A 72,089-nucleotide genomic window follows, 5' to 3' on the forward strand; every position below is an offset into this window, starting at 1 on the left:
TTTCAATAGAATAATGAATAGAATATTCTTGAAACATAAAAACTTTGTCGTAGTGTTTTTTAATGCTATTTTAGTTTTTTGTAAAAATTATCAAGAGCACGAATAACATAGAAAAAGTGTTCGCACTTCTTCGAGAGAATCAGCTCTATGTCAATCCTGTTAAGAGTAAGAGTAATTTCTTTCAAGAGGAAATTGAATACTTATGATATATTGTATTCATTGATGGTATTCGAGTAAACCCTAAAAATATTGAAAGCAATGTTAATTGGCCCAAGATGGAAAGCGATGGAGAAATCTAACTTAGTGCTTGAGTTGGAGAAAAGAGTGATCAAAAAATTACTGCATAATCTAGAGTCTCTGTTAAAAACAATGACTTTTGGCAAACCATGATGGACTAAGGTTTGCTTGATAAATATGATTGTGCCTTGCTGAGAAGTCAATGTTTTCTTTCAAGGTAAGAATTAGGCATGCTGACTTAGACATCCCACTATAGTCAAAATCATGTCATTATGATTGAATGTAGTAGGCAAACCTGTAATGAAGTCCATTGATATATGTTCCCAAAAATTACTGAGGATTGAATGTAGTAGGCAAACCCGTAATGAAGTCCATTATGATTGAATGTAGTAGGCAAACCCGTAAAGAAGTCCATTGATATATGTTCCCAAGTATTACTGAGGATTGGTAGAGGTGTGAGAAGTCCTTGGGTCTTATCTTTATAGCTTTTAATTTTCTGACAAATAGAACATTCAGCCATTTTGCTACATCTTGTTTAAGATAAGAACTCTCTAGACACTAATTGCAAAAGTAGCAGAAATAGCTTGATAACCCATGTATGGTGGTTGATGCATTTCCTCCAATACACAATCTCTTCTGAAAGAAAAGGTAAACCATCATGGTACGAATAATACCAATAGGGGTCCAATTACTGTCTCTAAGTTTGATCCAATCTCTTCTGAAAGAAAAGGTAAACCATCATGGTATGAATAATACCAATAGGGTTCCAATTACTGTCTCTAAGTTTGATCCAAACTTCAACGAAATTAGGGTCATGCTCATAGAACTTATGGGTTCATTGTCAAATCTCAGAGATGTGGACACTAAGACATCTTCTTAAAGCATCTACCATAACATTTTTCTTCTCTTGTTGATTTTGAATCATGGGTTGGAAACTCTAGATAAATGAAGCCCATTTGATATGGCAGCTAGAATTCAAATTTTGGGTCAACAAATGAACGAATGCTCTATTGGTCAGTTTTTATTGAAAATTCAGATCCCATTAATTAATGTTTCCAAAGTCTCAAAGCAGGAATAATAACAGCTAATTCCTTTTCATATGTATTGTAATTTATTTTTGTTGGTTTAAGCTCATGACTCTTTTTAGGTAATGGGATGTCTATCTTACTTGAGAACAACACCAAAACCTTACCCACTTGCATTTTGCATCAGTAAAGAATGGTCGATGTGTCTAGCTTTCTTAAGAAGTTCGGTTAAAGGATGTGAAATATATGTAAAATTTATAGCGAACTTCCTTTGGTACCTACAAAGGCCAAGCCAGAAATGAGAATGAATAGACTCAGGTAATGGTCCTGTCTACTAGTCCGTGCCTATCTTTCTTAAGAATTTTGGTTCAAGGATGTGAAATATATGCAAAATTTCTAATGAACTTCCTACTATAGTAGCTACACAGGTCAAGAAAAGATCAAAGTTCGTGAATATCATGCGGTTTAGCCAATTAACCATGCTTTTGATCTTTTTAGGGTTTACTTGAATATCATCAATGAATATAATATATCTTAAGTATTCAATTTTCTCTTGAAATAAATTACTCTTATCAAGATTGACATAAAGTTGATTCTCTCTCAGAAGTGCGAATACTTCTTTTATACTATTCGTGCTCTTGACAATTCTTACTAAAAACTGAGATAGCATAAAAAAACACTACAATAAAATTTTTATGTTTCAAGAATATTCTATTCATCATTATGTTAAAAGTAGCTGGAGTAATAGTCAAACCAAACAACATAACTAAAAACTCATAGTAGTGACCGGTTCGGTTGTAAAACTAGTCTTGAAAATGTCTCCTGCATCCATAAGAATCTGATGGTAATAGGACTTGAGGTCAATTTTGCTAAAGACTTGTGCTCCCTTGAGCTTGTCTAGCAAGTCATCCACTCATGGTATCGGATATCAATTCTTCATAGTAATCTTATTACACAATCGATATGCCCCATTCTTCTTTTTGACAAGAAGAACTAGAGCACCAAATGGAGAACTAATGGTATCGGATATCAATTCTTCATATGTAATCTTATTACACATTTGATATGCCCCATCCATTTTTATTTTTGACAAGAAGAACTGGAGCACCAAATGGAGAACTAATGGGTCTACTTTGTTCTTTCTCTAACAATTCTTCTACTTGTTTCTGAATCTCTTTCTACTCAAGCATGGCAACTTGATAAGGAGCTTTACATGGCAGAGAGCTTCCAAGGATTATCTCAATTTTATGATCTTCTAGACGGGATTTAGATAAACAAGGAGGTAGGTCATTCATTAAATAGTTTAAGAACTTAGAATTTAAAGGATTATGAGGCACGTTTGGTTGAGAGTTAGCTTGAGTACTAAGCTGGTTGACAAGAATAAAAAATGTCTTCTCCTTCTTTGTTATATTATTATAGCTGTTTTAGCTTGAGTATGAGTTAAAAGAAGACCTTGTGACCTAAAAGAGGACCTAAATCACCCTTAGTGACATTGAAGACAAATTTCCTTTGCTCTTTGGTGATTGTGTCCAATGGTCACAAAAACCCCTAGCCTTCAACCTTTGCCTTTAACCTTTAATTTCTTCAATCCTTTTAAATTTCTTCTACAGATTAACCTGGCCCATGCATCTAATACCATTAACTCAAGGATCCCCATCTAGGAAAGACAATATCTCAAGCAAAATAATTATTCAACCATTCAACTTCAGCTATTGCTACAAATTCAACATAAACCAAGCTTTAGAAATTAACAAATGAAAATACATAAAAATTTACTTAGCTCTTTTATGACACAAACATTGGGTGTCCTCACGTGTGTGGCCTATTCCCCACACATGAGTATTTTTAAGCATTCAATTGCTAAAATAGGCCATAGCCTCTAAAAATACAAAAGTTATGTTTTTTCTTGCACAACGTTCTCTCTTTATCCAAAATAGAGAGCTCTTTAATATTAGATTACTTAGGTTTAGGGGAAAGCTGTTAAGCTTTACAAAATAAAGATTTCCAAGTCTATGCCTCATCTATGCTTTAAGTTTAAGCTTGTAGTAGAAATAAATAAATGGATGTGCACAAGCTAGCACATATATACAAATCTTGAAACAATTATTCCATAGGCATACAAACCATCAACACACACACATTCATCAGGAGTAAGTACTCCAAGAAATACAAACCAATTGCAATAAGCATAAGAAGCCACAAGCATGTGTCAATGTGCACCAAATGTATTAATATATGAAATAGTATCGCCCACAATATTAACATGATTTGGCATGACACAAAGATAATCGAGGTGTTCCCGAATTATCTAATAGAGTAGAATAATATTTTTAATAGGACTGAAACTACATTCTTATAACATGGATGAATAGAGCTAAGCCCTCGTTGGTGGTGCCAAATATGTTCAATTCAAGAGCTTACCTTAGCCTTGTCGAAGCATGTGTAATTGTCGGGCCTCGTCTTTGAGCCACAAATGAAATTTTCCAATGTTGGTGTGCTAGCTTGTCTGTTGGCATCCTCACTTTGTTGTCACACTGGAATGCTCCTTGCTGTTGATGGAGTGAAATGATAACTCTCTTTGCCAAGATGAAGGCAAGCAGAGATGGTCATTCATGATAGTTCTCTTTTACAAAAGGTGTGGGAAGAAGAGGAAGCTAACGCAAGAGAGGAAAACCTACAAACAATCCTATCTAGCATGTATCCATCAAGCAAGCAAGTTTCAATAGCATACATGCAAGCAAGAAGTATTCTATTACAAGGGAGTATTGCTTATTGTAAAAAATGACTTATACATAAGTGGTTCGGCCATAGTCTTAAGTAAGTATACATGAAGTCTTTAGACTTTCCTTATTTGACATTAAGCACAAGGTAAGGTTGCTTTATCTGTTCTAGTTTTGTCTTACAAAAGATAAGCGCGTTCAAGCGGGTAACATGGCGAAGCGCCTTTATGATAGGTCGGGCGGGTGAAACCATGTTAACTTATGGAGTGGTTAGCATATATATATATATATAGAGAGAGAGAGAGAGAGAGAGAGAGAGAGAGAGAGAGAGAGAGAGAGAGAGAGAGAGAGAGAGAGAGAGAGAGAGAGAGAGAGAGAGAGAGAGAGAGAGAGAGAGAGAGAGAGAGAGTGTGTTCCATTTCCGCGCTTGCTCTCTAATGTTGACATCTTCTCCCATGACATCGTGGCCTTGCTCTGGTAATCGTGCTCATCATCATCAACATCATCATGTTCTTCTCAGAAACCCTATGACTTTGTCAAGGTGTGCATCGTGCTTTGCCATGGCGACACTGCTTGAGTATGTCCTCTTACATAAATTTTGGTCACTTATGCAAATCATAGATGCATACTTTGTAGACATGGCATGCCCTCCTTGAGTAAGTTGGTGGACTCGGAAGTGGATGTCTTAGATGGCTATGGTGGACTCGAAAGTGGATGTCTCAAATGGCTGGGGAGGGGTTTGAAGAATGCCAAAGGAGCAGTGGCGATGTAAGTCGATGTTGCAATGCTAGATGTTGACGATGACAAAACCCGATCAATGGGACATATGATTGTTGGAGTTGACGTTGTATGTTGGTAGCAATCATCATGCGCGTCTTTCACAAGCAGTGCAAAAAAGGCTACTAATTTACTGATGAAAAACTTCCATCTGACAAAACTACAAGTAGTTTTTGAATGTTTTACGAATTTTAAAAGTATTATCACACTAAAACCTCTTGAAAACCTTCACTCCCAAAATTTGACGATTTTTTTTTTAAATTTTAGAAGTGCAATTATAGTATACCTAGGTTTTTTTTTGAACACTACGAGTCACGAGTGGTGGGCATGAGCCACATCACATGGTTTTCATCAAGGTTGAAAAAAAACTAGAAAATTGTAGCACCTTGCAAATTTTGTTGGTAAAGAAAGTAGAAAATTGATGCCACGTGGAAAAATACGGTGGCCAAAATCGAAATCCAAGTAGTGTAATAAAAATTAAGATAAGATAAGTTCCAGTTAATATATTTTGATTTTGATGCCAAAAATAAGGATTCCTGCCACATTTGAACACGGGACTCGGGAGTGCCCGCGAAGTCCATGCGCTAGTAGAGCACTAAGCGAGGAACAGCTATGGGAGGCCCCTTGTCAGGCTTTGGGACTTCTTCCAGCGGAGGCCTGAGGTGGCGCTTTCCTGCTCACGTCCCAAGGGCAACCACCAGCGGAGGCAGCAGTGCCCACGATTCTGCAGAAATCCAGCCCAAAAAGCTCCGGCTCCCGGTCAAAGCCGCCTGCACAGCTGGTATCCTCGCGTTGCTGGGAGACAGTGCCGCTCAGCTGCGCTCGCGGTGGATTCAACGCCAGGATTCTCTCGACCAGTCCCCTGACCAGAAAACAAAGGTAAGTTACAAAATTAATTGTCAAAAATCTTTCCTCTTAATTAACCTTTGTTTTGATTAGTCTTTGTTTTGATTCTTTGAATCCGTTCAGGCCATTGAGAACGGCAACTTTGGGAGCTATGATTGGCTCCGAGCATTGCGGATGACTACATATGGCTTCTTCATCTATGGCCCAGCTTCTCAAGTATGGTACAATTTTCTCGACCACATGTTGTGCGAGAAAACACTCAGAAACCTCTCCTTGAAGGTATGCTGCCTCTCTTTTATATGCCCCTTTAATTGGATTGATATTGCAAGCAATGTGTGATTAGAGATGTTTTTTTGGTATTTCTTTTCACAATCACAAACAATCATTCTTTGGCAGTTACTTGAAGTGCATATGCGTCTTTCAAGTCTCTTTTGTCACGCACTATTACCGTGTTTTTTGTAGATTTTTCCTGATTGCCACATGAGCTTTGATATGGCCATGGGGCTTAAAGTAATCTATTGAGCTAAGAATCATTGCAAAAGGATGTAAGGTGTGAGAATAATCGAGTATACATTTACCACATATCCATCATTCATTAAGGTTACTTTTGATGTAACACACAAACCAAATTTAGTCAGTTTTGCATGCCTAGGAGTGGAACTGTGGATTAGGAGGTAAAAGTGGGTAAGTTCTGATCTTTTATATACCCTAGACAATGCTTAGTAGCATCATTCAGGAACAATGATGTTGCACACCACGACAGGTTTGTTCGGTTATGTTTGGGCTCTAGGCTAAATAGGCACGTTTTAAAGGTCCAATTGTAAGTCCAATGATTCCTTACCCAGGATAGCCCATCATTTAGTTTTACACTTCAAGCAGCAGTTATCAGTCAATTAGATTCCTTTCAAGGCCACAAGATGTGTACTCGTCCATGAATAAGTGACAGCCCCATTTGCAGGAGGAATCAGGTACTTGGCTCTTATCACCAGCCTGGTAGTTAAAAAGTAAATAAATTTGAGGGAAGGTGGGGGGTGAGTTGAGACCTAGATGGTTCTACCTCTTCTTGCTTGCAAGTCAGTCAAGCTTATCATGTCCTCTCCCTTTAGCGCTATCTCAAGTCTAGTTGCTGAGATCTTGGGGAGAGTGAAGGTGTAAACGGAAGGGCAACTGTAACACGGAAATCTATTCAATCACGAAAACTGAAAATAGACATAAGTATGCTAGACAAAGGAAGATGACAAATCTGCACAGTACACCACACTAGGGGCCAGAAGATGGGTTGACCCTCCCCCCCCCCTGTCATGTGCACAGTGTGTATCTACCGTGTGCCACATGCACGCAAGACTGTTTCGAGGCTTGTGGAAGCTTGGAACTAGGCAGGCTGATTGACGAGCTGAGTTAGGGTCCAGGGATATACTAACGGGTGGGCACCCAAGTATGGACGGGCGGGCGCCCAAGTGTGGATGCCCAATGACCGGCCAAGAGCCTATAAAAGGGTGGCCAAGGTTAGTTATTGGGATATAGAGAGTCTCGCGAGTTTGTGAGAGCTCTATGGTCTTGGAGCCTGGATCTAGTGCAAACGTGCACTTGCTTTACGCAGCCGAGGCCGGCAGCAATCTCGAGGCCCGTGAGGGCAGCTTCGTGGCGGTATGGGACGTCGCGAGGAAGAGATTGGTCGGTACGTCAACCTAGTTAGCTTAGCTCGTGGCTTGGTGGGGACAGCCAAGACTGTGGGCTTGCCCACGGCTGTCATGGTTGGGAGGTGAGTCAGGCCTGCACCCCCCTTGTTGTTTGTTTGTTCGTTGTTTGCAGGTTCGATCGATCACGAGGAGATCCGTGGGGTTTTGACAGTGGTATCAGAGCATACCTCATGAACGAGTAAGTCGGTAGGTAGAGAAGAAGAGGTCGAAGAAAGGTATGTGTTGAAAAGCTTGCTGTTTTTTCTGTGCATACTGCTGTTTTCAGATTCAGTATGTGTTTTTTCTTCATCAAAGAGACCCATGTTGATGGGAGATGGTAGTCTTGGAAGGGTCGCTTGCTTTGCAAGGAAGAGGAGAGTCTTGTTTGTGCAATCGCATGAACTGCAGGGAGAGAAACAGAAAAAGCATGTTGCTTTTCATTGAACGAGTGAGAGAGAGAGAGAGGGCAAAGAGAGATGCGAAGGGTTGAAACGTGGTGGCGTGCTGTACAACGTGCTAGAGGTCCACGTTGGTGGGCAGCGTTGTGGCGGGCGAGTACACAGTCGGCCAAGAAAGCACATTTGCACACGTTCGTGTGCAAGCCTTGTGGCAGGCGGACTTGTACGCAGGCAAGGAAGCAGGCGGCCAGGCCTGCGTAGCCAGCCAGGCAGCGCCCAGGCCAGTCTTGCGTAGCCAGCCCAGGCCACGTGGCCCTGTGGCCAGGCGTACGCGAGGGTGGCGTAGCCTACCTATTCAAGGGGGGCAAGCATGCTTCCCGTGTTCTTTATGTCCCTACTCTGGGTTTTCATCTTCTGTCAATGCATGAAGTATGCAAGACTAGCTTTCGGGTGGAATTTGAGGAGCATTCAGTTGCTCTACGGGACCGTGAGACTGGCCAGGTTGTTTGGGAAGGCGGTGTGGAGAATGGTATCTACAAGCTCTTTGCACTCTCCTCGTTGACAGGTTCTTAGTTCGGAGATTTGTGGCACTTTCGTTTTGGCCACTTAAATGTGGATGCACTTCAGCGAGCTTTCCGAGACCAGATGGTGGTTGGCTTGCCAGATGTTGGCAACGTGATGGTGGAGAAAGAGTCTGGATTTGAGGTAAAGATTCTCAGGGCTGACAAAGGAGGTGAATTCTCCTCGACTGTATTTCTCAGATTTTGTGCAGATCATGACATCAAGAGGGAACTGGCCAATATAGGATCGCCTTCGGAGAATGGAGTTGTAGAACGCAAGAACAGGACTGTGGTGGAGATGGCGAGGACCATGCTGGAGCATCATGATCTTCCTCGTCCACTTTGGGGAGAGGCTATGGCAACGGCTGTCCATACCCTCAACCGATCTCCGACGACTTCAGTACCTCATATGACTCCATTTGAGGCATACTTTGGCAGGAAACCTGATGTCTCGCACTTCCGTGTTTTTGGGAGTGATGCGTATGTACATATTCCGAAGAAGCAGAGGGGGAAGCTTGACTCCAAGTCCCGCAAGCTTGTATTTGTGGGGTATAATTCTCTTTCCAAGGGATACAGATTGTATGATCCAGACAGGAACGAGATTGTTGTCAGCCGGGATGTGGTCTTTGATGAGCATGTTTCAGTATCCACTGTCGAGGAGCCGCCACTTCTTGGACATCCAGAGGAGTTTGATCATGATTCCCAGACCATTATTCCAGTTGATCAACCTCAGTCAGTACAGGAGGTTGAGCCCGTAGTTGGAGTAGAGCCCCGCAACCACAGGAGGCTCTACGATCTGTTCGAGTACCTGGGTGTTTGTTGGACACCCTTCGGGAGTCAGGTGTCACGGAGTTACCTTGCGAGTGGACCACAGAGGACGGCCCTCCAAGATCACATAGAGTCCGAGATAAAAGCAATACAGCGGAGCTTCTTCAGGTAAACTATGCTCTGATGTCTCGTATTATGCGGGACAAAGAGCCCACTTCCGTCAAGGAAGCCCTTTCACAGGATACTTGGAGGAAAGCCATGCAGGTGGAACTTGATGCCATCGAGAAGAACAACACATGGGAGTTGGTACCGAGGCCGTCGAAACGGTCAATCATTGGTGTCAAATGGGTCTTTAAGACCAAATATGCGTCTGATGGGTCGGTGGACAAACGCAAAGCCAGACTTGTGACTAAAGGTTATGCTTAGCGGCCAAGCATCGACTACGAGGATACCTTTGCACCGATAGCACGGATGTCCACGATTCGGACCGTTCTTGCCCTTGCTTCTTCTCAGAGGTGGCCCGTGTATCAAATGGATGTAAAAGCTGCGTTCCTTAATGGTGATCTGCAGGAGGAGGTGTATGTTGAGCAGCATCCAGGCTTTGTTGTTCCAGGATCAGAAGGGATGGTTTACAGGTTACGTAAGGCCTTATATGGTCTTAAGCAGGATCCCAGGGCTTGGAATCTAAGCAGGCTCCCAGGGCTTGGAATCAGAAGATTGATTCCGTCTTTATTCGGACTGGATTTCAGAGATCGGTTGCAGATCCTAACCTGTATCTCTTTCGGAAACGCGGCATGGTTACGATAATTATCCTTTATGTGGATGATCTCATTCTCATCGGCAGTCATGTGGAGCACATTGGTGCGACGAAGGCTGCCTTGTCAAAGAAGTTTGAGATGACCGACTTAGGCTTACTCCACTTCTTTTTGGGATTGGAGATCTGGCAGACCCAGAGGGGGTTTTTTGTCTCTCAGCAGCGGTATGTTCATGAGTTGCTTGAGGCCTTTGGGATGGAGAACTGCAAGCCTATTACTTCGCCGATGGACCCAAACACAAAGTTAACTGTTACTGATCCTTGTGAGCCAGTTGATGCCTCGCAGTACCGGAAGTTGGTTGGTTCATTGATCTGGTTGCTGAACACCAGATTGGACTTGAGCTTCTCCGTGGGGTTGTTGAGCTCTTTTATGCAGACGCCATTGAAGTCTCATTGGGACGCAGGATTGCGGATCTTGCGGTATCTACAGAGTACGAAGGATCTAGGACTCTTTTACACAGGAGGGGATGGAGTCAGACTCCAAGGTTGGAGTGACTCAGATTGGGGAGGAGATCCAGACACGAGGAGATCTACTTCAGGATACAGTTTTACCCTTGGCTCAGCAGTTTCTTGGAGCAGCAAGAGGCAGCCAACTATTGCCCTCTCTTCGACAGAGGCAGAGTACCGAGTTGCTTGTGCTGCTGCTTGCGAGGTTGTGTGGTTGCGGAGGCTGCTAGGTGAGATTGGGTTTCCACAGAAGGAGCCCACAGTCATCCAGTGCGATAACCAGAGTTGTATAGCTATTGCTCGGAACCCGGTCTTCCATGCCCGGACCAAGCACATAGAGATACAGTATCACTTTGTACGTGAGAAGATCTTGGCTGGTGACATCTTGCTCCTTTATTGTTCGACGGAGGACAATGCGGCAGACCTCTTCACGAAGTCTCTACGTTAGGCTACGCTCAGGCGGCACTTCAGCTCCCTTGGGTTGATTGCACAGCTAGGAGCTGAGAGGGGGTGTTAGAAGTCATCTCTTGTCTTAATCAGACACCAGGGCTTTTGTTGTGGTTGTGCCCGCCTTGTATAGGTGTTTTATCATTTTTCCTCACTCCCTGTATTTTTTTCCCATTTTTTCCCATTTTTCCATGGTGCAAATGGATGCCACATGTTGGCAGGAGCCCTTGGTGCTGGCCGACTGCACCTCATGTGCTCCTGGTGGCTAGCCGACTGCCTATGATGTAGTCGTGGAGGTTTTGATGCTGGCCGACTTGTTTTGTACAGTCGTGGAGATATTTTCTGCTAGCCGACTTGCTTTATGCAGTCGTGGAGAGCCCTCAAGCGCTGGCCAACTGCATCCATGGGGCATATAAATAGGCCCCATGTTCCTCACCATTTTCTCATTCAGTTTTGTACGGGATCTTGTGTATAGAGAAGAGTTTACACGCCTATCTCTCAGTGTTTCTTGTGCTGTCTATTTTCTGCACTCTACTTGCTCTTGTGGACCCAAGTTTGGTTATCATTTCCGCTGCGTATTTTGACAGGAACTGCCTTCAGGGAATAACAAACCGTAGAGCTGCCCTTGCAAGGTAATTGCCCTCATCAACGAATCTCGAGTAAAGAGATCCTCCAATTTAGACCATACATGATGAGCACTGGTGAGAGTTTGCACTGCCGGTGAGACCTCCTCTGTGATGGTCCGCAGTAGATGCATAGAATGTGCCTTCGAGTCCCGATTCTCCTAGTCTTGTAATTCCGCAACGAATTCATCCTCTTGATCCTAAGTCCACCTCCTAGAGTTCCAAGGACGCTCGGGCTTCCTCTCAATGCCTTGAACAATATCCCACAAACCCTTGTGGATGAACCAGATCCGCATTTGAAGCTTCCAATGGGCATAGTTGGGTCCTTTCAACTTGTCATCCTTGTTCGTACAGGGGGGGAGCCATATCCATAGCAACAAGAAACACAGATCTCAGTGATAGAATGTGGAGTGGAAGAAGGGAAAGTGGAAACATAGGGGGGGGGAGAGAGAGAGAGAGAGAGAGAGAGAGAGAGAGAGAGAGAGAGAGAGAGAGAGAGAGAGAGAGAGAGAGATTTTATTAACGTCTTCCAAAAGACCGAACTCGGCCTATGAGACAAATCGGAGTACCTGTATGGGGTATCCTCTGTCATCCCAACAAAATGAAAAAGTACTGAACTAAAAAAAGCTGAATCTGGGTGTGCAATAAGTACAATGAGTGGTGAAGGGGATGGAGCTCTACTACTAGGAGAATGCAAAGCTATATGCATGGAGTATACAATCATGATATGCAACCTAGCTAGCTCCATCATGTACCATACTGGGGGTATAAAATGGTATACATCAATGAAGGGGGTGTCCACAGCTCCCTGAAGAACATGCCTGGGTGTGCTTTGAAGCGAGCCAGTCGCTCCGCACCCTCTCTGTGAAACTGAGCTCTGATCTCTGTCATCTCTCTCTGGTATAGGCGTGGTGTTCGAAAGCCAGGTGTCCTCTGTCTCCTGCGGGCTCTGGAGTGTCTTTGCTCTTTGGAGAGTAATTCCTTGCCGTGTAGGGGCTGGGAGTGGGGTGGATCTTTGAAAAAATGTAGTAATCTGTGTCTGTGATTCCCCCTCTGGAGCTGTCTGAGCCTGTAATGATGTCTCTCTGTGGCGCTGTATGTCTAGAATGAATCTCCCCAGTATGCGCTGGTCTGCTGCCTCAAAGATCTGGCGTAGGGAATGTGGCTCTGTGAATAAAATGGGATATCTCTCTTTGATGGCTGTATATGCTCTGCATTTGCATACATAATGCTTCTCACTCTCCACCTCCTCTCTGCACAATCTGCATACCCTCTCCTCTCGGGGGATCCGTGCTGGTCTGCCAGTCTCAATCTCCAATTGGTGTGATGAAACTCTAAGCTGACCAATAGCCACTCGGGAGCCGTGTGGTAAAAAGCCCTCAATGTATCTAGGCCTCTCTATAAATCCATCATCAGTGATACTCATGAAGTGATCTCTGTAGTATAGCATCTTCGGTGGAAGAGGCTGTGTAGGCGATATCCATGTCTCTCGTGTATAGAGTTGCCATAGATCCTGTCTCAATACTCTGTTCCTCTCACTATGAGAGAGACGGATATGTGGTGCATCCCTGTCATATTGGAATGGTGGTAGTGTAGGCATATGCTCACTTATGGTAGTGCTATGTGTGAACAGGGCTTAACCAAGGGTACTTTTTCCCATGTGGTTTTTCCCCTTGGACATCAAGTGTGAAAGGACACTATATAATATTTTGTACTTCTATATTATATGGATGTGGCACACATGCAAGGGTTGACTTGCATTTTGTGGATACCACACTTTTGGCTCTCTCTCTCTCTCTCTCTCTCTCTCTCTCTCTCTCTCTCTCTCTCATTTCTGTGTGTAAGCTTCTCTACCCTGCACCTAACCCTAATGTGCAGGTTTGTGTGTGTGAGTGTGTGAGTCCAACACCCAACAGTTGGTATCAGAGCAGGGAGCTGCCTGTGGATTTCTTCCCCTGAAAAAACTGCTCTGCTGACTGTGGAATTCCCTCGTCGAAATTCCGTCGAAAATTGCCGTTCCGTTCGTCGCCGGACTGCGTGCTTCCGTCGGCGCTCCTCCGTCCGGCCACCAGAAACGGGCGGCACTAGTGGGGAGCCCACCACCGCCGCCGCCCAGCTCCATCATGGTTCCGGCCACCCTCGCCGTGAGCACTCCCGTCCGGTCGCCCAGAGCCACGTTGGCGTTCTGCTCCCATCCGGCCTTCATCGCCGTCGCCGTCGCCGTCGCCGTCGCCCAGCGTCGACCCCCCGTTTTGCTCCGTCGACGTGTCCGTTCCGACTGCTGCTTTGTTCGTCCGTCCGTTCGCTCCCGCCAGCGACTCGTGCCCAGCTGACGGCTCCCGCCCATTCCGACTTACTTGCGGCCAAAGCCGTGCTCGCCTTGCTCTGAGCGCCCGCCTCCGTTTGCCGACTCGCCCGACACCTTCCGAGCTGCAGCGACGACGATGACTCGACGGCTGTCGCCCGTTCTGTTTTCCGCTGCCGCCGGGCCCTGGTGCAGCTAGCCTACGGCTGCCGCCTACGCCTATCCCATCAGCTTCGTAAGATCCAGCCCCAGCTCCCCGTCGGCTGCCCACAGCCATCCGCCGCCTTGCTGGCTTCCTCCAACGCCCGTTAGCACTGTCTACTCCAAGCCTGCTGCCCTTGCATGAAGGTGTTTCTCTGTACACATTTTTGGTCAAATACAAATACAGATTTTGCAGCCTTTCCAGTGCAGGTCATATGCAGATTTTGTAGACACTTCTGTGCAAGTCAAATTCAAAGAAAATTGCAGGTGCAATTTGGGGGTTTTTGAAATTGAGGTCAAAATCAGCAAATTGAACCTCTTTCATTTGCAGAAATTTGGGGGTTTTCAAAATTGAGGTCAAAATCAGCAAATTGAACCTCTTTCACTTGCAGAAATTTGGGGCTTTTGTGGAAATTGGCCAATTAGATGCACATTGAAGCGATTGGAGTGCATAAAAATTGGGGATTTTTTGATTGGAGCATGTAATTGGGCATTACAGCTGCGATTTGTCGCGTATGTATACACATTGTGTGTAATTGGACAATTTGGTGCAGGTTTACACTTGCTTTGGTTTGCAGGCATACATTTGCACAGGACATTTGGTTGCCTGGCAGTGCACATTGGTGCTTGGTTTGCTTGCAGATATATTTTGTTGACATGGCACAGAATGCTACAGATGTATTTGGTGTGCTCACCCAGGAGGACAAGCTGGATGGATCTAACTACTCCCTCTGGAGTTTCATGATCTGTAATTTGCTGGTAGCCAAAGGGCTTTGGGGCATCGTGTGTGGTGATGACACACGCCCACTTACCATACAGCTAGCCACGCCTCAATGGGGAGGTGCTCAAAGAGCTCCTGATGTAGATCCTTCTCCCACACAAGAGCAGAAGAGATGGGACTCTAGAGATGCACAGGCCATGTCATTGATAGCCTTTCAGTGAAAAGGACTATTATTCCGCACATTCGTTCATGCAAGACATCGAAGCTTGCATGGGACACATTGGAAGCAATGTATCAGGTACGCAACGAGGCAAGAGTTGCCTACTTGAAGAGGCAATTGGATCTTCTTTCTACGGATGAGGGTGACTCCATGGCAGATCATCTCACCAAAGTGAAAGATTTGCAGGAACAATTGCTCAACATTGATGAGGTTATCCCAGACACACAGATGGTCACGAACACTCTTCATTCTTTACCGCCTTCCTACTTGGGCTTTCACACCTCTCTCAACCTCTCCGAGGAGGTGCTGATCCCGTCACTTTTGAAGAGCTCGTGGGTTTACTCTTGCAGGAAGAACAAACAAGAGCAAACTTATCGAGCAACCGTTTTTGAGGCTTGGTATAGCCGAAAGGCAGCAGTGGATTATATGCGTACATTTGGGTGTTTGGCATATGCGCATGTGCCAGAACAACTCCGAACAAAGCTAGATGACAAAGCAATTAAATGCATTTTTGTGGGCTACAGCAATGAAAGCAAAGGATACCGTCTTTATAATCCAACTACACGAAGGATTTTTGTCAATAGAGATGTGGTATTTGCTGAAAATTCAGAACAGCCCATGTACAGCTTGTATAAAAGCAATGATACAAGCTTACAGGACATGTTTGATGGACTTTTACTCATTGCAATTAGGGGGGATTCAGATCAGCCAGCCCCTACACAAGAAAATCCACATGTAGAACATGTGGACCAGCCAGCCATTCAGCTCCCTTCTATGGAAGAAGTGGAAGATCTTGTCAGGGAAGAGCAAACAGCCATTGACACAGCCAAGTCAGTGCCAAGATGGTTGCTGAAAACTTTGCAAGAAAGCAAACTTGCAGCTCCACTCACAGGTAGAACAAGGGCTAGTTCCAGCCATGCTTTGAATGTACATCGTGGGGAGTCTGCATTCGCAATGGGTGGTCTCTTTGATTCAGAAGAGCCTTCTTCTTATCAAGAAGCACATGAGAATGAGCTTTGGGGAAGTCAGCCACCTCATCAATGTATAACCCAAATAGCGTGGGGGAAAGTGGGCATCCTTGCTTCACACCAATGGTGCTAGCAATAGTCTCGGACATACCTCCTGGACATCTGACTCGCCCAAAAACCTACTCATATAATGCGTAGATGCCCCATGTCATATTTGTTGGTATGCCAAGAGACTGCAGGCGCTGAAAGAGCCTCTCTCGTGGTACTGTGTCAAATGCCTTGCGAAAATCCACAAAGCAGTAATAGAGCTTTCTCTTCCTCACTCTGGCCTGATCAATCATACAGCTCAAAGTGAATACATGGTCAGTGGTAGAGAAAGCTCTCCTAAAGCCTGCCTGCCCTGATGAGCGTAAACTTGCTCGCTCAGCATATAAGCTAAGCTCTTGCTCCAGCACTGCACCATAGAGTTTGGCCAGCACGTGGCCAACCATAACCATCCTGTAGTTGCTCGGATCGAGCATATCCCCTGTTTTGTGAATTGGCACAATGGTGTGCATGGTCCACTCCGCAGGCAAACCCTCTGCTAGTGCCCTGTTAAACAGGTGTGCAAGAAACGGAGCCAAAGAATCTATTGCATATATGAGATGCTCACCCTGCAGGCCCATATGGTCGGCGGCCCGTCCATGCTGTAGGTGGCGGATAGCTTCCTGTACCATCGAGTGGGTAAAGAAGCTAGCTGTGGTAGGTCGAGGCTCCTGTGGCTGAGGTATAGGTGGCTGCTGTGGGACGTGGTATAGGCCCTCTGCATATGTGTGCCATGTATGTGGGTCTGCAATAGGTGTCGGTGTCCAGGGCTCTCTGAAGTGCCGCCATGAGACAGGGCTATCTCTACTCATGAAGAAATGAAAGATCTCTAGCTCCTGTATCTCTGCGAAGGCCCGCCTTTTGCGGCGAGTAAGTCTCCTCATCTCTCTCCTTGACTCCTGCTCTGTGATGGCTCCCAAGGCTCTCTGTATGCGGAGCCGTGAGTATAGGGCTCTGCACTCGTCATCATACCATCTGTTCTGGGGCATGGTCCCAGATCTCGCAGGCTCTCCGGAGTGTACACGATGTGGGAAGCTCTATAATGCAGCCGTGTGTAGGAGTGATGCCAGCTGGGCTGTAATGGTATCCATAGGTGCCAGGGGATCCATGAGTAGGAGCCCATCCTCTACTCTGCCAGTGTATATGTCTGCCATGTCATGTGTGAAGTAGATGGTAGTGTGTGGCGTCGGTATGTGGGGGGCTGGTGATACTGGTGATCCGGCTAGTGAAAATGCCAAGTATGTATGATCTGCCCCAATAGGACAAGGTGGAATGGAGAATGAGGTGACAAGCTGTGATGCCTCCAAAGACCCCATAATGTAGTCTACCACCGTGCCTCCGATCCGTGTATGACCCCCATGTGGGAAGCATGTAAGCCCTCCTGATCCCGGCCATTGTAGCATCCCGTTATAAATAACGAGACGATGCCTGGCTCCCAACTCTAGTAAGTGGTCCCCATAATGTCCTCTGTCTGGTCCAGTCTCCTCTGATGCCCGACTAGCCCCTATCTCCTCTGGATCCACAGGGTGGAGGATCTCCATGTCATCATAGTCATACACCTCAGACTGTCTGCTTTGTGTGTGGGCATTGAAGTCGCCCGTAAGAAATACTTCCCCTAGTGTAGAATTATGCATAATCTCCTCTGAGACAGACAAGTGTATGGCGAGGCTCTCCTCCTCCTGTGGCATGTCCTCTGTAATGACATAGGAGGATCTTGATGGAGAAAAGTAACATAGAGCTATGTATATAACCCTGTCCTGTGAGAGCTGTAGGCTGATCCACATGTATCTGGTCTCTGGATCCTGTGCTACCACTCTCAGTCTCCCCTGAAGCTCTTGTTTGAATAGAACTGCTACTCCCCCCGACCCTCTCGAGGTACCCTGGCGTGTGGTCCTCCTGTATGCTGACTCCCACTGGAATCCCTCTACTCGAGGTAGCCCTCTCTCTGGGCTCTGATGTGTCTCTGTCAGAAGTATGATGTCTCTCCCCACCATAACATGCTCCAGTCGTCCAGGCTGCACCCATAGTGAACCATTACAGTTCCATACTGCCATGTGTATCTCTGTCAGTGGCCTGGTCTGGGTCCCATAGGCCCCAAACCGCTAATCCATGGGCCGGCCATCAATTGTTGGGGTAAAGGCATAATGCCCACCCTTATAGTGTGTACAAGCCCATAAGTTATAGTACATAGTACACTTAGTACTTTTAATGTACCAAGTGCACTATGTGTACTAGTGCAATATACATGTGTGATAGGGGAGTCACACACTCATTGATTGATGAGTTGACTTATCCCCACAACTCTCTCTCTCTCTCTCTCCCATGCTTCTCTGTGTATGTCTCCCATGAATGAACTCTAAACCCTAATTCTGTTTTCTCCCCATCAACTGGTATCAGAGCCACGGTTGTGTCCGTGTGTGTGCGGGTGAAGCTCGGCTTTGGAGCCTTGAGTTTGGCACGAGCAGAGGAAGATCCACGTGCAGAACTGCAACGCTGGAAATCCACTGTAGAAGAGCACTGTGTGTGGTTGTTGAGACAGCAGGTCGTTGAAGCGCAAGGCAGCTGGGCGTGAGGAAAGCACCCGTAACGTAGGCTGCAGGCGTGTTAATCACTGGCGCCAGGCGTGAGCGAAGAAGTATTAGGCGAAGGCAGGCGGGCGTCTATCGTACACGCCTACGAGCGACCCCCTATAGCCGCCAGCTTTGGTGAGGGCCGTCGCGTGTAGAGCAGGCGTGTTATCGCTGGGTGAGAACAACTGGTATCGGCTCCAACGTGGCCGGTGCAAAAGTCATCGCCGTCGACCAAATAGTGAAGAGGAGGCGTGAATGGTCTGTTGCTGAGAGCCAGCATAGCTCCAAACATCGTCTATACAGGTGCAGTAGAAGACAGAATGTGTCGACATGTACCATCCTCTGCAGGTGGTTGCCATCGTAGTGTTTCTTGCGCTGGCCTTTGCTTTCTACATTTTTTTTTGTTCCTTTCGTCGGCATTTCTATCTACTCACCTCTGAGCACGCCTGAGGAACTGCCGCCTGCATTAATACAGCTGCCCTTTTCAATATCTGCACATAAATTCTGCAGTAGCATCAACATCAAGCATCAGCACCAAATTTGCCTGCAAATCAGAAAAATAAAAAATTTCAGAGGTATTTGCCTTCAATTTTTTGCGAATTTCTTATCAATTCAAGCAATTGAGCAGGTACAGGTGCCCAATTGCTCAATTTTTGAGCAAAATTGGCAAAATTGGGTGACATTGGTCACAATCAGGATAAATTTGCAGGAAATTGGTCAAATCAGGATCAATTTGCAGGAAATTGGATGTCGAAATTTGGGGCTTTTGATGTAATTGTGCAATTAAGCACTCATACATGCTGTATGATGTGAAAAATCGCACATTTGGGCAAAATCGCAGCAAATTGCAGCAAATTGCAGTGCAAATCAAGGGGCTTTTGTGCCGATTTGGTTGATTTGCATGCAGGCAATCGCATTTGATGCTGTGGTTAATGTGCTGATGCCTTACAAGCACTCAATGTGCCTGTAAATCAAGGGGCTTTCATGTATTTGATGTATATGTGGCCAGGGGGAAGCATCGTGAACACTCTGGATGCCTTCATGTGTGTCAATGTACCATGTATGATCAGCAATTGATCTCAAATCAAGGGGCTTTTCAAGTTTGTATGCTTGTTGAGCTTGGCAAAGCAGCAGGCAAGACATTTATGCCTTGAATCCTCAGAAATCAGCTTGCAGTCAAGGGGCTTTTGCCCAATTTCTGTTCGGGACTGTTTTATGCAGTGTTCGTGACTGTAAAAATCTGATTTTCACTCATTTGGACAGCCAGGAGAGCATTTATTGCTATTGTACCTGCTGGTACAGATTTGGCACAGCTTTGTGCAAGTTTTGGCATGGCTGTACATTGTTTTGAGTGATCAAAAGGTTCAAATTCAGCTGCTGAAATTGCCGGTACAGGTTTGGTACATCATTTGTAAGCACTTGGTACTGTTGTACAGTACTTTGGAAGGGCAAAAGAGCACATTTAAGGTGCTGTCCAAAATCTGCAGCAACCAGATTTTGGTGTTTTCATCACAAAAAGTGGGAGAAAAGTTGCATTTGTGCTTCCGCAGTGGGAGATAAAGCTTGGGAGAACATTTGTGAGCACTTTGTGTGCTCTGGGTGCAGTGTTTGCACATCTTGGGTGCAGTGTTTGCACATTTGCAGGGAGTCAGGCATTAAAGGTTGCATATTGCTATGGCAACCACAGGTGAGAGCTCTTCATTGCTTCACATCAAGAAGCTTGAAGGCTCGCATAACTATGATATTTGGCAAACCCAGTGCTACAATGTGTTGCTTCAGAAAAAGCAGCACAAGCCTATCAAAGAAAGGGGTGTAATGCCCGCTTCTCTTACAGCTGAAGAGTGGGAAGATATGGATGAGCTGGCAAGATCTACTATCATGTTGTCTGTGTCAGACTCATTACTTTTCAGCATTCGTGAAGAGAAGACAGCTTGGGGAATGTGGCAGAGATTGCAGGACTTGTATGCCCAACAAAGTGCCTCAAGCAAAGTGTATTGGTTGAAGAAACTCATAGGTCTTCAGATGAAGGAAGGGGCATCTATGACAGCCCATCTCAATGAGTTTAATGGTATTGTCAGCCAAGTCATTAATCAAAAGTTGGCAATGGACGATGAGTTCAAAGCCACTTTTTTGTTATGCACTTTGCCAGAGAGTTGGGACACATTCAGGACAGCCACTAGCAATTCGAATGCTATGCTGTCATATGCAGATGTTGAGGGTGCTCTTCTTCAAGAAGAGATGAACAGGAAAAACAACTCTGTTGGAAAGTCCAATGCAATGAATGCACGTGGGAGATCCCAGCAAAGGGGAAAAAGCCAAGAAAGGGGAAGGAGCAAGTCTCGCTCCAAAAAGGATTTGGAATGCCATTATTGTGGCAAGAAGGGACACATCAAAAAGCAATGCTACAAATGGAAAAATGATCAAAAGGAAAAGGGAAAAGGCAAAGACAAAGAGAAGGATGAAGCCAAAGATGTAAAGCCAAAGGGCAAAAGTGGAGTCAAGATCGAAGAAATCAATGTGTCACATGCAGGTGGCAGTGAGGATGAGGTCCTATTTACTTCTTCACTTGATGCCCATTCATCAATGATGACCCGACCATCTCGATAGAAGGCCTTCTTGCCTTCTCTCCTCGCGTGTAAGACTCGTGGCATGCAAGTTCTCCTATGCTCAAGCTGCATCCTCGTGAGATCATCATCCAAGAAAATAGGAGCTCCCTCTAAACCCCGTAGTATGACCCTCTTCCTCATGAAGGTGACCCTCTCCGTCTCTCCTGCAAACTGTAGGATGAGGGCTCGTGTTGAGTCTTCCCCGGCTCTCCATGCTTTGGTGAAGGGGAGAGGGTGCTCTTCCTTGTAGCCGAGCTTCATGCATAGAAGTTGTCCATCTTTCTCAGGAGTGGAGTCGGGTGTCTCGGCTATACCTGTGACTCGAATGTTGAGGCGGCGGGCATGCCTCATCTTCTCCTCCTCAATGGTGGTGTGAATGATTTGGTGTTCTTCCCTTTGAGTCTCCTCCCTCACTTCTTTACGGATGTTCTTCTTCACCACCTCAACCCATCCTGACTGCTTGGCTTTGAGCTTTCCCTCCATGTCCTTTGTGATCTCCTTGAGATCTCTTCTTTGATGGCCGTGAGAGTGTTGTCATTGATCTCCCCTTCTTCCTTCTCAGTATTCTTGATGGCTACCATTTCCACTTTCAATGCACTCACCTCCTCCTTAAGTGCCGTGTTCTCTTGTTCGAGGTTCGTGACCCGTGCTTTGAGAGCCATGATGTGCCGGTGTAGTTTGTTCTCCACCTCATTGAGGTTGGAATTGGATGTTGTTCTCCTTGATTAGTGCCTTCATTGCTGTCTCGAGGGCCTCGAGTTTCTGTTGGAGACTCGGGGCCATTCCTCTAGATCACTCTGCAGTCCTTCCCACAGGCAGGGAGGAGAGAGAGAGAGAGAGAGAGAGAGAGAGAGAGAGAGAGAGAGTTATGTTGCTGCCTTGGGGGCCTGAGGCGGGAAACGGGCGAGCAAGGGTGGGGGAGGAGGCGGAGACTGAAGCGACGGGCAAAATGCGCAGGAGGGGGAACGGGGCACAATGCGCAGGAGGCGGGAAACGGGTAAGCAAGGGTGGGTGGGGAAAGGGGGGCACAATGTGCAGGAGACTGAAGCGACGGGAGAGAGAGAGAGAGAGAGAGAGAGAGAGAGAGAGAGAGAGAGAGAGAGGGATGGAGAGGAAACAAAGGTGAGAACCTGCTCTCAATATCATCACCAAAAGGAATACATGTCCTGAGCAAGAGGGGAGAACCTCGTAAGTGAGGGACTGCAGCTAGACAAGCTAGGCAAGCAATGCTAAGCAGTGATATGAGGGAGGCATGCTGGCTATATATACCCCTAAATGAAGGCAGCTGACTGGTGATAAATACCTCCATGACTGGGGAAAATCCCAAGACCATAAAATGGGGAATAAATATGGGAAAAATATATGTGAGGGGTGACCAGCCCCTCTGACTAACATGGTCAGCCCTAGAGGCTAAAATAGGACACCAAATAGGAAGCTAGCAAGTAGGGGATGATATCTAACACTCAGCTCTCAAAGACTTCTCTCAAGTGCTTTCCAACAAAGCGAGGCTCCAGAACCAATTAGCCCCCTCTCAAACCTGAGAGAGGAGGAGGCTGGACAGCAGCAAAACAGTCCAAGAAACAGTCCAAGAAACCACCGGGAACCTCCTATTGGAAGGGTAGGGACTCGTGGAGGAAGAAGGAGATGTACAGCCACTTGTCTGGCAACTCAACATGCAAGAAGCTCACCTCAAGTGATGCTGAAAACAGAATACGCATCCAAGAACTCCATGACCTGCTTCTAAAGTGCAAAACGCAGCCTGTAGGGCTGGCTGACAGGCTGACAGCAGCAAGAGGGTTGGCTGGACCAGAAAATGCAGCAACGCAAGAAAATGCAGCCACTGAATGGGACTGATCTGCAGCTGGTGAAGCTATGGAAGCAAAAAACGCACAATAGAATAGAAAAGATGGCGGGCAGATTTGCAGTAGATGGAGCAGCCTGAACCTAAGCAAGCGATACCATGTTGGAGAATGCACCTGTGGAAGCACAAACAAGACGAGAGAGAGAGAGTAGAGAGAGCTTGTGGACAAGTTCACCTTTTATATTAGCTTGAAGCTTTACAATGGCAATAGGCCAGCAAGAGATGTTGAACTTGTGCAAGGGAAGTGGATGAAAAAGTGAATAATGGGGGAACTCCTTATATAGTCCATGAGTGAGCTGGCCGACTGCTCACAAGACAAATAAATAGGAGAAAATGCATAAAATACCCAATAATAGGTACAGCCCCAAAACATTGAGATGCATAAATTCTAACACTATGGCGAGCAACGACGACAAGAGAGAACGACAACCTTGGGAACAAAGTGCACTAGGTAGTCCATCTAGGGCGGCAAGCATGAGTGTACAAGAGATGTTCCAACAGATGATGCGAGCAATCGCAGAACAAGGTACCAAATTGGAAGAGCGGAAGGGGCAGATCTGTTAGCATTATTCATCTCCTGGTAGTGTGCCCAAGTTGTGTATCAGGGGTGCCCAGATTCATCCCGGACAACACCTTATTTTTCCCTCTGTTCAGGGCCCTTGGTTGTAGGGTTGGCCATCCATTTTTCACATGTTTATTTTGTCCAGTCGTGGGTCTTTTTCTAGAGCCAGTTGGCCAGCTCCAGTAGGGGCTATATAAGGCCAGGCTCTTACTCACTTGTAGATACCTTGAGAGGGGCTTCCAGGCCTGGGTCCTCCCGTAGGGGAGTAGCTCATCATGCCCTCACTTAAGGGGGCCACCCCTTGCACATGGCTGTTTGTATCATTGCTTCTTCATCATTATGCAGATTCGTTTTCTTGCTCTCTGTGCCTATGTCTCACGCTTTCTGCTGCGCACTTTTGACATGGTATCAGAGCACTAGGTTGAGGCTCTTCTACAGAAGGTGTTCTGGCGTTTTTTTTGAGAGAAGGATTTCTACGTTTTCCGGTACTGCTGGTTGCAGAGGAGGAGGGAGTGTTTTGGTCTTGTCTGGGGTGGCTCTGGAGCGACGATGAGTTATGTAATATGGTTACAGGTTTTAAAGGTCAGGTGCTAGTAGGATTGTCTGTTACAGTGCTGGAGGTATGTTTCTTCCACTTGGAGTGTTAGCAGGACAGAGAGGCATTCTTGGACCGAGGGATACATGGAGATCCGGAAACCTTGTATCTAGATATTGGTGCTCAACAAGCTCAGAGTTGGAGGCTTGAGTACTAGGGCTGATGTAGACATTGTGGGCCTCTAGGGTGTCTAGAGGGGGTGCCAACAGGGAGACAGTTTGACGGTGTTCTCTAAGGAGTAGATTTTTTCTTGGAGGTAGAGAGTCAGACGACATCCTTTCTTGGCTGAAGAGGGAGCACATTGTGTGGATTGGTGTGATACGGATTGGGTTGGAGATATGGCATAGTCACAAGGGACGGGGGACGGGGACGGGGACGGGACGGGTGACGGCCATAAGTAGGGAACGAGGACGGGGGAGGGAACGACACTCAAAAAATACTTTTTTTAAAAATTTTTCTACTCTACACTTATTCTACTTTGGAAGTACATCAAAATGAGTACAAATTTACACTAAAATGGTAAGCTTTTGAGTCATATTAATAATTAAGTAGATACAAAATGAGTCATGATTCAAGAGTCAGGAGTCAGGACTAAGCCTTACAGAGGCAGAATACATGAACGGACTCAAATGAGTCAATGACAAAAAAGTGCTGAAGACTAGAGACTAGAGGCTAGAGCTAAGTAGTAAGGTCCATGAATCATTATCCATGAACGATCATCCACGTGAAGTGCTCGCCTCATGGTCATGGGTAGCTTGTGCCAAAGAAGCATCACCCAGTCTGTCTAAAGCGTTCAGCCTTATTTGCTTGACAAACTTGACATTTGAGAACATAATCTTCTACATACCCTTTCATCTTTGGCCAATAAAAAGTGTGTTTCACTAACGATAGTGTCTTGTGTACCCCAGGATGTCCAGCAAAAGGGGCGTTGTGACACTCCTTAAGAATCTTGGACCTAAACCATTCCGAATCATCCACTGGTCTCCTGCAGCCTGAATGGTAGACTGCTTAGACATCGAGTCTTGGTCAATCAATGAGCTCCCGTGCTGGATCTTCTGCCAAAACGGACCAAAATAACTATCAGTCCTGTAAAGCCCTTTTAATGACTGAAATAAGTCAGTAGAAATCTCGGTGAACGACAAAGTATTTACCTCTCTAATTCGACTAAGCGCATCTGCAACACTATTCATGGACTCTTTTCGATAACGAATCTCAAAATCAAAATCTTGCATTAACTCAGCTCAACGAGCTTTCCTTCCTCTCAAATCATCCGCATCACACGCATACTTGATTGACTGATGATCAGTCAATACCACAAACTTGGAGCCATATAAATAATGTCTCCAAACCTTGAGAGCATGAATCACAGCATAAAGCTCCTTCTCAAGGGTTGGCCAACGAGATTGAGTGTCATCTAGCTTTTTACTTTCAAAAGCAACCGGTCTACCATCTTGAAATAGAGCAGCCCCGATGGCATAGTCACTGGCATCAGTTTCAAGAACATAAGGCCGACTAGGATCGGGTAATGCTAAGTTAGGTGCTTCCTTGACTTTATCTTTCAAAAGTCTGAAGGCCATATCCAAATCGTTATTCCAAGTGATAGGCTGATTTGACTTATGTCCACGACCTTTCAACAAGTCAGTCACATCGATAGTGTGAACTGAGAGTACTCCCGCACAGATTTCCGAAGAAAAACAACAAAACCGAGAAAAGAACGAAGTTGTTTCACTATTCGCGGTATAGGCCAGTTGAGAATCTTCTGAACTCGGTCATAGTCAATGCTCAATCCATCTCTAGTGATCTTGTGTCTCAAGTAAATGATGTCTGTCATAAAAAACTCACATTTACTTAGCATATAGTCGATTCTGTCTTAAAATAGGTAAGACAATCGTGAGGTATCTAACACGATCCTTAAGAGTACGACTATATATCAAAATATCATCCAGGAACACAACCACAAATTTTCCCAAATGTTCACGAAAAAGATCGTTCATCATTTGTTGGAAAGTGGCTGGAGCATTGGTTAACCCTAAAGGTAATACGAGAAACTCGTAATGGCCTTACCTGGTCCGAAAGGCGGTTCTTTCGACATGCCTTTCATGAATACGTATCTGGTGATAGCTAGTACGTAAATCTATCTTCGTGAAATATTTCGCTCCCGCTAACCGGTCAATCAGGTCATCTGATCTAGGGAGAGGATAACGGTTCTTAATTGTCAGCTTGTTCAATCTCTTGTAATCTATACACATTCTCCAGGTGTTGTCCTTCTTTCTCCTAAGCAACACAGGTGCACCCCAAGGTGATTTACTTGGACGGATTTGGCCCATCCTCAAATAGTCTTCGAGTTGTTTAGCCAACTCATCTTCCTCAGCTTGGCTCATCCTGTAAGGTGGAATACTGACAGGATGAGGGATCAAGTCAATACGATGATCTACTGTCCTTTCAGGTGGTAAACCCAATGGCAATTCCTTAGGAAATACATCTTGAAACGAATTAAGTATCTTCTGTAATTCTTTGCTTTCAAACACACTTAATTTATGGACATCCATAGAAGGTATGAGAAATGAAGAAAGTGGAATCAATACACAATGGAAAGCAGTATACAAAGAAGAATCCATTATATTTCCAAAATCAACTGTATTTACAAGAGGACCCTGAGAGGGATGTATACAATCACCTAAAATACTATACTGGGTGTTTCTATGTTGAAAAGAAAAAATATGACTAGACCAATCGATCTGGACTTGAAGAGTCTTAAACCACTCAATCCCTAATAACAAGTCTACATGTTCTAGGTGCATAACATAGCATTCCAGAGTATCTTTGTAGTTGTGAATCCGGATTGGTAGCATCTCCACCTTTCGATCCCATATTTGCCTTCTCGCAGGTAGGCGTACCTCATAGGTATGATTGCTGGGTGTCGTATCAAGACTCAATTTCTGCACAAGTTTGTAGTTAACAAAGTTGTGTGAGCTGCCAGGGTCTAGAAGAATGTGGATTCTATGGCCATTCACTTCTCCATAAACTCGGAGAAGATCATGCAAGCCAAAAACTTTAGAGTTGAACAGACAATCAGAACATGTACTAGGGCGAGAAATGTGATATGCAGCGGAAGTCTTTGTATTGGGAGATCCTGTCACACAAATGCTCACACCGTCTTCTGTATCCCGAGTTTCGTGAGTTTAGCAATCCACTTTAATACTTCAAACTTTAAAGAGATGAGAGAGAGAGATATGAGAACTGTACACCAGATTGGGTCCCGAATTACCCACTGAAGGGCTCCCTATCCCGATAACGAGATAGTATTTGCTTTATTACTTTAGAGAGAATGACTTTGGACTGTAGATAAGCCAAACGCAAGATCTCGGAGGATCGGAGAGCGGCTGATCTGTACACTGCTGTAGAAACACCTCAATGACTTGATCTTGAGCCTATGCACTCTTTCCAAGGGCATGAGGAAGGGCTGCACACCTGAGGCTGAGAGAAGAAGAAGGTGGACTGTTCTACACACTGTTAGAATGCTGAAAACACATATGAATGCTGTGTTCCTTCACCAGATGACTGCTGAATGTGTGGATGATGCACAGAAGGCTGGACACTGATGCAAACAACAGTTTCAGGGCTGGAAACTGCTGTAGACTGAACCTTCAGGGCTGGAATCTGCTGTGGACAGAAACGCTGGAGTGTAGAGAGGACTGAGGACTGAAACGCATGAGAAACAGGGGACTGCAGGGCTGCTGCTGTACGGCTGGAACAGAAACGCAAACTGCTGCTGTACGGCTGTGCAAAAACGCAGGCTGCAAACTGCTGAATTTGGCGTTGAATTGAGGATGAACTGTGGACTGAATCTGGGCGTGAACTGAGTGCTGAATTCAGGGCTGAATGCAGGCACCTAGGGCTGGCTGAAGCTATGGATCTTAAGGGGCTGGAGAAGAAAGCTTATGGGCACTAGGGCTGGATTAGTCTTGGGCTGAAAGCAAGGAGGAGGAGAGCTCTTAGCACAATGAAGACTGAATGAGGAAAAGAGGCTCTAGGCAAGCCTATTTATACTAACTGGAGGTTGGTCATTTAATAAAGTTAATATTTATAAATGCCCAATAATGCAAATAATGCTAAATAAATACTAATAAATATGGAAAAAATACCAGATAAATCCTAGTAAATTCCCTAAGGCTTCAGGGATGTTCTAAATGATGCACAGGCATATGTATGCATATTATGCAAGATGCAGAGTGCTTTTTGATGCAAATCCTAAGGCTTCTACTGACTCTACATGCATGAATGATTCTCTCCAAGTGGGTAAGGGACTTGACTGACTGACTGACCCGCTAAGGCTGAGGAATGACCTACGTAGCTCGTGCCTGACTTATCCTGGACTGAGGATGTACAATGGGGTCACGGCGTACAACAATTATCATCCTATTGGGTTCTAAAACTGTACAACTATTGCACTTCTGATGATGAGCCATCTTGTCACCATGCACTGAGTGCAGAGTGCATGCGACATTCCCTCCTGATTAGCTTGGCGGCGGCAGGTTCATGGCTTCCAAGTAGTCCACCAATAACTGGGGGTACTCCTGGAAGAACTCCTTGTCGAGCCATACGGCTTCGTGGGTGCCTCGATCTCGGAACTTCGTGTAGAACTGACGAATCCGTCGACCGGAACCATGCTTCCATCGATGAAGAAGGATCTGCTCAGGCTCGCTTCCCCGTGATTTCGAGAATGGTAGCTTCTTGGACTGCCTGGATGCTGGACTTTCGACTGAGAGCATCTGCTACTGGGTTATACTTACCAGGGATGTATTCAATCATACCTCCAAACTGTTGGAAGATTTGACTCCACCTGGCCTGTCGATCACTCCACTGGGCACTTGGCATAGTCTGAAGCCACTTAAGTGCTTGGTGGTCTGTTTTCACTGTGAAAGCTTGTCCATAAAGAAAAGGCTTCCAATGTTTGAGTGCTGTGATCACACGCAAAAGCTCTTTGTCATATACTGAATAATTCTTTTCAGCGACATCCAACTTTCTGCTGTAATATGCCACGGGTCTATTGTCTTGCTGGAGGACTGCACCTATGGCTACATTGCTGGCATCGGTGATGACCTCGAAAGGTTCGTCCCATGATACTAACTTTAATACAGGTGCTTCTGAGGCAGCTTTCTGGAGTGCACGGAATGCATCAAGTGCCTTACCTGTAACTGAGACTTTCTGCTTGCGAGTCTTCACCCCCTTGAGTAAGTCGGTAAGAGGTGCTGCAAGGTTGGAAAACTGATGGACATGTGTGCTATAGGCCTGACAAAGACCTACGAATGAACGGATTTCTTGGGCGGTCTTAGGAATGTCCCAATCTAAGATCTCCTGAACCTTTGATGGGTCCAGTCTAATCCCATCGGAACCGATGATGTAGCCCAAATACTGAACTTCCTTGACACCAAAGATAGACTTTTTGGCGTTTATGTAGAGCTGATTATCTCGCAAAAGTTGCAAGACTTTCTCCACATCTTTCTCATGCTGCTCTGCAGTGGCTGAGAAGACTAGTATGTCATCAAGGAATATGAAGACACACTTCCCAATGTGGACTGCGAAAATCCTAGACATCATCTTATTGAACGTTGCGGGTGCATTTGTAAGCCCAAAAGGCATGACTACGAACTCGCAGTGACCACGCTCTGTCCTGAAAGCTGTTTTTGGAATGTCAGCTTCAAAAATGCGGACCTGATGGTAACCACTCTTGAGGTCGATCCTAGTGAAAAACTTAGCACCGTCTAAACGCTCCAAAATGTACTCTATCCTGGGCATAGGAAACTTATTCTTGATAGTGAGTTTGTTTAATGCCCTGTAGTCTACACAAAGGCGTGCAGACTTGTCCTTCTTTTGGACAAATAGGAACTCGCCCTCTAAAGTCTTGGAAAGACGATAGGAAAACTTGCTAGGAGGATCTGCTGATCCAGGGACCAAATCAATGTGATGGTCCTCAAGGCGAGAGGGTGGGAGACTGGGCGGGAGATCGTCCCTAAGCATAATGTCCTGGTGTCTGGATAGGAGGTCTGCTAACTGAGGGACTGAAGATGTAAGGGATGCTACTACTGAGGGAGGGACTGTTTGAGCACGAACATAAAGGAGTGCTCCTTCTGCTCCCTTGTGGATAGCTCGTTTGGCCTGGAGATGTGAAATCAATGGGATGCCAAGAATGCTTCTATCCCCGCGAATCATGACAGGCTCAGGAAAACCTTTACAAATAGTAAAAGTGTCCTGCCCCCAATCGGGAATAGGCTCATACTGACGGAACCACTGAATTCCTAAGATCATGTCACACCCTAACAGAGGGGAGACGATGAAATCTCGTTGAAATGAGGCCTTCTGAACTTCAAAGGCAAACTGCTGTGCCTTCTGGGAAATGTGGGTGCGAAGACCAGGTGTAAACCCGTCCACGTCCAGATGATATGGGACTAATGTGCAGTTCAATTTATTAGCCAACTGGGGAGAGATGGCGTCTTCAGAACTGCCCATATCGAAAAGGACTACAAATTGTCGGCCCTGGACAGAGCCATAAGCTCGGATGAGGCTCTTTTGAGCAGCATCTCTCTCACCCTCCTGCTTAGCATCAAATACCACGGATGGCATAGGATGCATGGAAGGTAAAAGTTGAACTGCATTTGAGGTAGTAGGCGGGGCTGGAGGAGCTGGGGAGGCTGTGGCAACTGTGGCAGAAGGAGCTTTGGCAGCTTGTGTCGCTTGCCATTTGTGGCAATCCTTCTTACCATGCCCTATAATATGACAGAAAAAACATCTATTTTCTGACTGGTACTTCCTTTGCTCCTTTGGAGGAAGATAACCTCCAGTAATGCCTGCTTTAGCCTTTTCATCAGGGATTTTCTTAGGTTCTTTATCCTTCTTACCCCCTGAACTGGAGCTATTATGCTGTCCTTCTTAGCATCTTTAGAAGATGCGTTACCTTTCCCTGTCTGTGCAGCTGATTGCTGTTGCTGGGGTTTGGTACTGGACTGAGATGGCTGCTTGGGCTTGCCCCCGTTGAGCTTCATTTCTTCATTCTGAGCGAGAGTCAGAGCCCGGTCATATGTACTTGGTTCAAAGTTACGAACTGTGAACCGAATGTTGGAGTCCAATCCACGAATGAATTGCTCCATCTTGGTCTGCTCAGATAACCCTAACTGCTGTGCTAAAGTAATAACCTTACCGGAAAACTGAAGCACTGGGGATCCGTTCTGTTTGAGTCCATAGAACTCGTCTTTCAGACCGGTCATGTACTGGGGCGGGAGAAATCTGGTCTTCAGGTCATGGACAAAGATGTCCCAGTCAAAGGCTGTGACACCTGTGGCCTGGTCAGTATGAATACTAGACCAATGCTGCCACCAAGTGACTGCCTCACCAGTGAGATGGGGAGCCGCTAAGTGGACTTTGTCTTGTGGGTTTGTGATCTTAGCTAAAGGAAAATGAGCGTTAAACTGATGAATAAATTGATTAACTGAAGAATGATCACACTTACCATCATACTTACTAAAATTTGGTTGACTGCGAATGATGGTGGTTGATGCTGCTGCGGGATGCTGGCTGGTGACACCTATGACTGGGGAGACTGAGGAGAGCTGCTGATACCTCAAGTGTATGGTCTCCTTTTCCCGTTGGTGTTCGAGTAACATACGTTCTCGATCAAGCTCACGTTGGTGTTCTCGAGCGGCGAGTTCAGCCTGACGTCGGTCTTCGTCGATCCTGCGTTGGGCTTCCTCATAGTCCCGTCTTTCTTCTTTTTCTCTTCTCCTTCGGGCCTCGTCCTCTTTCCTTTGTTGTTCCATCTGAAAGAAGAGGGAGATGTAGTCGGGTGCTGCTGGAGGTGTAGAAGGACGTGCTGCTGCTGCTGCTGCCTCCAAGAGTTGGAGATGCTCCATGAGTAGCTGGTTCTGAGCTCTAAGAAGAGCTATGGTGTCTGCGGTAGGCGGAAGAACAAGGTCTCCTTCGGGGGAGACATCTTCCGGCTGATGAGTACTCTCTCCTGTAGACATGATGCTGAAGTCGGTGGTCGTGCCGGAACGCAATCTAACCATCCAAGGATGCCCCCACGCTAGGATACGGTGTGTGTGGACAATCTGAATCTGATACCAATGTGATATGCAGCGGAAGTCTTTGTATTGGAAGATCCTGTCACACAAATGCTCACACCGTCTTCTGTATCTTGAGTTTCGTGAGTTTAGCAATCCACTTTAATACTTCAAACTTTAGAGAGATGAGAGAGAGATATGAGAACTGTACACCAGATTGGGTCCCGAATTACCCACTGAAGGGCCCCCTATTCCGATAACGAGATAGTATTTGCTTTATTACTTTAGAGAGAATGACTTTGGACTGTAGATAAGCCAAACGCAAGATCTTGGAGGATCGGAGAGCGGCTGATCTCTACACTGCTGTAGAAACACCTCAATGACTTGATCTCGAGCCTATGCACTCTTCCCAAGGGCATGAGGAAGGGCTGCACACCTGAGGCTGAGAGAAGAAGAAGGTGGACTGTTCTACACACTGTTAGAATGCTGAAAACACATATGAATGCTGTGTTACCTTCACCAGATGACTGCTGAATGTGTGGATGATGCACAGAAGGCTGGACACTGATGCAAACAACAGTTTCAGGGCTGGAAACTGCTGTAGACTGAACCTTCAGGGCTGGAATCTGCTGTGGACAGAAACGCTGGAGTGTAGAGAGGGCTGAGGACTGAAACGCATGAGAAACAGGGGACTGCAGGGCTGCTGCTGTATGGCTGGAACAGAAACGCAGACTGCTGTTGTACGGCTGTGCGAAAACGCAGGCTGCAAACTGCTGAATCTGGCGTTGAACTGAGGATGAACTGTGGACTGAATCTGGGCCTGAACTGAGTGCTGAATTCAGGGCTGAATGCAGGCACCTAGGGCTGGCTGAAGCTATGGATCTCAAGGGGCTGGAGAAGAAAGCTTATGGGCACTAGGACTGGATTAGTCTTGGGCTGAAAGCAAGGAGGAGGAGAGCTCTTAGCACAATGAAGACTGAATGAGGAAAAGAGGCTCTAGGCAAGCCTATTTATACTAACTGGAGGTTGGTCATTTAATAAAGTTAATATTTATAAATGCCCAATAATGCAAATAATGCTAAATAAATACTAATAAATATGGAAAAAATACCAGATAAATCCTAGTAAATTCCCTAAGACTTCAGGGATGTTCTAAATGATGCACAGGCATATGTATGCATATTATGCAAGATGCAGAGTGCTTTCTGATGCAAACCCTAAGGCTTCTACTGACTCTACATGCATGAATGATTCTCTCCAAGTGGGTTAAGGGACTTGACTGACTGACTGACCCGCTAAGGCTGAGGAATGACCTACGTAGCTCGTGCCTGACTTATCCTGGATTGAGGATGTACAATGGGGTCACGGCGTACGACAATTATCATCCTATTGGGTTCTAAAACTGTACAACTGTTGCACTTCTGATGATGAGCCATCTTGTCACCATGCACTGAGTGCAAAGTGCATGTGACAAGAAAGTACAGCAACTGACGCACCTATCAAAGACAACTGGTTAGCTGCCTTTGGCTTGGGTCCTACGTTGGTCTTTGCACCCTTTTGCTTCGGGCACTCGTTACGCATGTGTCCTTTTTCTTCGCAGATAAAAGAATGTCCCTCCTTCTTGAGCTTCAAAGCCTTAAGGAGTCGTTTCTTCTTTGTTGGTGTCGAACTTGGATTCTTCGAAGGTTGGTCCGAAGACTTTCCTTCAGTCGTGTTAGCCATTGGTGCGGAGAACTTTCTTTTATGTTTGTTTCCCTGCTCGGTAACGGGTTTAGACTTGGAAGAGACCATTGTATCATCATAGATACGAGCTGAATGAATGGCTTCGTCCAATGTTTTGCATTTGTTATTTTTAACTTGTAAACGGTATGAGTCGGTAAACCAGCTACGAAGAACCCCAAAAGAGTAGTGGGATCCATCTTTGTAGCTTTCATCTGTAAGTCCCTAAACTTCTGGAGGTAGACCTCATAAGTGAGGTGCTGCGAGGTCATGGTCAAAGCGGTAAACCGGGCAACAACATCATAATCATCCTCTTTCTTGAGAAATTCCTTCTTGAAGACGTCTTCAAATTGTGCCCAAGTTGTTGACTTAGGGTTGAGTTCCTTCCACCAAAGCAAAGCTTTGTCTGAGAGGAAACCTGCTGCTAACTGCTAACTGGATCTTTTTTCCATCATCATCATATGGATGAAACTGAAAATGGACCTGCCACTTATGTAGCCAAGTGTCCACGATCTCCTTGGTACGCTGCTTTTGCTCGCCCCCGAATGGTTTCGGAGTAATGTTGGGGCCTAAAGCAGAGGCCAAGGTATCCATACTCGAAAGAGTAGATAGGGTAGTGGTCAAAAGAGAGATGGAGTTCGGCAAAGCTTGCATCTGGGTGGCGATTTGTGCCTGACGTTCCGAAGAAGAAGCTTCGAGAGCAACTTTGAACTCTTGGAAATCTGATTTGGACACATACTCGTCAAAAAGATCGGCATCGGTATCTTCCGTAGCCGGCAAGCCTTCGCGTTCGACAAGGGACTCCAACTCGGATTCTTGGGTCGACATCTTGAAGAGGGAAAGTGGAGAGAAATTTCGATCTTTGCACAAGAAAAGTGCGAGAGAACTTGAGAGCTTGAGAGATGTGTGGCAAGAAGTCCACTTAAGGGGTTTATATAATCTTCCCCAAAAGCAATCTTGAGCTTTTTGCTTTTGTTTAATATATATATATATATATATATATATATATATATATGTGTGTGTGTGTGTGTGTGTGTGTGTGTGTGTGTGTGTGTGTGTGTATTCTGGTTTCTTAAAAAAACATATAAAGCATAAAGTTTTAAAACTCCTCTTATAAGGTTTAGCCAAAAAGAAAACAAAAGCAAAGTAGCGTAGTAGTTTTTAAAAAAAAAATAAAAATAAAAAAAAACAAAACCTAAAAAAAACTACGCCTGCTTTTCGTAATTCTGCTGCGCCCGCTTGTCTGCCATCCATGCGGTGTGTGTTTGCCTGCGTGTACGAATCCGGCTGCAATGCGTACTACACACCTGCGCTGTGTGTTTGCCTACGCGTACCCGTGTGCATACTTGGCCGACTGCACATCATAGGTGCGCCTATGTCATCCTACGCACCAGCGCCTGCACACGTGCGCCGGACCATGCGTAACAGCCTGCCAGCGACTGTTGAAGAGTACCCGCCCTGGCTGCGCATACAAGCGCTACACAACACAGGCGGCGACCTCCTCTCTCTCTCTCTCTCTCTCTCTCTCTCTCTCTCTCTCTCTCACAAAAACAGGTGACATGCTTTTTTCTGTTTTCTCTCAACAGTTCATGCAAATCACATCTAACCTTCTTCATGTTAAACAAATCGACCCTTCCTAGACCACCATCTTCATCATCACGGGTTTCTTCGATGAAAAAAGCACATACTAATCTGAAAAAACAGCAGTATGCATAAATAAAATAGCAAGCTTCTTGAACACATACCTTTCTTCGACCTCATCTTCTCTACCTACCGACTTGCTCGTTCACGAGGCATGCTCTGATACCACTGTCAAATCCCCAAAGGATCTCCGCATAGAACGCTCCTTGTACGAGACTCGAAACCTGCAAACAAACAAACAAACAAGACGGGGGTGTAGGCTTGACTCACCACCCAACCATGACAGCCGTGGGCAAGCCCACAGACTTGGCTATCCCCACCGAGCCACAAGCTGAGCTAACTAGATTGACGTACTGACCAATCTCTACTTCGCGACGTCCCATACCGCCACGAAGCTACTCTCGCGGGCCTTGACTGCGTAAAGCAAGTGCATGTCTGCACTAGATCCATGCTCCAGACCATAGAGCTCTCACAAATCACGCGAGACTCTATATGACTAATGACTAACCTTGGCCACCCTTTTATAGGCTCTTGGCCGGTCATCGGGCGTCCACACTTGGGCGTCCGCCCATTAGTCTATCCCTAACTCAGCTTGCCAATCAGCCTGCCTAGCTCCAAGCTTCCCCAATCCTCGAAGCTAGTCTTGTGTGCGTGTAGCACACGGTAGATACACACTGTGCACATGACAGAGAGGCCCCTAGTGGCGATGATCTCACGCATGATTAGGAGTAAACCATCAGTGCCACATGAGATTGTGCGGGCAGAGATGGGCGTTGCACCGATAGTCACAGAGGCTCTATTCTAGACAGTGACATACTGTCATAGGCTATGGGAGCTTCCACTTGATAGATATCCCCGGCTAGCCTTGGAGTCCTCGAGACAGTTGACACTTGAGGGAGATACAGAGTGCTGGTATGCACAGGTAGGCACTTGGTTTGGCATGCACATTTTGTTGATATCTTTAGCAATTCTCTTTGCAAACACCTTCAAAGGCATTTGTTTTTTGTTTTGTTTTGTTTTGTTTTGGTTGGTTTGTTTTTGTTTTTGTTTTTTGTTTTTTGTTTTTTTTTGGTTAATGTCTTAATTAAAAGTCTTCGTTTGATATTATCTTTTGATTTCCTCTCCTTAGTAGCTAGGTTTGTTTTTGTCTTTGTCCTTCTTCACTATTATTTCTTTCTCAAATCTCTCAATTTGTAAGTTCAGATTTTTCTGACCTTATGAAGGTATATAATTCAGTCACTTAGCGGACATGCAAATCTTTTGATTTTCGTCCGAGTGGTGACCAACTGTTGTTCTTCAAAGTTATATATCTTGGGAGGGTGTGTATACCCCAACAGCTACTTCAGCCTTGAGCTCGTTTTTTATGTTTTGATTGTTTGTGACGAGTTAGTTAAGTTTGTTTATCGTGAAGGTTGTGTTTGTTTGTTTATTTGTGTTTATGTTGGATATATGCGTGATGTGTTGTTGTAAGCTCTTTATTTTGTTTTGTTTTGTCTTGTCTTGTCTTGCTTTTGTTTTATTTTATCTCCCTTTTTTTCTTTATTGTTGTTGTTTTTTGTTTTATTCTTTATTATTATTACTATTTATTTTCAAAATAAGAGTTATAATCGTAATTAGTATTAATGGGTCCTTTGGGATCAAGGGTTTCTTGTGGGGTTTCATGAAACATTTCTCGTGAGAGGGGAAGTAAAGTAGTGATTCTTGCAAGGAGCCACGGGCACTTGATTGCACGCTATTGCTGATGATCTTTCGAGTGTAACAAGCAGCCTTTTTTAAGGACCTCACTAGGTAGCAGGCTTGCTAACCAAATGAGGGGTGTGGCTAGCACTTTTCTAGCTTCGGATCTTTAGCCTTCAGGCAGGCGTTGATCTTAAACTTACGACCTGGCTACACAAAATGAAAATGCATCTACTTCTTTCACTAATGTCAACATTCCTGAGGTACGCGTCTCTAACCCTTCTTCTAATTTAATTTCTAGACATGCTCATACTTCTTATAGAGAAAGGTTTAACTTTTTGGCTAGATCTAATTTAAACTCTTTGCATGATTTTGGAGAGGGTCCTATTCGTTGGGCAAAATTCAAGTCTATATTAGTAAGTACTCACTTTACTAATAATACCTTTAAGACGTTTAAGAAAGAAACATCTTTTAACAGACCGTCCTTTAAGCCCCGTTCACACCTCTCAGGTTATTTATGTTATTTATAACATCCATGATAGTTCCTTAATGTATGTCGGCCAAACCTTTAGAACAGCTTTTACAAGATTTCAAGAACATGTTAGGGAAGCTAGAAGAGTTCATAATAGAAGCACTTCACTTGAGAGTGTCAAACCTCTTATGCACCCATTGCTAAATTTGGGTTTGAATCTCTCCATTGCTTTCCTATTGAGAATATTGAAGGCTCTTTTAAAAACTCTAGAGAGTTTTACAAAGTAGCTTGGCCTCGAGAGCTTTTTTGGATGAGAACTTTGCATACCTTCTTTCCGAAAGGGTATAATTTGGACGGTAAGTCTTCTTTACGAAAAAGTAAGAAAGCCTCTCATAAAACCCCTGCATATCTAGTTTTGTAGTCAAGCTAGAAGAATCTTTAGGAGTTCAAGGCATTTTTTCTCTTTGAGAGCTACTATTTTGAGAAAGGCCTCTGAGAAACTCACGAAATTCTGTTCAAAGAGTACTCCCTTTGTTAGCAATTCTTTATCTTCTAGCGATTTAGTTGCTCTCGAGAAATTTCATCGAGATTTTGTTATTTCCTACGTAGACAAGTGTTCTAACAATTTTGTTTTTACTTGTAAAAAGTTTTACTTAGAATGTTTGTTAAGTGAAGTGAATTCTTCCTCTCAGACTTATTCTAGCTGTTCACTTTCTTCTCAAGACGTTATCTTGAAACACCAAGATTTTTGTAAATCGTTTGGTTTCAAGTGCAACCCTACTTTGCCTTTTTTGTATAGAGTTTGGAAGTTTCATAAGAATCCTATAAAGCCTAGGTTCATAGATGCTTCTTGCAATACATCTCTGACGGATGTTTCTAAATAGCTTAGTCATTGCTTTAAAGCCATTTTACCTAGTGTCCATGACCTTTGGAAAAATCTTCTTAAAGATGCTGACGTGCCTACAAACACGAGTTGGATCTTAAAAGACTCTGTAGAAGTAGTTTTCGTCTTGAACTTCTTAAACTCCTCTCAGAGCTTGGCTGAAAAGTCGTCTCCTTATGCCTTCAAACCTTCGACTTCACAACCTTATACACCAAACTAGACTTAGAAGACTTACGTGTACGGATTAGATCCCTTATGACGAAAGTTTTGTCTATAGATTAGAAAAGGATAGATGCAAGGCTTTATTAGTAGAAAAGTCAGCTTTGCATTTTGATTTTTGTTGGTTAAAAAGTAAAAATCAAGTTGTAGATAAGAGAAAGAAAAGATTCACCAAAATTGTAGACAAAGATAACATTTGTACTTGGTTAGATTTTCTCCTAGATGACCTTTATATATCCTTAGGCGACTCTTTATTTAAGCAAGCAATGGGTATTTCCATGGGTACCAATTGTGCCGTCTTTCTTGCTAATTTTTACCTTGTTACTTATGAGTTTGATTTTATGGAACGCCTTATTTTTGCTAATACTTGTCTTGTCTTTCTTCACAAACTTTGTAATGTGAGACGTTTTGTAGATGACCTCTTCGTTCCCGACATTCCTTCCTTTCAAGAGTTTTTGTATATCAGTCCAAATTCCTTAGGTGGAGGGATCTATCCCAAGAAATTTTGCGAACTTAACCGCACCTCGAATAGCAATAGTTGTGCTTTTTTAGACCTTAAGATCAGTCAGTCATCTTCAGGCTTCATAGTAGATATTTATGACAAACGCTTACAACATGAATATGCTAGCTTAAAGATCATTCGGATGCCACACTTTTCTTCCAATATTTCTGATACAGCTAAGTATGGTGTTATCTGCTCTCAACTTTTTAGATTCTCTCGTCTTTGCTCTTCTAAATTTGCCTTTATCTCTCATTCATGCCATCTTATTTTGCTGCTTATCGAAAAAGGTTATAGTTTCAATAAGATTTTGAAAAAGATTTGTTCTTTCATGAATCGTAGTAAGTTTATCTTTGGTATTTCAGCTTGTTTAAAATGATAAGGAGTAAGTTTTATAGAAGTGAAAAAACTCCACGAGCACCGGCTTGCTGAAGCTCCCGCCCACCTCTCCCTGCTCGCGCTGTTGCACTGCGCCCTTCACCTTCCCGGCCTGTTCGCCCCCTCGTTTCCTCCTCGCTTCCTCCTTCTCCGCCTTCCCTGCATTGCCCGCCGCCAGCATTGTCCCCCGCCTTCTTTGACCCCCGCCGCCTGTCGTTTAGCCCCCCCGTCTACATCCGCTACTGCGCCCCCCCATTCCGCCTGCCTTCGCTGCTGCCCATAGCTTTGCTCGCCGCCCTCCTCTCCCTTACGCCCCCCCCCCCTTGTCTTCGCGCCCTCCTCCTCTCTGCAGGCGGCTTATCCCCCCCCCTTCGCCAGTTGTTTTTTTTCCGCCAGTTGGTTTTTTTCCGCCCATCCCTCTTGCGCGCAGCCCCCTGCCCTCCCCCCCCCCCCCCCCCTTTTTTTTTTAAGGTTTTATCTCTTTCGCCTTCCCCCCCCCCCTCCCTCCTTTTCTTGCTTCCGCCCCCTGGGGTTTTTGATTTCTTTTTTCGCTCCGTATTCCGCCTCTCTGTGTGCAACTCGTTTCCAGCAGGTTCCCGCCTTCGCCTCGCCTTCGCCGCAGCTTCAGACTCTGATGGAGGCTCCTCCCACCCCGCCTCAGAGGGACTCATCAGCAGCCCCCTCGCCCGCCCTTGAGGTCACCCCCATCAGGCTTTCTCTTTCGCCGGAAGAGGAAGCGAGCCTCACCGCAGAGGTGGAACGCCTCCAGGCTCATTCCACCATCTGCCGTATAGTCGGCACTCGCCCCAGCAGAGGGGAGATCAGGGATCTTCTTCAGGCTCGCCTTCTTGCAGATGTGGGCAAGATCCTGGATGTACAGCTCCTGGGCCAGGGCCATTATCAGATCGAGTTCGAGGCCGCCCAGAGCGTTGCCAAGGTCCTTGCCATGAGTCCTCTGGACATCAGGGGTGCTCGGGCTTTCTTCAGACCTTGGCAGCATGGATTTGACCCAGCAGCGGCGGAGCAGGGAGAGCGCCTCTTCCATATTACAGTTTGTTTCCCTGGTCTCCGCTTGGAGTATCTTCCGCTCCTCTCCAGGCTCGGAGCATTGGTGGGCTCGGTACTAGAGACGGGCCCCTCAGCAGCTTAAGTGGTGGCCAGAGCAGCTGGGCTACCTTCGGTCAAAGTGTTGGTGTCTGACATCTCCTCCCTTCCTAAGGTCATTCAGCTACCTAGGATAGGGGGGGGGTGGATAGATCAGAGAGTGGAGTTCTCGGGGCTCCCGAACCAGTGCTTCATTTGCAGGCAGGTCGGTCATCTGGCCAAGGCCTGCCCTCGCAGGAGACCTCGACCCTCACCACAGCAGCAGGCTACTGATGGCCCGCCCACAGATTCGGCTCGGCAGGCTGCCTTAGGGACGCCTGCTCAGGCCACAGAGACCTCGGAGTGGCAGCCTGGACAGGGGCGCCGCCGAGGGAGACAGCCACAGCAGCACGCCCAGAGACCGCTGCAGCAGCAGCCACAGTCTCAGTCTCACTGGGTTCCCGTGAGGAACAGCTTTGCTCCCCTTCAGGAGGAGACCCCTGCAGCGACCGAGGACCAGGAGATGCCAGCTCCCCCTCCTTCTCCCCCCCCACCCCCATCCCCTCCCACCGCCTCGCTTCCACCTTCGCCTCCTCCCGCCCCCGCTCCGGTTTCGGCAGCGGCTCCCTCTCCACCTCCTTCGCCTCCCCCTCCTCCCCCTCCGCCCGCCTCACCTTCCCGGGAGACCCTGGCAGTTCCCTGGCGCTCACCTGCAGTCCGGAGAGCGCTGAGCACTGACCTCGCTCGAGCATCACAGAGGAGACCTATGCCGATTAGGGCCTCACGGATTTCATCTATCCGCAGTTGGCTGAGTCGCCTTGGCATTAGACAGCGCTCAGAGGCCTTTGATTATTCCTTTACACGGCTTTTTGGAGCAGAGGGCCCCCATGAGCCAGCGCCCATTCGAGTCCATGTAGTGATACCTCCGGCCCGCGGGGAGGAGGCACTAGACTCAGCGGTGGCCTTCTCGTTCCCTCTATGTGGACCTTGTGATCGGGAGTGGACTCTAGAGCTCGCTCTCAGCACTTTGAAGACTCAGGCAGTTGAGTTTTCTCACCACATGAGCGATCTGGAGGTGACAGATGTGATAGGCCGACTTTGGGAGTTGGCTCATTTTTTCTTGGATCCCGGGAGTGTGGATACCTCAGGGATTCGGCATTTGGTCGTGCGCATAGTGGCAGACTTGGCACGCGACCCTGGATACGTGAGTAAGGCATCCATGAGGATCATCCCATGGAATGTACAGGGCCTTGGCGGAGCACACTTTATACGCTATCGAGGTTGCTTGAGGCAGGAGCTTCAGAGATGCCTGGTTGGTGGCAGCATTGACATTTTGATGATGCAGGAGCACCACTTGGGTGAGAGCAGGATCCGGAGATATGGTTCGGTGATGCCTGGTAGATGGGACACTTTTTGGTCTGCAGGGTTTGGTCCTTTGGGTGGACAGGGAGGAGTATGCATGGTTATTGCAGATGTATGGCGGCAGGCCATTGTGGATCGAGGGATCATTGTGCCTGGTAGAGCACAGTATGTCATTCTGAGGATGCATGATGAGCTATTGGGTGTGCTCAACATCTATGCGCCCAATCATGCTAGTGCCAGAGCAGAGTTCTGGACTCAGGTTACAGATGCATTGCCAGAGGCCGCACATTGGTGTGTTGGGGGAGACTTCAACATGCTTGAGGACCCGGCAGATAGGGTGGGAGGCAGTCATGTTACAGTGCACGGCACGGAGCTTGCAGCTTGGGACCGGTTTTGCATGTCACTGAGGATCACTGATGCATGGCAGCATGGGGCTTTCTCTTGGTCTCAGGACAGTCTTAGTTTCTCTCGGTCGGATCGCCGGCAGGGAGGGACTAATCTATCACGGATTGATCGCTTTTATGTGGGCGATTGGTTAGGGGAGCGAGGGGGCTCCGTCGGCATTCTCGCTGGCACCTCATTTTCAGATCATGCGCCAGTTATATTGACATTGGAGGAGGGGACACGGGAGCCCAGCTTGCAGTTGAGGATCCCAGAGAGGGTACTTGCAGATCCCAGTCTCGCTGAGGATATTGAGAGGATCTGGCATGATAGTCAGTGCTCTGACCAGGATGCAGCGAGCCAGTGTGCCCAGGGACTCACTGATCTTAGCTCTTTTCTGCACGCTGCAGCTTTGACACGACTGGGAGAGATTCGCGAGCGGGAGCAACGGCTGAGACGCAGCCTTGCTTCGCTACAGCGCCTTCAGGAGCAGCAGCCTGCATGTGAGTGGGTGGCGTCCCAGTTGAGCCAGGCACGCCAGGAGGTTAGAGAGGTAGAGGAGCAGAGACATGAGTTTTACTATCGTCGTCAGGCCTCTCAGTGGACGCAGCTTGGTGATAGAGTGACTGGGGAGTTTTTTGAGATCACTGGACCCCGGCATGCGCGAGCAGGAGTCCGCCAGCTTGGTAGACCGGATGGATCGGTAGCTACTGAGCTCGGGGAGATCAGAGCCATTGCCACTGCTTTTTATAGTGACGTGCTTTCAGCGGAGCCAGCCACTGAGGATCGAGATGTTTGCAGACAGACTGTGTGGGCCCATGTGCAGAGGAGGGTCACAGACCATATGCGTACAGTTCTAGGTGCGCCTCTGTCAGAGATTGAGCTTGCCGAGGCCTTGAGGGTCCTGCCGCGACATAGTTGCCCAGGGGAGGACGGACTGACGCCGGCCTTTTTTATGCGCTATTGGGACCTTTTGGGGCCAGGCCTCCGCAGGGGCTTTCAGCATGTTTTGGACACTGGGGTGATGCCGTAGAGCTTTTCAGAGGACTTGATCTATGTTATCCCCAAGGGAGGGAGTATCAGATGACATTCGGCATTGGAGGCCTATTACGATCCTCGATACTGTCTACAAGGTCTTAGCAAAGGCCTTGAGTTTGAGGATCCAGCCCTTCCTGGGGGAGTTGATTCATGCTACTCAGACAGGATTTATCAAGGAGCGCAGTATCCTTGACAACATCTTTACTTTCTGGGAGGCGACGGCCCGAGCTAGATTTCTTGGCGAGGAGTTGGTCGTGATGCTTCTCGATTTTGAGAAGGCATACGATAGAGTTGATTGGGGATTCTTAGAGGGCACTATGCTTCGCCTGGGCTTTGATGAGCCAGGATGGATCAGAGGGGTGGCAGCTTTGTATTCCACAGCTCGCAGCCAGGTGCTGATTGCAGGAGGACGGGGGCCGAGTTTTGAGCTGACCAGATCAGTCCGTCAGGGGTGTCCTCTCGCCCCTTTCCTTTTTCTCTTCTTTGCGGAGGCTATGAGTATGTATTTGACGGCAGAGGAGGTTGGTTTGAGAGGACTTCAGCTCCCAGTCCGGGGGGAGGATTTGCTTGATGCTGAGTTTGCAGACGACACGGGCTTATTTTTGCATGGCCAAGAGGGCAATCTTATTCGGGCTGAGCAGTCGCTCCAGGTTTTTAGTGCAGCTTCGGGAGCATTGATCAATTGGCGCAAGACAGTGGCCTTTTGGATCAGTAGTGCTCCCACTCTGGCATGGAGCCCGGACCCCGGTTTTAGATGGATTCCTCCAGGCACAGCAGTGCGGTATTTGGGATGCCAGATTGGCCTCGATTTGTCACCTGAGCAGCAGATTGCCCCGCTTCTTCTGAGCATTCGGAAGAAGCTATTGTATTGGAGTACAGCTCGACTATCCTTGGCTGGGAGGGTGGTGGTGGCAAATCAGGTGCTGTTAGCGACCATGTGGTACATTACGTCTTGCTGGATTTTCTCGAGCTCTTGCATCAGCCAGGTACAGAGGTTGATCAGGAACTTTCTGTGGTCTGGGCGGGACAGTCAGCCAGCTCGGGCAAAGGTTGCATGGGCAGTTATTTCACTTCCGCTGGCTCAGGGCGGTTTGGGCATTATAGATCCAGTCGATCAGAGTAGAGCCTTATTGGGGAAGCTTATTGTTCGGGGGTTACTTCCAGGCGCTGAGCCTTGGAAAGAGCTCCTCTTGCAGCGACTGCAGGGGGTACTTGGGCACCAGAGATTCGTTGGATCTTCATAGAGATGAGGAGGACAGGCCTCAGTAGAGGATGGGAGGACAGATTTGCTTTGAGTATCCTGAGAGCTTGGGAGCTGCTGAGACCGGGGCTCTCTCAGCGGCCTCCTTCTTGTGTTGAGGAGCGGGCCAGGCAGCCGCTCATCTGGAGCCCAGCGGTTCGTACGGAGCAGGGTCATATGCTGGGTTCTCGGCCTCGTCTAGCCTGGGGACCTTTAGCGGCAGGCCCAGCTCGTAGTTTTGGAGACTGGCAGGCTTTCTGCAGTCTACCAGAGGAGATCCAGGTGGAGAGGCTGAGTCACTTTAGAGGGGGGTTGATTATGAGGGATGATATTCAGGAGGCACTTACAGAGGAGTGGTTCACACCTCTCGAGCCAGTGGCCCCACGGTGGATGGGAGCCTTTACGCAGTTGGAGATTCTGATTGCTGTCAGAGCTAGCACTGAGGATGGCAGATGCCTCTACTATGAGATTCAGGATGAGGGCAGACTCCAGAGAGTGGAGGTGGAGTCGCCTTTGGTTGCAGAGTGCACCTTCCAGAGGATTCGGGTAGTGGCTGCCGCTTCTCGGAAGTGGCATATTGACCCCGACCCTGTTGATGTGCTCCCGGATTGGCGCATATGGGCATATGCAGCGCGCCTCTTGGCCCGGCTACAGTGGGACCCCGGGGAGTACGAGTGGCATGATCCTTATGCATCCCTTGAGGCCACAGAGATCACCTTTTTCCAGTATACTGTTCGGCTGGGACGGCATATTTTGACGGCGAGGAGGACGGTTTCTCCAGCGGCAGCGGGGCATTGGCGATTGCAGGGACTCTCACAGGAGTTCCTGGAGGATTTCTGGGCTCGGCTCTGGGCTAGTCGGCAGGCCCGCAGGATCTCGGCTTTTCAGTGGCTGGTCGCCCACAGGGGCTCAGCAGTTGGCACTTGGCTTGTTTACAGCGGTCTTCCGGCGGCCTGCGTCCGATGCGGCCACCCTATGGAGACACAGAGACATTGCCTTTGGGACTGCCCTCAGGCACAGCAGATTTGGCTGCGGATACTGCGTATTCTGGCCCCCCTCTCTCCAGAGGGTATGTTTACGTGGGGTGCCGCTGCTTGGTCGACTTCGTCAGGGCCTGCTATGGGCTATGAGATGGAGCAGGGCAGTCAGGCCATCAGATTTACTAGGGGCCAGCCTCGCCTGGTTCCGGCACCGGATTTCTCGTCCGCCAGCTGGACACAGGAGAGGGATTTACGATGGGAGCTCCTCAGCAGCCTCACCATCTGGTTCACTTGGAGGGCCCGGTGCTTTACGGCCTTTGAGGGGAGATTAGAGCCACCAGCAGAGACTGTTCGGGGGATTTGGCAGGAGTTGATCCACACCCTGCGAGGATAGTACGACCGCATCCGATGAGGCGATCTTACGGCGCCAGGCCTTTCACACCACTTGGCGCAGTGGCCCGTTCTACACCTTACACACGGGATCCCCCCGTTGGCACTACAGGCCACCTGTTTGGCTCTTTCCCCCCCCCCTATTGTATGATTTAGCCGCTCAGTTTTTTATACTGATGCTTGTATTTTGCAGCACCTAGGGAGAGTTTCCTGGGCTGCCATGATGTATTCACTGCTCTTCTCTCTCTTAGGAGCAGGAGAGATCTTTTGTAGCCCTTCGGGCGTTTTTATATAACTAATGAAAGGATCTTTTCTCGGAAAAAAAAAAAAGTTTTATAGAAGTGGGGAGCTAAAAAGCCCACTTAATTCATAATTCAATGCTCTTTTTTGTAAAAGTGGCTTGTTCTAAGTTACAGTAGGGTTTGTTGCTTTAACTTAGAGTAGGTCTTGTTTAGTCTTTTCTTTCTTGCTCTAGCTTAATATAGACTTAGTTTGGTTCTTTCCTATGTTTTGTAATTGTTTGTTGTTATACCTTAGAGCAGACTTTGAGTGCTAGTCTCTATCATGGCTAAGTATGCCCATCACCTCCGGAGAGTGATAGAAACTCAGTTCGTTGGTTTTATAAAGCATGTTCTTTTGGACTAACCTTATACAAACCTGCACCTACTCTTGGGCACTGATGACGTGAGTAGGGATGTCATAGCTTATTGTCCACGCTATGCATGATAGAGTTGATGAACCTACACTTCATGTTCGGACAGACATTGGAGTTAATGGTTGCACTGTTGAGTCGAAGTCTTTTTTAAAGTTTAGCTTAATGTTTGGTTCTAGCTCTTAGTGCTTTAGGTCTAGAGTTTATAGTTCTCTGTTTTGCTATTTTGTTTTTTTGTTTTTGTTTTGTTTTGTTTTTTTTTTGGTTTGTTTGTTTTTGTTTTTGTTTTTGGGTTTTTTTTTGTTAATGTTTTAATTAAAAGTCTTCGTTTGATATTATCTTTTGATTTCCTCTTCTTAGTAGCTAGGTTTGTTTGTTTATTTATTTTTCATCTTTCAAATGCTTTGTTTTTGTCTTTGTCCTTCTTCGCTATTATTTCTTTCTCAAATCTCTCAATTCGTAAGTTCAGATTTTTTTGACCTTATGAAGGTATATATATATCTAAACATATTGCAGCATAAGGTGCATAGAAGGATTCCGTGCATGCAACCACCACTAATTTGTTTGAGGCAGCGCGAATAGGATGACAAGGAATGTTGAAGAGTATGGATTGTTGATGAAGTAGTCTTTGGATGAGTGAGCAATGAGATCGATGAGATGGCCAAAACTGACCAAGCACTAGGTTCAAGTGCAAGAAGCATAAAAAGTCTAGCATCCTTATCATCTACAAACTGTGACATGATGAAACCAGCCTCTTTTGTTATGAAAACAGCAGGTATGTCAATGCCAAATCCAATCCTAGACATTATGACCAAGTCATGGCCATCCTCGTTGTTATAGACGATTGCAGCTGCATAGCCTGCAGCTTGGGCATGCTGCACCTTTGTCACAAATGTGCAATAACCATGTTCTATGAGAAGAAAAGCAGGAAGATTGGTTTGTTTGGCATCAGCCGCCTTGAAGAGGTTCCACGTCAGGGAAGGCCATGGAATCGTTGGAGGGAGTTATGAGGAGGAGCATGGCATTGACATGGTATCAGCCAACACGCTGTATGCCACAGATGGTAGCGATCAGCGAGTTGTTGTGTTGGCTCAGCTATACATCAAGCATGAGGCGATGGCTGGGGTTGTATTACACAGCCATGGGCTAGCGGTGGAAAAGAGTAAGGTGGGACTCAAGGGCTAGAAGCACCGTGGCCTTGACACACGGCCTTGGCACACAACTCGAGGCGTAGCGCGGACAGTGAAGAAATGTGCTAAGGAGTTCGCAGGCAAATGGAAGCGCTTGCAAAAATTGCCAAGAAAAGCCAACAAGATGTAGCAGTGTGGGTAGTAGGCAAGTGATGGGCTGGCATGTGCTTTAAAATAGAAATAGAAGGCTCCAAAAATTGCTGAGTGGAAATGGGTTGGCGGGTAGCTAGAAAGCTCCAAAATAGAAGTCTTAAGGTTTAAATAAGGACCTATGCTCTTGATACCATGTTAAAATTAAGGGGGAAAGAAAAGTGAGCCATTCATAATGAAAATAGACTTGATTGCATTATTACAAACGATCTTGTACATAGTGCTTATATAGCCATGAGAGGTACACTCAATGTGACTGGATACATTTTTGGGATGACATCACTGGTTATGGCATTTGGTGGTGGATTACATCTTTGATCTAGACTAAAAGATATACTATGCAAAATAATTAAAAAGGCTAGGGACTACAAGTTAGGCTTATTGCCAACATTTCCATAGGTCGTTGCTCTCCCACGTGCTGCTTTGAATGAAAACGCGCCATTGCCCAAAACAAAACTTTCAACACCACTTTGTCAAGGTCGCATGACACTGGGCGTTTGGCTGCCCGTTTTTGCTGCTGCGTTTAAAGCTCTCTGTCCGCCCCTTGAAGTCCTTGCTTGGGTGCTTATGCTGCCCCTATAAATGGGCTGCGCTTTGTTTCTACAGGCCCTCTTGATGATGGTGATGATTCTTCTAATGGAAGGGTCTTGGGAAAGAAAAGAATTCTTCAATTCAGTATAAATTTGTTAACATTGTGACTTGCTCCAAACATTGAGACATTAGAACACGAAATTGGCAAAGACAGGAGACAAAGAACGCATGCACCAAACACGTTTTGAACGCGGTTTTTACAATCAAATTGGTTTTAAGTTTTGAGATAGTATGGTTTCATTATGTTGTGATGCCTACATATCATGTTTGTGTATGTCCAAACTGAGGGCTGCATGAAGCTAACTTGTCCTGTGGACTGTCAAGCAATAAGATAATGTCCATGCTGACAAACAATGGGGTGATGGCTGTTTATCAGGTAGCTCTCAATCAAGTTGTGCTAGGTCCATTTGTGATTGCGGTTGTCTTTGCTTGGAATAGCCTATGGCAAGGAAAATTGGATAAGCTTCCAGCTCTGTATTCTGATCATGCAGTTTCAACTCTGGTCGACGGTATGTCTCAACTTTGATGCTTGATTTCTGCCAGCTGCATATAGTTTAAAAAATTCAAATGGGTGTGTAACCTGGTGATAAAAGAACCTGGATTTAATGTTCGCTGGCTTACACTTGCACCACACACACTGTTTGTAATTATATTTCAAATTCTTTTTTGTCAAGCTTACTGAAAGATTGCACATGTTTCCATGCAGGTTGGAAGTTTTGGATTCCTGCGAGTGTTCTCAATTTTGGGTAAGTAAACCAAGTTACTGGCATCCCTAATCAAAGTACCACCTTTCGAAAGACACTGACTTATGGGGCTGGATTCTTTGCAGGCTTGTTCCTTTGCAAGCAAGGGTGGCTTTTATGTCATCTTGCGCCATCTTTTGGAACTTTTACCTTTCAACTACTATGGGCAAAACCTGAATGCTCCTTTAGTAAAGCTCAAACCTGAGGTACATGGTAAGTACTACGGGGGAGTAAATTTGTGAGCAGCTTACCTAGCAACCCTCAGGAGGGTTGATCGGAGCCGCTTGAAGTCTAAAACAGCCAAGGCTACCACATAAAACAGTAGTCTCATTCTCTTGTTGCAAGACATTGGCACAGTTGCTCAGTAGTGGGGTATGAGGATGCAGGGAAATTCATGAGGCATTGGTCATGGTGCTTAGCCAAATTTTCTTGAATTCTCAAAATAAATATTTCACTTGTGTGTTACTTTTGAATATCCTCGGTGCTAATGCTTACAAGGAGCTATTTACTTTCACCTTTTCCGAAGCTGGTTATTCCAGCGATTCCATGATGGATCCTTAAGAAAGCTCTCCACACTAAAGAATTGCTATGCACTGACGCGGATCATGCAGAAGAGGATTTGCAGGTCTCTTATTAGGTATCCTCTCTTGAGGATGGACGTGGGTCCAGCCTTGCATGTGGTACCACTTGGTCAGGGAAACCATCACAAGAGTGAACACCTGGATGGGGGTATGGATTGGGCAGAGTGCTCAGCTGCCACAGGAGACAGGTGGGCATGTGAGTGCGTGCCTCAACAAGGTGCTCCCCACGTGCATACTTTACCTGTGAAGTATGCGTGAGGGGGTTATTCATTTGTTTGCCAATGCAAAGGAAGCATGAGGGGATTGTTCATTTGGCACGCTGTAAACGCCTTTTTTTTCTTCCAAGGACGGGATTTGGCTGGGCATGTGGATACTCACATAGTGCACCCCTTTATTTTTCGAAGCATAGGGGGGTGGGGTACTTGACGTCTCAACAAGGTGGAGCCCTCAAGCATGCCTATGCACCCATGGAAGTTGAAAATACTCTTTTTATTTCAAACTTTTAAGGGTTGCCATTGGCATATAATGCCTCAACAATTTGCACCCCCTAGGCATATTTTGTTAGCAAATGCCTGAGGGGATTGTTCACTTGATGGACAGTGCAACCATGCAAGCATTTGGGACTGGGATCTTCACTACCCAAGCACGCATGAATGCTAAAAAATTAAATTTGATGACGATATTATTTGATTGGTAGGTTAAGGGCGCTTCCTTAGGCACGTGGGTGCCTCAACAAGATGTAGCCCTCAAGCATGGAGAATTATGCTCGAGGGAAATGGCCATTCTTTTGCCCATGCATCCATGCATGCTCAGCATATCTTGTGTTTGCAACATGGGGATGGGGGACTTATGTACCCATGCATGCTCAATAAATCAATTTACAATGTGTCCCTAGGCATACTTTGGCTAGGAAAAATGTACAGGGAAAGTGAACAACTGCAAGGTTTATGAAATTGCCTGGGATATATGGCTGCGAGAACTGGTCACAATGACCTTGGATTTCTTTGTTTTGTCTGCAAATATGTGAAGAGTTGCTGCCCGGGCATGTTGGAAGGGTTTAAATCTGTGTCTAGGACTTATATCGTTGTTTGTAAATTTTTTTAATGTAGCTATTGACAAATTTACAAGCACTTGCTACATCAGAAATGTCAGTTACAACATGCTCCTATGATTTTTCTATTGCCTTTTGACTCTCGTGGCATTCCAAATGGCCTGGTTGATCTTTAATACATCTTTTTGAAGTTTCTCTCTTTAAGCATAGATTTTTGCTCCCCATTTTGTAGAAGGAATAAAAACACAATACATTAACATGTTGGGGTCTTCCTTGAGAAATTCAAAGATAAAAAAATCAGTAACATTGTGGCAATTGAATGTCACAACAGCGGTGGTTTTGGGATCCTAGAAAGCTCAACCGTCCAGACAAGGCACGAGCGGGGTTTAGGGGAGCTAATATGATCGGTAGTGAACTCAAGGGTAATATTGTTATCAGAGCTGTCGAATTTCTTCCTTCGCAGCGTTAGCTAAGCCACCACACGCTCGTCGGCGAGTGTTTTTGTAGTATCACAGATGGAGCAACCACCACACAGTCGTCGTCGTCAGTGTTTCTGCAACACCACAGATGGAGCAGCCAGCAGCGTTTCTTTAGCCCACACAACCTTGGGTAGCAGTAGAACAAGATTGAGTGTGACTTCAGCACAGTTTGAAGCTATCACCTCGTCGTCGTTCCGCTCAGTCGTTGACGTCGTCACCTCGTTGCCCGTTTCGCTTGGTCGTCGACGATGTGCAGAGTTCATAGTTTTCTTTTTTAAAATCAAATTCTTCAAGTCTTTCAAAGCTTTAAACCTTTGGAACTTAGAGGCTGTTCATGCGGTGGAGCCTGGGGGTTCTTCTTATGAAGATTTGAAGGTGCTTTTCAACATCGACTTTCAAACTCCAGCATCGCATCAACAACTTCACTTTGAGCTAATACTTATGATTTCCAAGAGCTTGGACTTGAGGTTGGTTCTTATGTTCATTCTCTTGCATCACATATATAGGGTCCATATGGAGTCTAATAACCCTAATGAGTCTGGAAGTGGTGGTTCCAGTCGTTTGTCAAACACGGGGAGGCAGTGGTCGATCCCGATGTCACAATGACAGACGATTACCTTCTTGATGATCATTTGGTCAGTACTAAACAGTTTAAGGCTCTAGAGTCCCGTACTTTGGACATTGAGGCCAAGTATGATAAAGAATAATATGCAAGCTTCTACCACCTTAAGTGCGTAAGTGGGAGGGATGCTAGTAGCTCCCGCCAAATGGTAACATGAATGTCTGTACGTCTCAACCTAGAGATGCTGATGCCATTCTAAAAGACCAGAAACCTTTGACTTTTAGTGGGGAGGAGAAGAAACGCAATAAGGATGCGGTTAACACCTTTTCACAAAAGTAGTAGGATTTGCATTGATTGCGTCAAACTCCAAAGGAGATAAGTGTGCGCTTGAAGCGAGCTTACCTCTAGGAGGTAAAGTATATAAGTGGTGGATGAGCTTGGAATCGAGAACTCGGCCTACTACGTGGGTTGAATTTGAAAGTGAGTTCATGAAAGAAATTTTGCCTAAGAATGAGATGGATCGTAATTGGGAAGCATGGGACAATTGTGAGATGAGGAATGTCACTGTAGCATTATATGGTAGTGATGTGTGTGAACACACTTAGGACTGTCGGGGCACTTTTTACCTCACTAGGAGGTTTTTTTCCTGTGCGTATGTACACTCTCTTATCTACTCATTTTGGAGTGTATACTTATCTTTTGTATCTGGCACACATTTGTTGATTCTAATCTAGTAAGTTTGTGTGCTCTCAAGCTTCTCTACCTTGTGTGTGTGCATTGTTGCAACCCTAACCCTAATTCCAACAATTGGTATCATAGTTAGCTTCCTGGACACTTGATCTAGTAGTCTGCCTGCCTCCTCATGACCTTGTTTTTCTATCTCTGATTGAGATACCTTCTTAGGAGAAGAAGGTATATATTGTAGTGTGTTGTATACGAAGTATACATAAATTTTCAGGGTCCATGGTGTGATTCGGGCGCGTTTTGGGCACCGCAAGTTTCTGTAAACGTTCTGGAGAGGTGTCATTTTGGATTGGTGCTGCTCGATTTTGGGTGTTTAGGATATGTAGCGGGAAAGATTTGGTGTGTGATAACATCTATAGTGTCTTCAACAACATGGACCATCATACTTTCGCTAGTAAAACTCTATTCTCTACTTTGTGTTATTTTTCATACACGTTGCAGGTGATTTAGTTAGTTGGCATCCATCCGGGGTTGTATTCAGTGAATACTGAGTACTTGCAGTGTGTTGAAAGATTTTGCATCTGGTAGACAGTCATGGTGGCTGGCAGTAGTAGTGACGTACTCAACATGTCTGTTGAGGAGGACAAACTTGATGGGACTAACTACCCATTGTGGTCCTATATGATGAGGCATATACTGGTTGGTAAAGGCCTTTGGAATGTGGTCAATGGTAGTGAAACTCGTCCTGTTTCACAACTACCAGTGCAACCAGGTGCTCTAGGTACATCTGACATAGAATCTAATACAAATGTGGCTCCTCCACATGCACCACCAGTACCTCCCACTGTTGCTTAAACAAGATGGGATGGAAGAGATGCACAGGCACATGCATTGCTTGCACTTTCTGTGAAGCGAAGCATTATTTCTCTTATTTGGTCATGTAAGACTTCAAAACAAGCATGGGATACACTTGCTGTATTATACCAAGTGCGTAATGAAGCACACGTTGCATATCTATGCAAACAATTGGAGTCTGAGCACATGAATGAGAGAGACTCAATGGATATCTTCTTGACCAAGATCAAAGATTTTAAGGAGCAGCTAGCTAGTGTGGATAAGATATATCCTGATACTACATTGGTGTCAACAGTTCCCAATGCATTGCTGGATTCTTATCAGAGTTTTGCCTCTACCCTTAGACTCATGATGAAGGGAAATCCAAATGTCCGTACATTTGATGAGTTGGTTTTAGTACTCTTGCACAAGAAGAGCAGTCTAGGCAAAATAGATCTGTTATGCGAGTTGGTGACCAAGCAGTCAGAAAGGCAAAGGTAAAGCTTCTTCGCATGGTGGGTATAAGCCAAAATCAGAATCCTCACGTAAGGATGTAGAGAAAGAAGGTGATAAGCCTAAAAAGAAGGACAAGTGTCACTATTGCAGGAAACCAGAGCACTACATAAATGAGTGCAAGAAAAGGCTAGAGAAGGAGAAAAAGAAAGAATCGGGCATGGCTGTGGTGGCTGATGCATATGCACCAAGTGCAGAGAAGAAGAAATTTGTAAGTTTTGCTCAAAATAATTGGGCATGGACTGTACATTGCAGTTATCACCCTTTTGTTCATGATCTATGCATGTCAGTGGGGTGGCAGAATCAGATGCTTGGTACTTTGAAGTGGTGCTAGTAAGCACATTACTTCACAAAAAAGTTGTTCCTATCTTTGGAATCTGTCCCAAGTGCAAGAACCGCCACATGTGCAAATGGTTTCTCATATCCTATCAAAGGAGTTAGTAGAGTTGTGCTCATTGCTGTCTGCAAATGGGGGCGCATTTACTCTTTCTAAAGTTTTATATGTGCCAGGCATTAAGAAGAACTTGCTCTCAGTTTTAATCTTAGCCTTGTCAAGCTTGATGGTGAAATTTGTGGATGACAGATTTATAGTTCAGGATAGAAATGATGGTTATTCTATCATTCCCTCAGGTACCTTGTTTCATGGTCTATACAAGATGGATGTATTTGAGAAGTTGCAACATGATGCTTGCTCACTCTCTACGACTCGTGCTATGAGTGATGCAAAATTATGGCATGCACGATTTGGCTATCTGAATTATGGTACTTTGTTACATCTTCAAAGGCATGATATGGTGTATGAGTTGCCAACTCTTGAGACCCTTGCTAGACATGTATGTGAGGGGTGTATTCTTGGTAAAATGCATCGGGCATCATTTCTAAAGGATGCGTTTGTGAGAGCTGTTAAGAAATTATAGCTTATACATAGTGATGTATGTGGTCCTATGAGGATACCATCTATTAGGGGATATCTCTACTTCATCACTTTTATTGATGAAGTAGAGATACATAGTGATGTATGTGGTCCTATGAGGATACCATCTATTAGGGGATATCTCTACTTCAACACTTTTATTGATGATTACTCCAGAGATAGCTGGATGTATTCATTAAAGCAGAAGTCAGAGGTTTTTATGTGCTTTAGGCACTTTGTATCCATGGCTGAAAATGCATGTGAATGTAAAGTTGGCACCCTTCTTTCAGATCAAAGGGGGGGGGGTGGTATATGTCCCAAGAATTTCATGCATATATGACTGAAAAAGGCACAAGACATCAATGTACAGTGCCATACACACCTCAGCAAAATAGTGTGGCTGAGAGGAAGAACAGGTCTCTCATGGAGAGGGCACAATATATGGTGAAAGCCCAAGATTTACCTCATGGTTTTTGGTTAGAGGCAACTATGTGCGCAAACTATGTGTTGAACAAATGCCCTACCAAGGCCTTGCAGTCTAAAACTCCTTATGAAGCTTGGCATGGCAGGAAGCCTTCTATGGCTCATTTGCGTGTTTTTGGTTGTCTTTCTTATGCTCTTGTGCCTGAGCAACAATGTAGTAAGCTTGATGAGATAAAGTAGTTAAATGTATATTTGTGGAATACAGTTCAGAAAGCCAGGGATATAGACTCTACCATCCGGTCTCAAAGCGGATTTTGGTAAGTAGAGATGTTGTTTTTGTTGAACACTCAGTTCAGCCTATGCTTTCATGCAAAAAACAGCAGAATGTATGCTCACAGGACATGTTCGATTCGCTCCTACCTTTGTTTAATGGAGGGCATCCATATGTAGAGAAAATTGAATGCTCAACCAAGTGCTGAAATTCAGCCTTTGCAAGTGCAAAATCAGCCTGCAAATCAGCTTTTTGATGAGGCAATTATTGAGGATATAGTGGATGAGGAGAGAGCAGCCATAAAGAATCTACGCGTATGCCAAAATGGCTTGTGATGACATTGAGGGATAGCAAGTTGGCACCTCTTTTACCTAGCAGAACTCGTGCAGGTTCTCATCATGCAGATTATTCTCATGTGGATCATGTTCTCATTTCTACTTTATGTAATGAGGAGGAACCTGTTTCCTTTGAGGAAGCATATGATGATAATCATTGGATGCATGCTATGAAGGATGAGTATAACTCTATACTCAAGAAAACTCTATACTCAAGAATGACACCTGGTATTTGACAGATGTACCTCATGGCAAGAAGGCCATTGGTACTAAGTGGGTTTACAAGTTAAAACGCAAAGCAGATGGTAGCATTGATCGCTACAAAGCAGACTTGCAAAGGTGTATGCCCAGCAAAAGGGCATTGATTATGATGAGACCTTTGCACCCACATCTCGTATGACTACCATTAGGTGTCTTATTGCTTTGGTAGCACATCATGGATGGAATGTACATTAGTTGGACATTAAGACTACATTCTTGAATGGTGATTTACATAAAGAGGTGTATGTATTGCAGCCTCCTGGTTTTGCTGTGAAAGGAGAAGAGTCTAAAGTATGCAAGTTGAAAAAGGCTCTTTATGGCCTTAAGCAGGCTCCTAGAGCATGGTATGAAAGATTCATGCATACTTGGTTGTAAATGATTTTTGTAATAGTCCAACAGTAGAGAGTACCCTCTATGTGAAGAGGAGTAAGGACACATTTTTGGTCATCGTTCTATATGTTGATGACATACTGCTCTCACAGGACCCAATATAGATCAGATTTCAACCTTTAAGGCTGATTTGCAGTCATTGTTTCAGATGTCAGATTTGGGAACCTTGCATTACTATTTGGGGATTCAGTTTATGCAGCGCAATAATGGCATTGTTATGCTGTAGTCTAAATATATACAAAAGCTATTCAAGAGGTTTAATCTTGAAGACTGTAAACCTATGGCTACACCTATGGAGACAAGTACTCGACTTAGTCTTCAAGATGCAGGAGACTCTTTTGATGCTATTTTGTATTAGGCATACTGTTGGATCCCTTCTTTATGTGTGCAACATGAGGCCTTTCGCTATTTACAGGGCACTTAGTATTTTGGATTATTTTATCCAAAGGGGGTGAGTCACAGCTGCATGCTTTCAGTGATTCAGATTGGGCTAGATGTTATGACACACGAGTGTCCACTAGTGGGTTTTGCTTTTGCCTTGGTGATTCATGTATATCATGGCTCAGTAAGAAGCAGCCTACAATGGTCACTTCCAGCTGTGAAGTTGAGTACATGGTAGCTTTTACAGCTACAGTTGAGTGTGTGTATCAGACATCTTATGGCTGATTTGGATGTTGGACAGTTGTCTCTAGCACTACGATTTTCACTGACAGCTAGAGCGCATTTTGAGAGGAACCCAGTGTTTCATGCTCGCACTAAGCACATTGAGGTGAATTACCACTATGTCAGGAAAAGACTCTCTGCAACAGAGATCAGCTTGGTCTATGGGCCTACACATGACATGGTAGATTTATTCATGAAGGCTTTTCCTCGTGAAAAGTTCGAAGCTTTTCGTAAAGCTTTGGGCTTACTGCCTTTTTAGGATTGATCGGCCATACCCTATACATTTTCACATCATCACTCTAGGGGGGATTTGTAGCATTATATGGTAGTGATGTGTGAACATACTTAGGACCGTCGGGGTACTTTTTCCCTCACTACTAGGAGGTTTTTTTTCCCATGTGTATGTACACCCTCTTATCTACTCATTTTGGGGTGTGTACTTATCTTTTGTATCTGGCACACATTTGTTGATTCTAATCTAGTGAGTTTGTGTGCTCTCAAGCTTCTCTATCTTGTGTGTGTGCATTGTTGCAACCTTAACCCTGATTCTAACAGCCACGTTGACTCAGTACATCTCCAATTATCAAGAAATCATTCTCAAGCTAAAAGAAATGGACAACTTTCAAAAGATTCGTGGATTTATTTGCGGCCTAGACTTGGACTATAAGAATCAAATTAAGCAAAAGGAGCCGAAAAATTTAGAAGAAGCAATTAAGTTTGCCTAGATTTTTGATGATACCGTCGAAAAGAAAAAGTGTGTGCAGACTGCACAATGGACACCTAATGTGTTCGAGGGTTCCAAGCATCAAGGCCAAAATAAGAGGAAGGAACCTAACCAAAAGAACGACTGCTCTAAGAAGCCTAAGGGACCACATAGATTTTTGAAGCATGAGGATTTTGAAAAATCTAAAAAAGAAAATTTATGTTTTCACTGCATGGGAAAAGGTCATAGCAAACTACAGCGTCTTAAACTTAAAAGAGAATGAGAAGAATCATGGGTGATCAAAGTAAAGAAAAGCAAGTGCACACTATTCAGTTACTCCCTCTCTAGAGACTTCTTGTGAGTTTAAATAGGTTCAAGTTTACCATGCCGATTCTACTCATGAGTGCTGTGTCACGTCATTGATGTGGGTGTCTACATTTGGACCACATGAGTTGGTTTGAATGTATGGTCACAAGGTACGTGTTATGATTGGTGATAGTGCCACACACACAATTTCTTGAACTATACTTTAGTCAAGAAATTAAAGTTGCCAGAAAGTTTGAGTGACCATAAGTACGTGGTTTCTTTGATTAACGATTATGATAAAGATGTATGGGATACAATAGTTCGTGGTTTCCCATTATTCACTCAAGGTCATGAGATGCAGTTGGATTTTCAGGTTATGCATCACTCGAGCTGATGTTATTTTAGGTCGAGAGTGATTATATAACATTGGTCCATCTTTGTCTAGAAGTTCTTTGCATAATTCTTTTGAGTTTGAAGTAGATGGTAAGAAAGTGCATTTGCAAGGTGTACATGATGTACCCTCCTCACCTCTCATATGCTCTATGGACTTAATCAACTTGTAAAAGCAAATGAAGTAGAAGATACCTTTTTGTGTTACATGATTCTTGATGATGTTTTTTATTTTTTTTGCATGTGAAAACCTAAGTGTTTTAAGGGAGCAAAGTGTTTACATGAATTCTTTCCAAGCAAAGCATGTTAACAATAAAAAAGTTAACCAATCCTTAAAGAAATTGTTAGAATAATTTAAAGATGTGTTACCAAATGAATTACCGAAAGGATTATCACTTGTCTGAGACGTTGAGCCCTCGATCGATGTAGTACCTGGCTCAAAGCCAGTAAGTAAGCCTCCTTATCGACTTAGTTTTAAGGAAGCATAAGAAGTAGAATGACAGTTAACAGAATAACTATGTGCAGAAGATCAAAGAATATGTGCTGATGCACTAGCATTTATTGGTGCCCCCATGGAATTCTTTCCAAGCAAAGCATGTTAACAATAAAAAAGTTAACCAATCCTTAAAGAAATTGTTAGAATAATTTAAAGATGTGTTACCAAATGAATTACCGGAAGGATTATCACTTGTCTGAGACGTTGAGCCCTCGATCGATGTAGTACCTGGCTCAAAGCCAGTAAGTAAGCCTCCTTATCGACTTAGTTTTAAGGAAGCATAAGAAGTAGAATGATAGTTAACGGAATAACTATGTGCAGAAGATCAAAGAATATGTGCTGATGCACTAGCATTTATTGGTGCCCCCATGGATGATGATGATTTGGTATCCATTACATCAAATGGTTGAGCAAGGATTATAGGTACAATTCAACAATTATGGTTGCTTCATTGAAGACTTTAAGAATGGCTGTAGAGTTATTGCCAAGAGCAAGAAGGAAGGTAGGTTATTCAAATTGGATGCAGGTATTCCAGAGTTGAAATTGGCTATGTTTTCTAAAAGCCGTAATGTGGTCCAAGATATTGAAATGTGGCACAAACGTATTGGGCATGTGAACATACATAAGTTGAAGAATATGCAAGCAAGAGGCATAGTTGGTGGGTTGAAGAATATGCAAGCAAGAGGCATAGTTGGTAGGTTTCCCAGATTCAAATATGATGGGAGTATGCATGTATGTGATGCTTGCTAGTTTGGAAAGCAAGCAAGGTTGCCATTCCCTAGAGAAGGCAACATGAGTAGCAGACCATTTGAGATTGTTCACATTGATGTATGGGGGCCTGTACAAAGCCCATCCATTAGTGGAAGGTGCTATGTAACCTTCATTGATGATTATAATAGGATGACTTGGATCTATTTTCTCAAAGAGAAGAGCGAAGTGTTAGCAAAGTTCATGGATTTTAAAGCATTTGCAGAAAAGCAATATGGTTGTTGGATCAAATGCTCAAGGACAGATGGAGGTGGTAAATACACCTCACATGCATTTGAGGACTTCTTGAGCAAGAATGGCATTAGAAGGCAACTTTCATGTAGGTACACACCTCAGCAAAATGGCGTTGCTGAGAGGAAAAACAGGGTCATTGTTGGTGATGTGGTGGGGCAATGCTAAATGAGAAGAGCATGCCAAACTTTTATTGCAAAGAAGCATGCGCCACAACGGTGTATTTTCTTAACAAGACACCTACAAACTACCATACATGAAAGTACACTAGAGATGCGTCTTACTGGATATAGGCCAGACATTGGGCATCTCAAAGTGTCACGTAGCATTGCTTATGTGCATCTGCCAAATGAGAAGAGGAAGAAGCTTGATCCAAACATAGAAAAGTGCATCTTTGTTGGGTATGCACAGGATCGCAAAGCATACAAATGTTACAATCCAGATACTAGGCAAGTGTTCATTTCACGAGATGTGCTGTTTGATGAGCTTTCTAGTTGGTACAAAGCACAAGATGAGGATGCCAGTGATTCCAATGATGATGATGTGCATGTGGTCTTGCCACAAGTAAGATCTACTTCTATGTGCTTGTGGGCTTGCCACCACAAGCAAGTTCTACTTCTATGTCTGGGCCATAAGAGTCAAGTTGTAGTAGTGTACGTCCATGGTCAAGGCGTTTGAGGCATGATAGTGGAAGCACTAGTAGTAGTGCTGTGGAAAAAGGAAAGAAGAAAGTTGAAGGCATTGGCATTATAGGATATGAGTCATCTAGATTGGAGAGTTTGGATGAGGAACTTGGCATACCAGTCTTACGCACACCAAGTGCAAAGTAAGATATGTACCTCCACATGCTAGAGTGACATGTGTACAAAGTGATCCACAAGCTTTGCGGAGATCATAGAGAGTCACGTATTCAGTTGACAGGTTGACATACCGTGATTTTGCTATGCACTATGCATATATGACCTCTTTGGTAAAGCATGTGGAACCTACATGATATGCAGAAGCTATTGGAAAGCATGTATGGGAAAAGGCAATGGATGAAGAGATGGACGCATTGGTTCATAATAATGATACTTGGGATTTGGTTGCCTTACCACAAGGCAAGAATGTCATTGGCTGTAAATGGGTTTATAAAGTGAAATGAAAGTCAGATGGCTTGATTGAGCATCATAAAGCACGGTTGGTTGCTAAGGGTTTATAAAGTGAAATGAAAGTCAGATGGCTTGATTGAGCATCATAAAACACGGTTGGTTGCTAAGGGTTATGCACAGACCCAAGGCTTGGATTATGATGAGATGTTTCCAGCGGCAAAGATGGGAACTGTGAGGTCAGTTATTGCCATGGCTGCGGGCAAATGGTTGGGAAATCATCATATGGATGTCAAGAATGCATTTCTAAATGGTGATTTGCAAGAGGAAGTTTTTATGGAGCAACTAGAGGGTTATGTACACCCAAGGTACCCGACTCATGTATGCAGGTTGAAGAAAGCACTTTATGGGCTGAAACAAGCACCTCGTTATCTCTGTTGGTTTTCAGGTTTCTATGGCAGATTCTTCACTATATGTGAAGAAGACAGACATGAGATTGTTGCGGTTGTCATCTATGTGGATGACTTGATTTTGACAGGTGATCATGCTACATATATTATACATGTCAAGAAAGCGGTTTGATATGAAAGACTTGGGTGATTTGAGGTATTTTCTTGGCATTGAAGTGGTCAAAGATCATGCAGGAATATGGCTAGTCCAGCGTCAATATGCATTGGATATGTTGCCTAGATATGGGATGACTGGGTGTAAACCCATGAGTACACCCTTGGAGCAAAATGTAAAGTTGAGGGCTGATTTTGGTGAAGAGTTAGAAGATCCATCTATGTATAGGAAGACGGTTAGCCGCCTCATTTACGTGACTATTACACTGCCATACTTGAGTTATGCTATGGGGCTAGTGAGTCAGTTTATGCAAAGCTCTAGGAAGCCTCATTTGGACGCAATGAGACGGATCATGCATTATGTAAAGACCATTGCACATTATGGTCTTCTTTATATGAGCACGGTAAAGGCTTAGATATATATAGCTACACAGATGCAGATTGGGCAGGTAGCAATTATGAGACAGGAGATCTACTAGCGGTTATGCCTTTACATTTGGGAGTATAGTGGTGAGTTGGAGTAGTAACAAGAAGCAACCCACTGTTGCTTTATCCAGTACAGAGGCTAAGTACAGAGGAGCAGCCATAGTTGCATGTGAAGGAGTATGGTTAAAGAAACTCTTGGCTAATTTGGGTGAGCCTATTGAGGGCAAGGTTGTCATACATTGTGATAACATGAGCAACATACAGTTGGTCAATAATCCAGTTTTTCATGCATGGACCAAGAATATAGAAGTCCACTATGACTTTGTCAGGGAGAAAGTATTGGACGGTACAATGGATTGGAAGAATCTGAAGACTGAAGAGCAGGTTGCCAACATATTTATGAAGCCACTTGGGAAAGAGAAGTTTGAGTACTCTCGTACCATGTTGGGAGTATATGCAATGAGCTTAAGGGGGAGTGTTGATAGCCCAAGCTCATCTTCATCTATGGCTGTACATCATGAGCTTGAGAGGGGCTATTGAGATTACAAGCTCGATATGACAGATGGAGCTAGATACGATATGTGCTGGCATGGTATACAGTAGCATGTGTGTGGTAATAAATGGCCGCATCCAGCTGGCCACAGTGCGTGGACATTAGTTAGGGTTCTTTGGTATGTGAACACAACATACGTATTGTGTGGTTGTGTAGTCTTGTTTTATTTTTTATGTATTATGTGAGTGTGGATATGGCTTCCCTCTATGGCTAGGGTTACATCAATCTATTAGGGTTTGCTCTTGTGTATGTGTTCTCTTTCACTATTTGTTTTTTACTAGCTAGCTCACTAGTGGGGTAGTGTCATGATGGTTGGGGATCCATGTTGTGGGTCACGCATGCTTTGTGAGCACGTGCTTGTTAGGGTTGTGCCGGTGTGTCTAGATCAGTGGGTGACTTATCAACCCGTGTTGTTTGGAGCCTACGGTGGTTGGGTGTGTTGAGTGCTAGCTAAACTTGCTATGGGAATATATTTTAAGCCCTCTTAAAAATATTATTATACCCTCTTAAATAAATTTCTTTGCCATATGTATTATTTTCTTATAGTACTCTTATGTTTGGTGGTTGGGTGTGCTAAGTGCTAGCTAAACCTGTTATGGGAATATATTTTAAGCCCTCTTAAAAATATTATTCTACCCTCTTAGATAATTTTCTTTGTTAAATGTACTATTTTCCTTTAAAAAAAGCATTTGCCACAACATTTTCTTTGCCTGGTTGATATTGAATCATGGGTTAAAAAATTTGGATAAATGAAACCCATTTGATATGTCGATAAGAGATCAATGGTTAGGTCAACAAATGATGAATTCTTTGTTGGTCTGTCTTGATTAAGAATTTAGATCCTGAACGACTGCAGCTATTTCTTTGTCATATGTACTATAATTTCTTCGTCAAACTTCCGTAAAATTTAGGTCTGTATCATAGGATTCTCTCATAGGACTCAATGGTTGACTTTGAATAATAGAAATGTTGTGAACACTAGGATGTCTACGTAAAGCATCTACCACAACATCTTCTTTGCCTGGTTGATATTGAATCATGGGTTGAAAACGTTGAATAAATAAATCCCATTTGATAGATTGATCAGAGATCAATGGTTGGGTCAACAAATGACGAATGCTTTGTTGGTCTGTCTTGATTAAGAATTCAGATCCCATTAAATAATGTTTCCAAAGTCTTGAAGCATGAACGACCACAACTAAATCTTTGTCATATGTACTATAATTTCTTTCTACTGGTTTAAGCTTATGACTTTCATAAGCAATGGGATGTCCATCTTGCATAAGAAAAGCGCCAAAGCCTTGCCCACTTGCATCAGTAAACTACAACGAAGAATGGTCGTTGAAAATCTGGTAGTGTAAAAACTGGTGCATGGGTCAAAGCTCTCTTAAGTTCAGCGAAGGAATGATCGTGTCTGCTAGTCCAATCAAAATGTTTAGCTTTCTTAAGAAGTCCAGTCAAAGGATGTGCAATGTATGCAAAATTTCTAACGAACTCCCCGTAGTAGCTAGATAGTCCAAGAAAAGATCAGAGTTCATGAATATCACGTGGTCTAGGCCAATTAGAAAGGCTTTTGATCTTTTTGGAATCTACTCGAATACCATCAATAGTAGAAACTGTGTCCTAGATATTCAATTTCTTCTTGAAAGAATTTGCTCTTTTCAGGATTTGACATAGAGCTTATTCTCTTGGAAGAAGTGAGAACACTTTTTCTAAATGTTGTTCGTGCTCTTGACGATTCTTACTGAAAACTAAGATATCATTGAAAAAACTACAACAAAATTTTGATATTTCAAGAATATTCTATTCATCATTCTGTTTGAAAGTAGTTGGAGCATTAGTCAAACTGAATGGCATAACTAAAAACTCATAATGACCAGTTTGGGTTCTAAAGGTAGTCTTGAAGATATCTCCTTTGTCCATACGAATCTGATGATAATCGGACTTTAGGTCAATCTTGCTAAATACTTGGGCTCCTTAAGCTTATCTAGCAAGTCATCCACTCGAGGTATCAGATATCGATTTTTAAAAATAATCTTGTTTAGTGCACAGTAATCGATATGTTCCATTCTTCTTTTTAACGATAAAAATTAGAGCACCAAATGGAGAACTATTGGGTATAAATTCTTTATTTAATAGTTCTTAGATCTTGCCTTTGGATCTCCTTTTACTCCAGCATGTTGACTCTATAACGAGCTTTACATGGTGGTGAGCTACCATGAATTTTCTCAATTCTATGGTCTTCTAGACATATGACAAAGAAATTATAGTACATATGACAGAGAAATAACTGCGTTTGTTCATGCTTTAAGACTTTGGAAACATTATTTAGTGGGATCTAAATTCTTAATCAAGACAAACCAACAAAGCATTCATCATTTATTGACCCAACCATTGATGTCTGATTGACACATCAAATGGGTTTCATTTATCCAAAGTTTTCAACCCATGATTCAGTATCAACCAAGCAAAAAAAATGTTGTGGCAGATGCTTTATGTAGACGTCCTAGTGTTCACAACATTTCTATTATTCAAAGTCAACCATTGAGTCCTATGAGAGTTTCCTATGATACAGACCCAAATTTTACTGAAGTTTGGGTTAAACTTAGAGACAATAATTGAAACCCTATTGGTGATTATTCATGTCATGATGGTTATCTTTTCTTCCAAAAGAGATTGTGTATTACACAACCTTTCAGACAATTCATATTGGAGGAAATGCTTCAACCACCATATATGGTTCATAGAGGTGTTTCAGCTACTCTACAATTGGTCTCTAGAGAATTCTTTTGGCCTCATACTAAACAAGATGTAGCAAAATTTGTGATTCAATGTTCTGTTTGTCGGAAAATTAAAAGTTACAAAGATAAAACCCAAGGAATCCTTACTCCTCTACCAATTCCTAATGATACTTAGGAACAAATATCCATGGACTTCATCACAGGTTTGCCTACTACATCGAGCCATGATGATATGGTTTGGACTATAGTTGACCATTTCAGTAAGCAAGCATATTTCTTACCTTGTAAGAAAACTTTGACCTCTCAGCAAGCCGCGAATATGTTTATTAAACAAATCTTTGTACATCACGGATTGCCAAAAGTCATTGTTTCTAACAGAGACTCAAGATTTTGTAGTAACTTTTGGATCACACTATTCTCCAACTTAGGCACTAAAGTAAATTTTACTATAGCTTTCCATCTGGAAATGAATGGATAAACTGAGGTTACTAATAGTACTATCTTGGATCTACCCAGAGCCCATGTTGCCCAACAACCTAATTCATGGAATAAGTAAATTCATCTTCTCTAGTTTGCTTACAATAATACTTATTTGGCTATTGGTCGAGCACCTTTCGAAATTGTGTACAGAAAACCTTTGCCTATTCTAGCAAAGTCTAGTTGCCTATTCCGACAACTAGACTTTCCCACAAAATCGAACCTGTTGATCAATTCATTATTGATTTTACTAGAATTCTGAATGATGTAAAACATTCTATTTCTCATGCTCAAGAAAAATATGTTAAGAAAGAAAACCGTAAACGTAAAGCCATATCTTTTGAACTTGGAGATTATGTACTTTTGAGAATCTAAAAGCATGGACTTAAGAGTGTTGAAAAATTCCCAGCTGTTAAGCTTGCCCCAAGATTTTATGGACCTTTTTGAATTACCTTCTCATTGGTAGATTTATAATTCATTTCATGTTAGCTTGTTGAAACCTTTCAAAGGACCACTTCCCACTCTTCCAGTATATGAAGAACCACCTCTTATTGAAGGTGGTGAGGAAGAAGTTTTACTCCTAGAAATTGTCATTGATCATCAAATTACATCAACTCGAATTGGAAACCAATATAGCAAATATTTAGTGACTTTTCAAAATCATCCTCGGGAATCGAGGTCGATTGCAAACTCAAGCAAGAGGGATTGTTATGGGAATATATTTTAAGCCCTCTTAAAAATATTATTCTATCCTCTTAGATAATTCGGGGATGCTTTGATTATTTTTGTGTCAAGCCAAATTATGTTAATATTGTGGGTGATGCCATTATAAATATTAATACGTTTGGGGATATTGACGTATGTTTGGGGTCTCCAATGTTTGTTTCAGTTGGTTCGATGGAGGGGTGATTCCCGGGTTACTTATGCTTGGCAAACATGTGTGTGACTATGATTTGCATGCTTATGGAATATTTGTTTTACCAATTTATTGTTGGTTATTTCATAGGTGAAGAGGATTCCGAGGATTGAAGAGAAGTTGCACAAATTTATTACTTGACACACGATTTTTGTAAACAAGCTTTGTATATACATGTGCTAGCTTGTCCACATTTTGATTTATTTAGAAAGCTTTAGTTTATTGATCTTTAATATTTTGTAAAGCATGATATGATTTAAATCTAAGCCTCAAATTATGGACTCGATTCTTGAAGATAAGCGAGTGTCGGTGGGCAAGAAAAAGCATTTTTTTGCATTTTTGGAGACTATGGCCTAAATTGGAATAAAAGTATCTTGAAAATACTCATGAGTGGAGGAAAAATAGGCCATACACACATGAGGGGGGAAGATTGGATCCGTGATAGTGGTATTAGAGCTAGATCTAGGAAGATGGAGATGAGAAATTGAAAGCTAAAAAGCTTAATTCAAAGGTTTTTGGAAGGGTTGCATCTATTTTTCAAGGGGCAAAGACTAAAGGATAAGGAGGGTGGTAACCCACTTTGCAGAAAACCACAAAACCACTTTCTCTATGAAAAGTGGTTTTCTCAAATTCTTAGCTTGTTCTTGATCCATCCATGTGGATGAAGCCTACAATTGAAGGGGAATCTAGCTTAGCTCTTTTAGATTGCTAAACCAATGTTGGAGAGAGAAACCTATAATGGAGGGTGCTCATGCTTCCATAAATCAATTTATGGAGATGATTAATTTAAATCCTTTGTTACCGTTGCTTTTTTTTCTCTTTAATTTAAAAGCTTGAATTTTCTTCTCCCTCTTCTCTTCAATCAGGTGTGGCAGCAAAACCTTTTCTTCCTTTCCTCTTTCCCCATGGCAAGCACGGCGGCATTGATTCCACGAAATTCTCTCTCCCCCATAGCCGTGCTGCATTGGTTTTAGCTCCGTTTTACTTTCACTTCAAAGCTTTATAAAGCTTGGCTAATAAAGATTTAACCAAGATTTTTAAAAAAGAAAGTAAAAGCTATATAAGCTTTGAAAGCTTTATAGAATAGAGCTTTGAATAGATATATCCCTTCTCCCTTTTGTGGCACATCTCGGCTGAAGTCAAACCACCCTTTTAGGACTTTAAAAGCTTTGATAAGAAAGACTCAACCTCATATATTACCTCATGTATTATGAGCTTGGAAAATAAGCTTTATAGTATAAGCTTATCAAAGCTTATATAAGGTTGAAGGCTTACCTTCAATTCATTCAAGAGAACTCTCTACTCTCCACAAAGGCAACACTTCAAAAAATTCAATTTTTTTAAGAAAAATTGTAATTTTCTTTTTCTAGAAGAAGCCTAGATTTCCTTGGAAAAGCCTCTTGCTCTTAAATTTTTCGGCATCAAGAAAATATTGATTTTTCTCAAAATTCTTGAGAGGACGGTATCTAGCCAGCCATTTCACGACAAATTCAAGAGCTAAATTCTTCGTCTTTACTTATTTTGCAATGGCTACTTTACCCATACCACCCACGATGCAAGAACAAATATCAGCACTTCAAGAACAAATTGCCAGCGAATGAGAACTCCGATGCAAATTAGAGCGTCAATTAAAGCGTTCCAAATGCAAACGTGATTCTTCCAACTCTTTCGAGACTTAGATGAGGAGGAAAGTGATCATGTTAGACGCACTGTTAAAGCCACCTTGCATGCTCAAAGTTCTCGAAAGAGTCACGAATTAGTCAAAAGGCATTCACTTTCCAAAATTATGATGGCAAAAAGGATGCTCAAGTTCTCATTGCATGGATTAACCAACTAGATGACTATTTCTCTAGCAAAAAGTTCTCAGAAAACGGTAAAATTAAATGTGCTTATAATCACTTGATTGAAAGTGCTACCTTATGGTGGAACATGATCAAACAACAAGGTAAACATAAACCTTTGACATGGAAAGAGTTCCAAAAACTCTTAAAGAAACATTTTCTACCATCGCAGTACAAAGCTAAAGCACGTCAACGATGGGACACTCTATGCTAGACTGATAAAGATAATGTCCAAGCTTATATTGAAAAATTTTGGGATATTCTTTTACAAGTTCAAGTAATTGAAAAAGTCAAGGAAAAAGAGCAACGTAGGAAAAAGAGCAACATAGGAAATTCATTGCTAGACTTAAGTCTACCATTAGGGTTGACGTTAGCATGTTTCATCCACATGACTTTAGTACTGCTATGGACCTTGCCTTAAATTCAGAACATAAAACGTTTATATCTAGAGATTTTAGGATACAAGATAAATCTTTTACAAAGTCTACTAAACCTTCTTTCCCTTCTAGTACTTTTGATAAATCCAGGCTGCAAAAGGGTAAAGATGTGACTAAAGGTGCTTGGAAGGAAAACAACAGCAAACCTTCGAATGGTCAACCAAAGAATCGAATCTACAGATGTTACAAATGTCACAAGGAAGGACACCTTGCACAAGACTATCCTGACAAAAAGAAGAATTCTGCATCGATGGCTCAACTCAATGTTATTGAAGAAGACGACAAAGATTCTTACAAGCAAGAGGGTAACTCTAATCCCGACTATTCAGATGAAGGTAAGATTTTGATTCATGAGTTATTGAGAATTCAAGGAAAAATAAAAGGAAAATCAATTTCTATATTGCATGATGATGGTAGTTTGCATGATTTCATTTCTGAAAAAGCATTGAAAGCACTTAACTTAGATGCATCGTTCTCTAGTTACAAGGTAAAAGCTGCATTTCAAGGTACTAAGTACAACTAAAGGAGGTTAAGGATTTAGAATTACAAATGGGTTCACTAAAAGAAAAGAGAACATTTCTAGTGGCACCTTTGCAAGGTGCGGATGTCATCTTAGGTTACCATGGAGACATGCACATAATCCCTAGATTGACTAGGATACCCATACCATGTGGTTAATAAAAGGTGACCAAGAAATTTATCTTTAATGGAGACATGCACATAATCCCTAGATTGACTAGGATACCCATACCATGTGGTTGATAAAAGGTGACCAAGAAATTTATCTTTAATGTCAGACCAAAGGTGAATTAGGCCCATTCTTGACCCATAATCAAGCAAAAAGAGCTGTACGAAAAAAGAAGACATTTTTTTATTTTTTGTTAACCAGCTTACTGCTCAGGATGACTCCGAATCAAATGTATCTCATGACCCTTTCATCTCTAAGTTCTCTAATTGCTTCATATAGATAACATACCACCTGGCTTACCAAGACCTCGTCCAGAAGACCATAGAATTGAGAAAGTTCCTGGTAGCTCACCACCATGTAAAGCTCATTATAGAGTCCACATGCTTGAGCAAAAGGAGATCCAAAGGCAAGTCAAGAACTATCACAGATAAAGAATTGATTAGACCTAGTAGTTCTCCATTTGGTGCTCCAGTTCTTCTCGTTAAAAAGAAGAATGGAACATATCGATTGTGTATCGATTATTGTGTACTAAACAAGACAACTGTTAAAAATCGATTATCATGCACTAAACAAGATAACTGTTAAAAATCAATAGCCGATACCTTGAGTGGATGACTTGCTAGATAAGCTTAAGGGATCCCAAGTATTTAGCAAGATTCGTATGGACAAAGGAGATATCTTCAAGTCTTCCTTTAAAACCCAAATTGGTCATTATGAGTTTTTAGTTATGCCATTCGGTTTGACTAATGTTCCGGCTACTTTCAACATAATGATAAATAGAATAATCTTGAAATATCAAAATTTTTGAAATATCAAAATTTTGTTGTAGGGTTTTTGATGAAATCTTAGTTTTTAGTAAGAATTGTCAAGAGCACGAACAACATTTAGAAAAAGTGTTCTCACTTCTTCAAGAGAATCAGCTCTATGTCAATCTTGAAAAGAGCAAATTCTTTCAAGAAGAAATTGAATATCTAGGACACATAGTTTCTGTTGATGGTATTTGAGTAGATCCCAAAAAGATTGAAAGCATTGCTAATTGGCCTAAACCACATGATATTCACAAACTTTGATCTTTTCTTGGACTATGTAGCTACTACTACTACAGGAAGTTCGTTAGAAAATTTTGCATACATTGCACATCCTTTAAAACTGAAATTCCTAAGAAAGCTAGACATTTTGATTGGACTAGCAGACATGATCATTCCTTCGCTGAACTTAACAAAGCTTTGACCCATGAACGAGTTTTTACACTACCAAATTTTCAATGACCATTCTTCGTTGAACTTAACAAAGCTTTGACCCATGAACCAGTTTTTACACTACCAAATTTTCAATGACCATTCTTCGTTGTAGTTACTAATGCAAGTGGGCAAGGGTTTGGCGTTGTTCTTATGCAAGATGGACATCCCATTGCTTATGAAAGTTGTAAGCTTAAACCAAGAGAAAGAAATTATAATACATATGACAAAGAAATAGCAACAGTTGTTCATGCTTTAAGACTTTGGAAACATTATTTAATGGGATATGAATTCTTAATCAAGACCAAACAAAGCATTCATCATTTGTTGACCCAACCAATTTGATCGACATATCAAATGGGCTTCATTTATTGAAAGTTTTCAACCCATGGTTCAACATCAACCAGGCAAAGAAAATGTTATGGCAGATGCTTTACGTAGCTGTCCTAGTGTTCACAACATTTCTGTTATTCAAAGTCAATCATTGAGTCCTATGACATAATCCTATGTAGAGACACAAATTTTACCAAAGTTTGTGTTAAACTTGGAGACAATAATTTGAACCCTATTGGTGATTATTCATGTCATGATGGTTATCTTTTCTTCCAAAAGAGATTGTGTATTACACAACCTTTCAGCCACCTCTTATGGTGAGGAAGAAGTTTTACTCCCAGACACTATCATTGATCATCAAATTACATCAACTTGAATTGGAAACCAATATAGAAAATATTTATTGACTTTCCAAAATCATCCTCGTGAAGATGCAAGATGGGTGCCTGAGAAATATTTTCGTGCTTTCCCTAAGATCCTCTGTTCTTTTCAACAAATGGGAAATCGAGGGCGATTGCAAACTTAAGCAAGAGGAAATGTTATGGGAATATATTT

General features: G+C 43.9%; 1 protein-coding gene and 1 pseudogene across 1 annotated transcript; both read left to right on the plus strand.

The window, feature by feature from the left end:
- Window positions 1–5,288: 5,288 nt before the first annotated feature.
- Window positions 5,289–49,893, plus strand: LOC147618051 (Peroxisomal membrane 22 kDa (Mpv17/PMP22) family protein). Its single transcript, XM_086775294.1, has 5 exons — window positions 5,289–5,638; window positions 5,729–5,884; window positions 49,013–49,145; window positions 49,343–49,382; window positions 49,466–49,893. The coding sequence occupies exons 1-5, from the start codon at window positions 5,372–5,374 to the stop codon at window positions 49,554–49,556; spliced, it is 687 nt and encodes a 228-aa protein (XP_086631420.1). The 5' UTR covers window positions 5,289–5,371; the 3' UTR covers window positions 49,557–49,893.
- On the plus strand, window positions 23,274–39,580 carry LOC147618052 (uncharacterized; annotated as a pseudogene).
- Window positions 49,894–72,089: the final 22,196 nt, after the last annotated feature.

This window comes from Cibotium barometz, chromosome 35 (assembly GCF_041138505.1).
Source record: "Cibotium barometz isolate CiBa-2024 chromosome 35, ASM4113850v1, whole genome shotgun sequence".
Classification (NCBI taxonomy): Eukaryota; Viridiplantae; Streptophyta; class Polypodiopsida; order Cyatheales; family Cibotiaceae; genus Cibotium; species Cibotium barometz.

Bases quoted from the DNA above. Each gene is read 5' to 3' on its own strand.
- LOC147618051 (XM_086775294.1), top strand. From the start codon at position 5,372: ATGGGAGGCCCCTTGTCAGGCTTTGGGACTTCTTCCAGCGGAGGCCTG. The intron at 49,146-49,342 runs GTATGTCTCAAC...GTTTCCATGCAG, and splicing joins AGTTTCAACTCTGGTCGACG to GTTGGAAGTTTTGGATTCCT. The intron at 49,383-49,465 runs GTAAGTAAACCA...GATTCTTTGCAG, and splicing joins GCGAGTGTTCTCAATTTTGG to GCTTGTTCCTTTGCAAGCAA.